Genomic DNA, 70,775 nt, shown 5'->3' on the forward strand with positions numbered 1-70,775 from the left:
CATCCCAGTGAGGTGCCCAAGCGGAGCCAGGAAGCCTTGGCCATGGCCATGTCCCTCTTGGCCTCTCGAGCTCAGAGGACTTTGCCAAAGGCCACCGGTGAGCGGGTTAAAAGCAGGAATGTGCCTTTACCTGGATGCACGCAGCGCATGGCATCGTTTGCACAGGAGGCGGAACACGCAGAGCTGCACTTACCCTCCCTGCACCGCGCTCGCTGCCCGCCCGTTGAACCGCAAAGCTGCCTGGGCCATAGGAGACGCAGCCCACCGTGACCAGTGTTAACAAAGAGCGCCTGAAAAGCCACTGGGAAAGCTCCTCTGGCTGCTCCCCACCTCCGGGAACGTCTCCAGAGCCTTGTGCCCAGCACGTGGTGCATCAGGGAGAGAGGCTGAGAGCTGGTGCATCAACCAGATCCGGGAGGGGAGCAGCCTCTTCCCTTTGGTGTTGTCCAGGGCATGGCACACGGGCTAAGCTCACTGCTGGGGACCCATAACCAGGCTGGGGATATAGAAGGGGACAAAAGCCCTGCCCCTCTGGATTGATTCTGGGCAAGCCTGAGCAGAAGGAAATCCTTGGCAGCGTGCGTTGCCCATCATTCAAGTGCTTAAGTACCTTCCTACATCATCCTGCTCAGGGAAGAGAGATGGCTTGCAGGGGGAATCTACGAAAGACAGCTATTAAATGATGACTGCCAGCCTCAAAGGGAGCCCTGGCTCAGAGTGGCTGCCCAGGAGGACAGGTCCACTGTTGCACCCCCAGCACATGGAACAGCACCAGGTCCCCCCTGCACCCGGATAACCACAGGGCATGAGGAACGGATGGCCCTTCACCCGGCCTCGTGATCCATCAAAGGGGCTGTAATTCCTAGCAGACCTGTACCAGCTTTGGCTGTGCTCCCCCAGACTGCATGGCAAGGAAGTGGCAGCAAACACTGGGCAATGGAAAGATGATGTCTGAGCACACGGTGCTCGGTCCTTCCCTGCAGAGTCAGCAAAGTCCTCGTAGCTGGCGCACAAACCTCCCCACCAGCATGTCCGAAACCAAAACCAAGTTAAATTGCCCAGGGCGAGACCTTATAACACACTGTACTTTGCTAAACTTCAGACAGTGTGCGAAGCCTCAAGGAGATGATTTGTAGTCTAACTGTGAGACAAGCGCGGATTGCACTAGCACAGGACAATGCTCCAGCAGCAGCGGAAAGGGGTGAAACGCTGTTGGTACCCTTCACTCTGAGCGCCGACTGTGAAGGGATGGTGTCAACACGCTTCCTTTAGCTTGTGAAATAATGCTGCCTTCGCAGTTCTTCCCTTGGGGCAGCAAACTGTAGAAACCCCGAAACCCTCGCGCTCCACAGCTCTCTAGCAATAACCTGGTGTCTTTGGCTCGAGCCTCTTGAGCCTTTTGCTCCTCAGGTGCGAGGTGCCCTCCTTCTTGCTCGATCCCCCTCACCCAGACTCACTGTTCCTGGTTTTGGGAGGTGCTTCTCTGCCCATCCACAGGGCACAGCCTCTTCCCATCCGCCCCACCATCCAAAACGCCCTTTATGAACAAAATCCTCAGCCACTGCTGGAAGCTGCTCTTAGCAATGAGAAAATCCCAGCCCTTGCGTGTAACAGTGCCCTTCCCATTGCACTGGCTGGTTACAGCTCAGTTATGGACCAAACAAGTACAGCCAAAACAAGGGCTCGTCACCCCTGCCCAGGAGGAGCCTACAGGAGCGGCAAGGCTCCCAGCATCCCAAATGTCCTGCTCAGCATCTTTACAAAGGACCTGGGATAGATGAAAGCCCTACCAGCAGGGCCTTGCTTTTCCTGTGCTGACTCTGTCCTTACCCCTAAACCTTGTGATTTTCACTGGAAAAAAGGAGAGATTCATAATTCTCCTCGCTTCCCCTCTGTAAATCTTAGAGGAATTTAATACTCAGCTCTACGAGGGATGGACAGGGAGCTTTTCATCCCGACGCAGCTCAGGACCTCTCCGGATTAATCCCAGAAGGCAACGTAAAGCACCACAAAAACAGTCTCCAGGATGCCATTCTTCTGCTTGAAGTAAGTAAACTGAAAGCTTCCAAATGCCTTATCTTTTTCCTATTTAAGTTCAGAGTCAGGATGTTTACTGCAGACTCTTAGCTGGATCTTCTACTTCCTGGTGACACATCTCCTATGAGATCGCTGGCTGTCTTGCAGGAGATGCACAGGGTTGCTCTATTGACATGTGCAAACACCTCCATCGCCTTTCACCACTAAAAGCCTTATTATGTTACGTGATATCACCCTGCACCCAAACCCTTGAGGTCACTGCAGACCCAAACCAGCACCTTCATGTTCACAGGAGACGGCGAGGATCTGGGCAGCCCGGAATACACGACTGTCCTGCTAGCATCACTAGGGAGGTCCTTCTCACCTTCCCTCCTCTCTGCTCCTTCCTCCAGCCCTCGCACCTACGTGAGACAAGCACAACCTAGAAATCCTGGCAGGGACGAAAGGAGGGTGAGCAGTGGCTTTGGGCCGCCGTTGCTCCCTTGCTGCTGTGCAGGATCCCCCCAGGTTTCCCTTTCTCCCCCTCCCCTCATCCCAGTTTCCTGGCCAGCCTTTCGCACTCGGCTCCGGAGGTTTTCAGAGCAGCTTTCCCATCTGCCTGCTGAAACAGCAAGAAGGGGGCCCCTTCCCCGGCGAAACAGATGTGGCTTGCCTTTGTGCAACATCTGTGCCTCATGCCCCCGTTCGTTTGGAACAGGCTTGCCTTTGTTCGGGAGAGGTTGTGCAGAGGATGCTTTGGAGGAGGGCAGCGGCCTGTGGCTGCACTCCTTCCCTTCAAGTCCCACACGCAAACCGGATTTCTTCTGCAAAAACCAAGCCGCTTTGTTCCCTGTAGCACTTGGGAATCGATAGCTCTGCTCCACAGGGCTTTGTTTCCAGCCACAACCAATGGCCCACGCTGATGCCTCCTGCGGGATTCCCAAACTGGGGAAATTCAGATCCAGAACCTGGGAGCCACTCTGGGTCCCCTTCCTCGCAAACCCCTTTACCCCAGTAGTGTCTCTTGCTGCACTTCTGCACCGCTCACCAGCTTTGGCCTGGCATCCCCCATGGGATTACACTGCCTGGGCTCCTCCACACGTAGCAGCAGCAAGGAGCAGAAGGGCTAGAAAGCCACATCTTTTTGCAGCGTGCTCTGGGCTGCATCTAATACAGGAGGAATGCATTCAAATAGAATCAAGCTTTAAATAAGATCACGTTTAGATTCCTCTCCCTCTTGATGAGTTTTCCAATGCTGCTGGTGAGTGCCTGGAAAGCCGCTAGAATACTCTTGTCCATGTTTGCACCCAGTCCCATTTGAGGTATTGTACTGGGGGTCACATTTTTTCCTAGATTTGGGAAGGGGAGAGGATTCTGATCCATTATCTTCATTACTGACCACTGGCTCAGCACCAGGGCACAGGGGTGCCTGTTTGGTGCCCAGCAGAGGCTTGCAAAACCCAATTCAGGGTGTTGGTGAGGGGCAGAGCTGGATTCCCTCGTTGGCATCTCAGCCCAAGTTGCCTGGTTGGGTTTCCCTGCGCTGGCTGTCAGGATTGTTCCCTTCCTGGAGAGCAGGAAAGCGCATATGTAGGATTCCAAAGCAAAGGAATGAAGAGGACAGCAGGGCTTTTCAGCCCTGCGGGCTTTCTTCAGAACAGAACTGCTCATGCAAGTTGAGGCCTCTGCTGCAGGAAGATAACCCTGTTATAACCCTGTTTTTCTCCATATAAGCCATTTCTTCTTAAAGAGGAAAAAAGGGGAGGAGAGCTGCTCACTGCTTGGCTGTGCTTGCCCCTGTGTCCTGCAGACCCCATCCCGGGTGAAGCATGCAACCCTCCAGCCTGCTTCTCCTTCACCCAGTGAACCCCCTGGAGCAAACACTGTATAAGCATCAAGCCTGGCTCCAAAACAGGGGTTTTTCCATCACAGCAAGGCAAATTGCTGCCGATGCACTGGAGCTATTCAGCATTTGAAACAGAAGGGGGAATATTAAGGCATGTGGCACCTATGCCAGAGGATTAATCAAGTGTAATCAGCCCCTCTTATTCTGGCTGCCTCATACCAGGCGAATGACAGAGGGGTTGGAAATGACTCGCTGGCAGGTTTTGAAACCAGAATAAAGATGTTTCTGCAATGCAGTCATCCCCCGGCGCTCGCTGCTCCTGCAGGTCAGGCATGTACAGCGCCCGGATCCGGACCCGGATCCGACAAACGACCGGCTGCAAGAGCCGTGCTCCTTCCTAACAGCGAAGCTCACAGCGGGGATCCCTCTGGCTCTCTGCAAGCGGTCACCTCCTGGTGATCTTGACAGGAGTCAGAGATTGCCTGGAGCATCCTGCTTAGGGCTTTGCTGTAAATGAAGCAATGAGACAATGAGCCTGGGGCAAGCCTGAGTTTATTCCTCATGACCATCGCTGCCCTGCCTACAGGTGCCCAGAGCGAACCCGGATGGTGCAGTTGAAGCAATCAGTACCGGAGCTCACAAAGGGGAAAGGACTGCAGAAGCAGACCTTCCCTTACCAAGGCAAAATGGAACCCCTGGCAAAAACTGAATACCAGGGAGACCACACCACAGGCTATAGACTCTTTGAAAGGCTTCATAGTGAAGGCTTGTGCAGGAAAGCGTTACTGCGAATGAAAGCTGGTGCAGGGAGAGCTGCCTTCTGTTTTCCTCTGATAGGGACTGGTTATCTCCAGCCCTAAAATGGGTGACAGGAGCCAAAGTCTTGTCTATTTATCCTGCTGCTAAAGTCCATTAAGTAAGAAACTCAAGACAGCCTATGCAAACTGTAGGACGGAAAGCACAAAGCGTGACATTAGTGCCCCACATACATACGCTCCCGCTCTGGTGAAGGCTGGCACTGCCCCAGTGCTCCCAGAGATGCTCTGAGTCATCACCACACTTCTGAGGACACAAAAGCATTCAGAACACAACACAACCGACACCAAAGCACCCGTTTCTGGCAGCGGCACCAGGCTCATTCATCAGACACGTCTGCAGTTCCTGCCCCACGCCAGCTTTGCAAGGGCTGAGGTGGTGAAGCAGAGACAGAGACCCTGGCCCCACTGCAGATCCCTGGGTGGCACAGCAGTAACGGGAGCAGTGGGGTCCCCATCCCAGCTCAGCTGGCTTGTGTCTGTTCAGATGGATCTGGAAACTGATTGCCAAGGGACAGCCCAAACTTGAGCACAAAACCCAGACGACATGAAAAACCACCCTAAGGTCTGGAACACGCTGCGGATGCAGGGAAATCTGCTGATGCCGGAGAAATGCAACATTTCTTAGGGGGAGGAGGGGAGTTTTCCCTCGCCAAAGTGGCTGGTTCTGTGAGGTTTTGATGAGAGTGCATTGCATTTTGCATTGCGAGGACCAAACGGAAAGTACTGATGGGATCTTTGTGCTCTCTATTTGCACCGCGCTGCCTTTGCCCCCTGCTCTTTGCCTACCTGAAGCGATGTCACCCGGGCTCTTAAAAAAGACAGGTTTTGGCTGAGGCAACTGATTGCCTCCCTGGCCAACAGCAGCGCCTTTAGCTACAGCAGCCCCAGGCACTGCCTTTACACCCGTCCTTACAATCTGCTTTGCCCACCCGTAGTGCAATGGAGGACAGACACATGCTGGAGCGGGTCTGTGCCTTGCTTGCCTCACCGTGCCCATTCCCTCGGAGGCATCCCACTAGACTTTCCCCCCCATAACAGAGACAGCCAGGCCACGGCCTCGCACCTCATCCCACGGGGTTGGTGTCCCTGAGCAGACCCAGCATCACCTCCCACTGCCAGGAAACCCCTCAATCCTACCATGTCTCGCAGCCCCAGCCGACGCATTGCTCCTCGTGTGCTTCACAAGCACCCGGTCACCTCCTGAGCAGGGTGCCAGCCTCCTGTGGGCACTGCCATGGGGCACCAGCCCCCCCTTCACAAAACACAGACGTTCAAAAAGCAGCGGTACTGAGGACAGTAAATCCCGCAGCAGCTCATCAGCCTCCTCTCCCCAAGCCATCAACCACGGCAAGGGGCTGCCACCCAAGGGTGCTCCCCACGGCCCTCCGCCATCCCTGCTGCCCCGCTCCGCGCTGCTGGCCCTGCCGCAACGCTGACATGCGGGCGGTGCGCGCACCCCGCACACTTCAGCGGCGAGTTTTCAAACTCTGCCTCATCCCTGACCCACCTCCCCGTGGGGAGGGGAGCGGGGAGGCTGGGAAGGGGGGAACGGGCGCTCGAAGAGTCTCTTTTTCACAATAAAAGCCCTTCTGGATGCTTTTTTCCTCCGTCTTTTTGTCGTGCCGAGGGCCGGTTTGAGCCCGGAGGCGCAGGTAAAGGCGGCTGGAGGCACACGAGCCAACCTGCTCACGCTGACCCGGTGCCAGGCAAGCAGAGGGACAGGCACCCCAGGGACCCCGTTGGCCCCGGAGCCCGGAAAGCGAATCGCAGCTCTGCTCGCGGGTGCCTGAGGAACCGAACGAACAGCCCTTGCGGGGTTTTGTTAACTTCGCTTTGCCTTTCGTAGCAGCCCAGCAAAGAGCTGCGCCACATCGGTGCCTGGGACATCTCTTACCTGCTTAAAAGGCATCCATGTGTTAAAGCCGTCCTTAGGGTGCTCAGGTGACCGCTTTTCCAGGGCAGCCAGGAGAGCCGTGACCTGCAGTGCTTGGCCAGTGCGGCTCCCCCCACACCAGCACCCAGTTACAGCGTGAGTCCTGAATGCCATTTCCTCAGACCTCTGGGAGAAGAAGGGCTGAAGGCATCGCTTTGGAAAGCAACGCATTCCACCAGCCCTCCATGGCCAAGCAGGGCACGCAGGCAGCTGCTGGGCTGCAAAGCATTTAGTTTTCATACAACCTTCCCCTTCCAGCCCGGGGCTGCAGCCAAGCAAAACCCATCAGTCCCTGGGGATGGTGATGCCATCAACAACAGTGACTTCGGCCCCCACCAGGCCAGGCTGGGGACAGGAGGAAACCCTCCATCTCAGGTGAGGTGGGTTTCCAGCTCTCCGACCTGAGCAACCACCTCAGCCAGTGCCTGGCTCCGCTGAGTGCATGTTACGTTTAATATGGTACATCTCCCAACCCCTTTCATTGCTACTCAAAGCTATAGCTAAGAAGTGGAATTAAGGTTACACACAAAAGCAATGAGTCTGATTTCAGCTTCAGCATGCCCCTCTTCAAACCACCCTCGGCCATGAGGAAAGGGTATAGAAAACAAGCTCTACATTGCTGCTGCCAAGCTCCCTGCTCCCCCTGAGCACACCAGCACTGGACATGTCCATAAATGCTCCATCCCTGGCAGTGTTCAAGGCCAGGTTGGACAGAGCCTTGGGTGGGATGGTTTAGTGTGAGGTGTCCCTGCCCAAGGCAACGGGGTTGGAACTGGATGATCTTGAGGTCCTTTCCAGCCCTAACTATTCCATGGTTCTATGACAAAACATTTTCCTTGAAGGCAGTCCTCCAGGGCAGCCAATAACCTAACATTTCTGACGGAATTAGTGATATCAGGTAGTCAGCAATAACCTGCTGTTATCCTCGGTGCAGAGACTGGACCAAGCCCATGGCTGTTGGGCCAATGGCAGCCGAGAAGGGACCTGCAGGGCTCCAGAGGCTGAACCCTGCACATCACAACTCATTGGTGGCACCTCGGAAGCGTTTGCTTTCATCGCCCTCTCTTAAGTTTGAAATGCTCCTATTTATATGCAATTGTCTGTCAAAATGATGGCTGCCGGGGCAGCAGCATCGCGAGCTTTGACTGACAGGCCAGGCGCTCCGGCTGCTCTCCCGGGATTGCCTCTCCATACAAATAACTGCTTGAAATGCACGCCTGGCATTTGAGGGATTTGCCATCAGACACAGGCAGGGATGGCTGCTGTGGGAGGCAGACTTAAGGGGATCAGTGGCCAAACCGCTATGATGAACCCACCGAGCCTCGAAACAAATGCTTCCATCTCAGCATTTTGAAATCTCAATTGTATTTTGCCCCTTCTTCCCCTGAAGAAGTTTCTTTAAAGGATATTCACAGTGCAAAAATCAGATTAAAAAGGCAGCCAGACCTAAGAACCAAGTGCATTATGAGCCTGTTTCCTGAGGAGGTCCAGAAAGCCCCCTCTAAATCTATAGAGTCATGCCTACATTGTACCTGAGCCCACCAGCACAGCTCCAGCGCCTATCCCTGCTACTTCATTATGGAAAAGCAGTGATTACCTGAAGAGTGGAAACAGCTTTTCCTCTTTTTAGTTTTCTACCCCATGACTGCTTCTGCTCATGTTGTCACAGCTATTCGTACAGCTCCAAACGAAGCAAGCTCACTGTCACATGAAGAAATCCCTGAGGTTTCCCTCATTTTCACTGGGGCTGGTCCTTGGATCCTATCGATGCCATCTCTGCAGGAGAAGGGATGATCCAAGCTCCAAGAAACTAGCATGCAATATAGGTAGCAAAGGGAGACAGAGGAGAGCAGGGAGGTGGGACTGCACCCAGCTTACAGGCAACATACAGCCTCCAAATACACACAGCCTCCAAATACACACAGCCTCCAAATACACACAGCCTCCAAATACACACAGCCTCCAAATACACACAGCCTCCAAATACACACAGCCTCCAAATACACACAGCCTCCAAATACACACAGCCTCCAAATACACACAGCCTCCAAATACACACAGCCTCCAAATACACACAGCCTCCAAATACACACAGCCTCCAAATACACACAGCCTCCAAATACACACAGCCTGCAAACCAGTCCCATCTCACACAAGGGTCTCAGGCCAGGGAAGCTACAATTTCCAATATTAAGGCTCTCTCAAGGCTGCTCCCTCTCGCCTTGCACATAGGCACGAGGAAAAGCTGGTTTACTCCTGTTGCAAGGCAGCAGCAGCAAGGGGGGCTCCCCTGGGGCTCATGCTGCACCAGGGCAGGTAGTTCCCCAGTTCACTGGTACCACCAGGCAAATCCAGCTTAGCCAAGAGCAAGACCTTTGAAGTAGGAGAGCTGAGATGCTTCCTTCAGGGAGAAGCAGTAGAGGGGCAGAGCTCAGGAAAACCGATGGAGATCAAAGGTGGCCATGGGCTCTGGGGTACCCACATCAACGCAGGGACCTCTGTGCTCCCCAGAATGCCACCACTACAGCCATTAGCAAAAGCTTCTGGTATAACCCCACCTCCATTTCATAGCCTGACTTGCCTTTCCCCTTGCTTGTCCTCATAAAGGCATACCTGTTGCAGAAGGATGGAAATAGGCTCATTAGGTTTTTGGGTTTTTTTTCCCCAAAAAACGATTTTCTGTCCCTTTCTGTCCCAGTGGATCTGCATTCCTTTCTCCCTTGGGAGCTGAAGACAAGCGGTGGAAAGTGGACAGATTTCAACAGAAGAGAAGGCTCTTCTGCCTCTAAGAAAGTAAAAGCTGAAAGGCTTTTTTCCCCCCTCCCTTTTAGAAAAGTGTGAGGTTCTAATGGGTTTGCGGGACTATGAATATGACTTCTCCTATATTCTAAGACAATCATAAGTTTGAATGGATTTCTGAAACCCAAACCCTATCCAGATAAATCACTGCCTATCAACCACTGATGACAAATGAACTGCTCAGAAAGCCTTTCTTCTCATCACTCCCCGTCTCCATCTCATATCTGCTGGTAATGGGCCTCAACACATTACTAAGCAATAGGCTGTAGAGGAGATGCTGATACTTCAGCCTCCCTTTGCAGCAGCTGTGAAAAAGATGGGAAACAAAGGCTACAGGGATCAAGCAGAATGGGGAAGAGAGCTGGGCTCCTGCTCAGCACTGCGGGTCTGAGGCTGGTACCCAGAAGATGCTGAGAAGCAGATGAACTGCAGAACTGAGTTTTGTATCTGGTTTTGGAGTGTTGACATAGAATCGCGGAATAGTTAGGGTTGGAAAGGACCTTAAGATCATCAAGTTCCAACCTATGTACCCATTCCACAGTTCCCCAGCTGCTGTCCCTGAAGGGAACAAGCCCCAAGTCCCTAATGTAGAGAAAATGCTGGACGTGGGTGATTCCTTTCAGTGCGCTGTGTGTGGGAACAGACTCTTGCATCTCAGTTTTCCCTCATTGCTCACATGGAAATGAGCCCACCCAGGTCACTTATGGAACGCTCTGAACGCTCATAAATGCACTGAAGAAGCTGCACACCCCCAATCCAGTAATTAGAATAAATTAATGCTGCCAGGATGCTTTTGTCACCGTTTGTCTGACTTGAGACAAAAGGCAGGGGCACATCTTGAAGGGAGAGAAATCCTTTCTAAGCAGCATTTAAGATGCCAGAGGAAACAGTAACATCTGCAGAGCAACCACACGCTCCCTGAGCACACCGGCTTCATGCCTCCCACAAATACCTATTGTATCCTCTTCACTATCATGACTCAAACGCAAGTAGAAGGTTCAAAGAGTGTCATTAAGGCCTTCAGAGGTGATTACCCATTCCTCCAGCTTACATTTTAGACACATGCAAGGAGCTCTGGATGGCTTGTCAGACCGCAGCATCTTTTTGCAGGACATGAACTGCGATGATTCAAATGAGTTAGGGTTTTCTTCTCATCCCATAATTTCTCAGGGCTATTTTTAAAGCCTTCCCATCATTAGCCAGAAGCAGCTCTTACCACCCATGACCCATGCCCAAGACGTTTGCTGTGTTATTAGAGAAGCAACCATTTCCCAACCTGCTCCCCCAGGAAAAGGCAGTGTTTGTGACCGCTCTGCATCACCAAAGGTCTGGTGTGGATTTGACAGATGGAAGATGGACCACTCCGTGGATAAGGAATTACCTGGAAGGTCACACTCGGAGAGATGTGGTCAATGGCTTGATGTCCTGTCAATGGCTTGAAGTGGCAGAGAAGCTGTGGCTGCCTCACCCCTGGCAGTGTTTCAAGGCCAGGTTGGATGGGGCTTGGAGCAACCTGGTCTAGAGGAAGGTGTCCCTGCCCATGTAACTGGATGAGATTTAATGTCCCTTCCAACCCAAACCAGGCTGTGATTCTATGAATCTCCTTTCTAGATACAAACCCCAGCATTGAGATGAGTCAGAAACACCATTTTCTTGGACTGTCACCATGTAAATCCTGGGATTCAGATCTCTATTATTTACTATCCCACTAATCCTGCACCATCTGCAAACTTTAGCAATTAAATGCATGCGTGTGTCTGTGTATCCTTAACTTGCTCACTGTTTAAAAATACCGCATGTTGCATGAAGAACAATTCCAGCCCTCAGCGTAAAAAAGCTTTAGCACTGATCTCAACTCCTGTTGAGATCTGTTGTTGACACGGTTTCTCATCTCGTATGTAAAGCCCTCTAAATGATACCATCTTCAAAATCCAACTGGCATATGGTGCTGTGCCCGTTGCCTTGGAGACACCCAAATGTGCCCTGCCAGCACAGATGCTGTGGTCTCAGGAAGGTAACAAGTTTGACCATGAAACCACATTAGCTGGCGATCGTCACACTCCTTCTTGACGAGGACTTTGTTTAGCTATCCATCCGTGCTACCACATTCACAGAAGGTGGCTAGGAAAAGCCACAGACAAGCCTGGGAATACTGGGAACTGTATAGCATCACAGAAAAAGGATATCCTGAACAGTTGCTCTAATTATTTGGGCTTAGAGGGGCTAAGAAACAGCACTGATTCAGAGAGCTGCTTGGCTCACTCCCTTGGTCTCCTGAACAAGAGCTGTCCGAGCTCGTCTTACTCAGAGGTGCTTTCAGAGAGGTAAGGAGCTGCAGTGGGGCTCTGCACCTCAAAGGCAGGGGCAGGGTGAACAAAGCTTTCCCTGCACAATCCACACTGAGCATGGCTTAAAACTGCAGGGAGATGACTTTAAGGAAGCCTGAATGGGAGCATGGATGGAGCCAGGCAGGAGCGCAGAGCAGAGCTGCTGGCGTTAGAATAGGACTGGAGCAAGCAGCTTGCATGGGTGCTGTGTGCCCTGGCTCCCTGCAGAGCACGGCTGTGGCTCTCTCCGAGATGTCCCCAGGGACAGAAACCTCACTTCCTACCTCTGCACATGAGCAGGCCAGATGCTGGGGGCAGAGCCTGCCCTCCTGGATTCACTGCACCGGTGTCCCAAGCCGGGGGGGGGCATCAGGCTGAACTATGAACTTGATTTCCCTCGGAGCATCTCAGCAGACCTCCAGCTCTAACCTACAGGATCAGGCAGAAAGAAACAAGACAAAATGAACACACAAAAAGAGAGAAAAGACAGAAGCAATCAGTTACTTTTCCTGGAAGGGGTCAGTGACATGTGCTTGAGTTGGGTCCACAAAAGACACTGTATTGGCTGTGTATATATACCTTTGTATTAGGAAAAGTCCTTTGTCACCATGAGAGCAGGATGGGAGAAAAGTGTATGCATTAACACATGGAGTCATCAGGCAGTATTTAATCCGAAAGCCTTGAATTGTGGCTGCTGCAAAAAGGGCCTGACCAACATACGGACTCATGAATCTTTCCTGACAGCCCCGAGGTTACGCAAGGAAGAAGTGGAGCCTCCTGGCTATAAATTGGTCACGGATAAATTTAGGTTGACAATTAGAAAGCTCCTAATTATCAGAGGAATTGAGTTCTGTGAACTTTCAGACAGGAGAGGGAGTGGGCTGGGAACCCCATGGAACAGTGTAGGAGGGGAGAGAGGGAAACTTGAAGGCTTGGAGCATTTGTCCTTTCCATTCCCCTCGGGACTGCTTCGTATCATCTCCTAAAGATGATAGGAAATAGCCCTGGAGCCAAGCCCCTTGCAGGCTTTGAGTAAAATGGTCAGAAAGGTCACATTGTCAGGGGCTACCTTGCTCCAAGCTGAAGGTCAACTTCCAAGGACCATAAGGACACTGAATTTCCTGCCTGAGCAATGCCCCAGGGCGATTGGCAGTGCTGTGGTCCTGGGCACTCTCATCCTGTGACCCAGCATTGGGACTTCCTTCTGCCCACAACCTCAAATTTGCTATAGGAGCAGGGGAAAGCATTGTGCACCATGCAGCATGCGGATGCTTTCAAGTGTCTTACTGGAATAATTGTTCTATGACACTATTGCCCACATTGACGCTTAATTGTGACTCTGGTCCTTCAAACACCAAGTCACAGTGCTCTGAATAAGGACTCACCATAACTCACCTCCTTTCCACGGACTCCTTTTCACCTCCAAGTTGAATGTCACAGTGTCATGGGGCTGAATAGTAGTTTCTGCCTCTAACATTGGTTAGTTCTTACAGAAAGAGGCTGATTTAAAACACTAAAGAGTTTTCTACACAGCAGCAGCCAATTTCTGGAACACGTTACTACAAGATTTTGGAGGGAGGTAGCATGATCAGGCTCAAAAGATAGAACAAATTCACAGACAGTAGATGTAAAAGATGTACTAAGAGGAATTGGCAGGGTTTATCTTTCAGCACCCATAATCCTGCTATTGTAGATGCTGGGGAACTGCAAGAGGAGGGACTAATGTCCTCTCCCTGCACAGTGCCAGAGACCCAGGCTGAGGGTAGAGGGATCACTGGTCTGACCCAGCAAAGCACTGCTTATGCTCCCAACAGGAATGCTGACACAGTCTAGTGCAGTCCAGTGCCAATGAGAAAAGTAAAGCCAGTGCACCCAAGCCAAGTGGTCATTCCTACCTGGCAACTGATCCATGCACAGTGCTGACTTCAGAAGAGCAACCCAAAACCACCTAGTGAGCAGGGGAGAATGAAAGGAGCCAGAGGACTGTGCCATGACAGGGCCCATGCGCCACTTGTGAAGCTGCGGGCTGGAGAAGCACATCAACCCCCACATCCCCTGGTTTCTATCCCTTGTGCCCTGACACTTGCCTCCCACTCCAGCACAACGGTGGCACTGCCAGCAGAGGCCATGTCCACTGCATGCACATCTTCCCTTCCAAGGTCACATTCAGGTGGCTGGGAGCTGAGGAAGCCTGCTTAAATCTGGGATGAGGACCTGTATGCATTGTCAACAGCTGCAGCCTGCCAGCCTCTCCCTGGACCTTGAAAAGGCTTTGAGCAACCAGAGCAAAAACGATGCCACTTTCAGCTAGTCAGACTTAATTTACTTCGCTATGCTGTAAACTCTCTGATTTTTTTCCCGTTATCCGCAGAGACTTCCAGGATGATCCAAGCCTCAATATGTGCAATGCAAATGAGACAAGCAGTAGAAATAAAAGATAAAAGAACCAAAACAAAAAAGAAAAATCCCTTTAAAAGTTATTCAGGGGCTCCAGGGAGGAAGAGAAGTAAGAAGCAAAAAGCCCACAAGTCTATTTCCCATCCTTTCTTTAGATCACCTTAATGTAGCATCTGATTGCAGTAACACAGCTAAGCAATGGTCCTTTCTTTTGTTTGATGGCTTTTGTAAATACGAGGTTCAAACAGTGGCTCTAAACCATCTTGACTGCTGAGAAAGATATTTGTATGTTGTGCCCTCCCAGTGTGTGTCCTTAGGTAAAGGACAGCTGATCTCAAAGACAATGTTCTTTCACGTTCTTTAAATATGAACACCGTTAACTTTTTCAAAGCACCCAGAGTTTTCATCACAGCAGAGCTTCCCGATGAGATCCTGCCATAGAAACCTTTATGAGCAGCACACTGCCCCAAAATACCAGCCATGCTCCATGAGCAGCCCAAAGCAGATGCGAGGGAAGGGCTCAGCTCTGCTGAGTACCACAATGGAAGGTCAGGGCCTCTCCCCACAGTATAGAAGGAATGATGCTCCCAAACAGTGACAGAACAAAATACCCTGGAAAAGAGCCTCAAACCGGAAGACCACTGGGGAAATGTTAAAAAATGCTTCTTCTATAAGAAGAACTAGGTCAATGCAGCTCACGAAGGAGGAAGTGGCTCTCTGCTGGTAGCAACGGTGTAATTTTTAGGCTGGTGATCAGCACAAATAGCTGACTGCAGGTGGAAGAGTTCTCTAGTTCAGATGCACATAGTGGTCTGGAAGCTTTTGGGAGAGGAAGGAGAGTTTGCTACAAAGACTTACCTGGAGACCACTCAGATTGGCTCATGAGCATTGAATGTGAGGTGAGGAAAACATCACCAACTCCTCATTTATTTAAAACAAGAATATGACACTGGGGTCAGCTGCACAAAGTGAAGGTTGAGCCAAACTCGCACTTGTGAACAGCATGAAGTGGAGGTTGTACAGCATCCAAGAATGAAGCCTGTTACGAGTTCAGAGAAAAAAAGAGAGGGTGTGGGTACATTGCCAGTATCCATAGGGCTGCTGCCTCCATGAAGGTTAGGACAGGGGTTGCAGTACTTCAGCACAACTAGGCATGCAGTGCTTAAACAGGCAGGTTTTCTGCTTCAGAGAAGGAAATCCCAGCATAAACTCAAAAGTACCAGATTACAACAATCATATATATGACTTCAAGCTCAAAACAGTAATAAAAACTATTTCCAAATTAAACAAGAAAAAAAATGATTATACAAAGGAGGAACCAAAAGCTAAAGACCTGAAATGAGCAGAGCCCAACCACACAGCCATCCCCATGATTTCTTCCAGTTGCCACTTCCTGCTTGTAAGCTGTACTTACTCACATACTAATAATGCTGTGAGTAGAAATTGGCACCTTCTCATCTCCATGAAAAGGAGGCACGTGGAGTTTTCAGAGACACCTTCTCAATGTGGGCAGGGGGAAAGAAGAGAAGCGTAAAGGGCTGGAAACCTTTAAAGAGCATTACAAGTGAAGTGAGACAAAATAAATTAGGGAATCCAGCTGTACTCCAGACCAGCCATAAGCCCATGCCAGCATCAGTGGCACAGTAGTTCAGAGTGGACAGCATTACCTACTATTAATATATAGGCAGCTACAAGATCAGATTACTTCAAACATCATGGTCACCAAGCAAACCTCAACTGAAGGGCAGTCTGAATACTGGTATGTGAAAACCAGGAAGATCAGTAAATCCAGAGATTCCTCTTCCAAGACTATTACATCTCCAAAACAAAGTTAAAACCTATTCAGATGGCAAATGGCAACAGACATGTTTAGACAAGAACAAAAGCACTTAAATAAAACCTTTTTTGACAAAGAAAACCAAATATGCATCACCTGCAAACCACCTGGCCCAGAACTGCGGCTGCTTCGCAGCAGCAGTAGATTTTACACTTTTTAACTACAGACTATGCTAAGGGTCCAATCCTACTCCCAGCATTGCTCACATCTCCCAGACATCACAGCACAGAGGTTAGGACTGTGTTTGCAAACTAGTGGTATCAGTTTTAGGTAGTACAGCAATTTTCTGCTGATCTCAGGATACCTGGGGTAGGGTACATCCCCCCCCTGCCCCCAGCAAACCTCATTATGTGAAACTGAGAAAAATTAACATTGGGGCTTACTTTTAAGCTTTTACTAAACAGCAGATCCTTTTTCTTTACACTCAGCTCCACAAAGTAAAGATGTATACCCTTAGTCAACTAAACCCTTACATCTTAGTCAACTAAAGGCAAAATAAAGACCTGGATTAGCACACCTATTGCCCTCAAGTATGAGTGCCATCCCCTTTGTTTGGCACTGTCGATTGCAGGCAGCTTGCCTGGTTTGGGTCTTAGGAACAACCTTGTGAAGAGCTAACGTTGCCATCGTGTGGCAACCTTCAGAAACAAAACTAAGGGTATCCCGATAGCTTTAAAAAGAGGACAAAGCAGCACAGATGGCACAATACTCATGGATTGAAAGGAAGGTGGGCTACCATCGACACAGAGCTGCAGAAGGTTTCATGAGTTGCCAAGAGGAGCACCAGACACTGCTCACATGGAATATGCTGTCAGAAAGACAGCACAAATACCAAAGACCGGTATATATTCTACTGTTTTCTTCTCCCCTTTTCCTCCAAACTGTAAAAAACCAGTGCTTTCACACCACTTGATGGCAGACAAGTTTTCTTCTAAGGCACAAAACACTTGCTCTCCCTAACAGGGCAATCATTTTTAACGCTGCCCTCCCACAGTACACCCACTTCCGCAGTGTAGTGCTAGGGCAGACACAACCTGTATATACCTTTTGTGCTATTGTAAGGTTCCTGTTGAGGAACTGCCAGGCAGCATGGCAGGTTACAGCACGCACTGTACCATGGAAATGTTTTGGGTAACTCAGTGGCTACCAAGCGGTACTAGTGGGAATGAAAACAGGATAAATTGCTGCAGTCACAGCCAGTTACCCTTTGGAAGCAAGCATCTTTAAAAAACGAGCAAATAATGTAGAAACAGCACTTGTGAGCTCATTATGACTAAAGGCACAGTTTCTCTACAGGCACTTTTACCAATATTCCCCGTCTTACGTAACTGAGCTTAACAGTAGTACATTAAAAAAACAAACCCCAAACAACCCTAAAGTACAAATCCTTCGCCTTAAAGGACCTCCAGGTTGATAGACCTTTCAAGTTCCTTTCCAGTTAAGAGTTTCAGAGTATTTGGATTTAATCACTCTAAAATCCAATTTAAAATTGGGATCCCCAAATGCCTGAACATGGGTTTTAATCTCAATTTGCGTAATTTGATTTTTTTTTTCCTTAGTTGTTCTATCCATTCATATCAACCATGTTCATATCAACTCAATTTCCAAGGGCATAAAAATAGCTCAAGACATTATACAGTTTGAAGTGTTTCAGCATGCAGATGACCAATTCTGGCTGAAATAAGCAGCACTAGCCATGTAACTACTTAAAAGCACATGATTATCTAGATTATTTGTTTGTTTTTAAAATGTATATTCTCCCTCCTCCCTTTTATATTTGCTTATAAAAATAATCTGCTTTTCAATTACCAGAGATCTCAAGACTTCCACTACTTCTTCACTCAAAATGAAGAACACATAACCCCTGGCAACAAACTGCACAGGAGAAAACACAGGAAAAGATGGATTATGACATTAAGATATAGAAACATTTTAGAGTGCAAAGCACTTCAGTGCTTCAAATGGATTGAGTAAATTTTAGGTCATGGCCCCTTTTACTTAATCTTGACCAAAAAGCAGGAATCATGTGCTGCCCAACTGTAATCAGACTCAGGTCTTGACATAAACTATCTTTCAACCATTCTAAAAAACAAGCATGCTTAAACAAGTCACCAATTCCCATCTTGTTAATAATTATTAACTACTAATTATTGTAGCTGTACTTACAGGACTACTGTGGTGTCAGACATCTGATGCAAGTATCCCAGGTCGGTACTTGAACAGTGGTGGAAGGCTTGGGTTTTTTTAAACATGGGAGTCATTTAAAGCATTTGAACAGCAACATATGTCAGTCTTTTAAACACTGACATACTTTGATTATAACCAGAACACATACTTTCAGTTTATGGTTTATACAGAAAAAATGAGCGTAATTATTTCTCACCTTTCATACTCAAGGCTGTGCAAGTAATCCCGTACATTCCCAACTGTTTCCATAACAGGCTGCTTTAAAATGTCAGGATCTGGACAACTAACTAGGCGTGCAAAGAGTTCAACTGGCACTAGGTATAGAGCACTCAGCACAGTCTGAATGGTGTCATAGAATGTGACAAACATTTTTGTGCACTCCTGGAAACCACTAGAACCCAACACTGGGACATTATTAATAAAGGAGACAGACAACAATTCTTGGTCAGATGCAAAAGTGAACTTATTAAAATTTAAAAACAGATGTTAAACCATTTGTTAGTTTTAAAGACTCAGAAGACACAAAGTCATACACAATTAGAAGTTCATTTTATTTCTGTGCCTTCTGCGCCTTCTCCTGCTTCTGTGCCTTCTGGGGCTTTGGCGCCTTTTCTGCCTTTGATGCCTTCTCTGGCTTTGGCGCCTTCTCTGGCTTCTTGCCCTTTTGAGAAGCCAGCTTCTGGAGCTTCTTCATTTCATGCTTGATGATCCTATTTCTCTGTAAAAAGAGAAAATGTTCACCACCCATCAGAATGAAACCAGCAATGACTCAAATATGCCTTAAATTAAATACTATGCTTTCAGATTCTGTCCTTTTTTATAATCACCCTTCGTTAACCAATTTTATTTATATTCCATAGTCACAAAGCTTACCATGTGTTACATTTAAAATGTTAAATTCTATCTAAAACTGTTCTGATAAACGGTTAACATCATTCTGCCTGGTAACTGGGGCATCCCAGTATTTTATGTGTATAGAATGAAACAGTATCAGCAACTCATCAAGAGTACCGGATTTCATCAGCAGGTAATTGCTTCTTCAGCTATAAGCTGGGGGACTGACACACAGATCACACGGGTTCCAGTGTGATCAAACACTGAAGAGAAGCCCACAGTAGCACGAAAAATTCAACGCATTCACATACTTTGTGCCACTCCATAACCCAACCCAGCTATAACAGTAAGGCTCCCAACATCTATATTTGACTCTATATAGTGAAAGCTACAAGAAATAAAGCAACTCTCCAACACCTACCATTTTCTTTGCTTTCATAACCTTGTAGCGATCGAAGTCGGTCATTTTGGCTTTCTGTTTGAAAAGAAACAGTCATGAAGCTCTGACATACTCATACACAAGTAGTAAAACTCAGTGCTGCAAAACATTCCACAAATAACCTTGACCATTTCCAATTAGGTTTAGCTGCACATCCGGAACTAGTTCACTGTTTAAGGCCTTTGCTGGGAAGCAATGGTGCAGGAAGAGAGGTGGTTATAGAAATGACTTAACAAAATCGTATCTACTGTTAAACTACAAAAGGTTGAAGCCAACAGGTAGCAACTTCTACACATCTATGCCTCGTCTACCTTTAATCTTAGCCTCCAACTGCAAATACATATAGTTTATTAGGTTTAACCTGATTTTAATAAGTAGAGGCAATACAATGTGTCTTATGCATCCAGTGAAAGACTGTACCTTTTCTCGGGCTTCGATCTTCTTTGCCCATCTTGTTGCTGCCCATTTTTCATTTATATTCTCCTTCTCCCAGGCACGTCGCACACACTTCTGACGAGCACTGCATTACAACAGCCACCAAATTATATTCAAAGGCTTTATAAAAAGGTTCTCTCTGATGCTGGCCCATCAAATTCCGCACAACATCACCCTTCTCTATTACTTCAGACACTTTAAGTCAATGCCACATACATCTCTGTGGCCTAATGAACGTTTCGGTGTGCAAATGCTTTGCTAGGGCTCACAGATGAGTGATTCCAAAAGGCACACTGAGGTACTATTCCTAGCACTACTTTGGAATCAGAAAGGCAGCAATCCTTGATTTTAAATTAAAGAAATTTATACAGAACTAAACTAAAAAGAACTCCTGCAATTCCAGTGCAGTTCTGTACACAGGGAGTACATTTAATGTCTAAAGGTGACCCAAATAGTAGCAAAAGCAAAGATGAACACAGTATTTACTGTAACTGCTTTCCCCCACACCATCCACCCCATAACTATCTGCAAGTTACCTAGGCCAGCGTGCTGTTTCCTTTGCTCCTGCACACCAGCTATCAGCCAATATTGGTAATGCAAATTTAAATGCATTCAACTACAATAACACAGCCTGTCAAGTGTTTACTGTGCACACGTTAATCCATTGACTTCATGTTGTATGAACCTTCTAGATTTAGCCAGCATCAGATCAAATAATTCAGTCATCAAATGACAGCAGTTTGTTACAGAGGTCGAAAAACACCAACAACTCACCTGTGTGGGAACTTGAGAACAAAGTCAGTCAGCTGCATACACTTGAAGGGCATAGCCTGCCTCCTGACACCACTGCAGGGGCCATCAACCAGCGCCTGAAAACAGGAAAACACACGTGGGGGCACATTGGACCAGTGCTTTCCCTTCATGCTTGATTTAGACAGCAGCTTCATAATACTTTATGAATAGCACCTTGACAACAATGGTCCAAAATTACAATAAACGTCAAGCAGACAAAACTCGAGTTTAGTCTTATGGACACAACCCAACCTTTACAGAAGTAATTTTAAAGGCCTAATCTTTGTTTTTTTGGGAAAAAAAAAAAAAAGCCCACAACAAACTGGACGTAAAAAGAAAAACCCACACAGAACTAAATTACGTATTTTGTCTTTCTTTTTTTCCCTTTTTCTTTGAACATTAAACAAGGAGAGTCCCCTAGCCCAAGCGTTTGCTTTAAACATACATCGATGCCATTCCATTCATAAGTTTTAGACTCCAACTGACATCACTTGTCCATGTCTACTCCTAGGAAACACAGGAGAGATGGGAATGTATCACTTGCCAGTGATAAAAGCTTGCTACTGGAAGTTTCAAACAGAAAATTACTATTAAATTCCGTATTTGGTCAATTGCTTATAACTTTGAAAAACCCATTTACAAGCTTAGCATACAAGCTCCTATTAAGCCAGAAAGAAGAAAATAAAGGTAGAGCACACACGGCTTACCCTGTTTTGGTCAATAACATCCACAATAGCCACCAGCTTGCCAGCATGCGGCCCAAAGGAAATGAAGGCAACTCTGCCAATCTCGACGAAGCGCTTGAACACCTGGGAACAACGGGAATTGCCAGGAGCTAGGCGAGAACACACCCGAGCCCCTCACAGCCTTTAGAGCAGCCTCCCAAGCCTTCGAACCGCACAACCCCCCCCCCCATCGCCGGAGGCCGCGGGCCCACGGTAACACTCCCGCAGGTGTTCGTAGCCGGCCCCGCTGGAGGCCGCGGGCAGGCGGAGGCGCGGCGCTGAAGCACGGAGCCGGACACGGCCCTGCCCGGCCCGCAGCCACACGCGGGACCCGGGCCCAGCCCAGCACGCGTGGAGCGGCCGAGGCCTCCCCCCTCACGGAGGGGTGAGTGCGGGAGCCCAGGCAGGCGCAGGGGGACACAGGCGGAGCAGGCAGGCACCGGAGGGAGAGGGGAAAGGACGGGGGGAGCCCGCCGGGGCCGCGGAGGCCCGCACCGGCCGCACGTACCATGATGGCGGCCCGCGAGCAGAAAGGAAGGAGCTGCCCCGGCAGCGACCGGAAATCCACCCGGAGCCGCCACTGCGCATGCGGCGGAGTAGCGCGGCGGTGGCGTGCGTGCGTCTGTGCGTGCGTCTGTGCGTGCATGCGCACTGGGGGTGGGAGGGGAGGTGCTGCTCCATGCTGCCGGGTGCATGCGTGCTGCGGGCAGGGGATGGTGCCGGTGCCGGTGCCGGTGCCGGTGCCGGTGCCGGTGCCGGTGCCGGTGCCGGTGCCGGTGCCGATGCGGCTCTTCCCGAGCTCTAGGGGAGTGAGGGCGGCCTCGGTGCGCCGCTCGGTTCGTCCTCACCGTCGGAGAGCGGCGCGGTGTCGTTGAGGGTGGCAGAGGCCTGTCTGTGAGCTCGTGTTTAAGCTCAGGTGGAGAAGCCCCGACGTGCTGCGGGGTGGTTGTCACGGCGGTGCCCGTGTGCGAGGCGGGACGGTCGGTTTGTTACAACAGTTCCGTCTTGGCCGTGGTCTGATTTAATTATTGCAAATCGATTAATATCGAGAGGCAATAAGCAAGCAGCGCGGGGTGCGTAGGGGAGTCTGCGCCACCAAGACGCACGCCGGGGTCTTTGGGGTCCAGTCTCTTCTTGGTCTTGGGTCTCAGCCAGTCCCTTCATCTGTACCCAGATGCCGATGCGGCCCCTTGTCATTGTTCTGTTCTTGTTACCGAGGTCTGCTTTTCGGTGAAGGAACTTCTTGGAAGAGGAACTGAACCCCTTGGTAATGTATTAATCGTTTATCACAAGCTTAATCGCAACCCCAGTTCTATCCTTGCACGGTTAGTCAAAGCATCAGTTTCACAAACCCCTGTAACAGGATGTATCTCTTGGTTGCACAATCACAGAATCACAGAATCACTGTGGTTGGAAAGGACCTCTGAAGATCATCTAGTCCAACCCCCCTGCCAAGGCAGGGCCACCTAGAGCCCAGGTTACACTGGAACGTGTCCAGGTGGGTTTTGAATGTCTCCAGAGAGCAAGACTCACAACCTCCCTGGGCAGCCTGTTCTAGTGCTCTGCCACCCTCAGTGTAAAGTTCTTCCTCATGGTGAGATGACACTTACTGTGTTTTAATTTATGGCCACTACTCCTTGTCCTGTCCTGAGCACCACCGAAAGAGTCTGGTACCATCCTCCTGACACCCACCTTTGGGATATTTATATGCATTAATGAGATCCACTCTCAGTCTCTTCTTTAGACTAAACATGCCCAGCTCCTCCAATATCTCCTTGTAAGAGAGATGCTCCAGACCCCTGATCATCCCTGCGGTCTCCACTGGACCCTCTTCAGTAGCTCCTTGTCTTTCTTGTACTGGAACATAAAATGTCTGGAGCAGCCACCTAGAAGACACAATCCCTCCCTTAAAGCATTCAAGCAGTAAAACAAAACCTTATTAACAGTCAAAAATTATTAAAAAGAAGAGTATTCTATCCCATTGTTTCTTCTTCTCTTCCTTCATTTATATTGACAGCAACATTTATTATAGTCAAAGTCATTTTTATACATCCCGCACATGGTACACTGGTTACAGGTGCATTGGTAGCAATGATTCCCAAGTTCTTGACACGAATCATTCTCATATTCTTTACAGTTTTAAGAAGGGGATGAGGAGAAATAACACCCAGGCTGTGGGTGTTTGTTCATTCCACTGCACAGAACCGGCCCCTCCTTTGGGAGTGTGGCCTGGCAGCACGCGGGGTACCACAGAGCAAGTGCGGAATGGGGTAAATCCAGCTTTACCGCTCAGTGGTGAGAAGCTGGTTTAGAAACAAGCAAAAGGCACATTCGTTCTGTTCTTGGGCACGTTATCTCTGAGCTCTGGAGACAAGTGCAGGACAGGCGAGCACTCCGGGTGATGAGCTGTCTTCGTGGCCATCCAAGTGAACACGCCTTGTGCCTCCCCATATATTACACCAGTCTACGTTGCATACTGTTCTGTCCTCTTCACCTATCCCAGCAGTGCTGAATTACACCACGTAGCAAGTTGCTGCTTTCTTCCACCAACACTGGGTGTTGCTTTATAAGAAATTGTCATTTTTGCCCCCCCTTCACCAATGGCCTTATGCAATTCATCTTTTATCTCCTGGTGGATTAATTTCCTGCTGTTTCTCCATAGATGTGGTTTTTCATGTTAGATAATCTCTATTCACCACAGGGGAATCCTTATAGTTCCTATTCCCAGTGTCCCACAGTTCTTTCTCTAATGCATCTGCAGCTCCATCAGTTGGCTCTGGTAACTGGGAATTGCTGCTCCTCTTTGGCACATAAGCTTTCAGCTCTGCATTCTGGCCCTGAACCTGAAAGAAGCCCTAGAAAGTGGTGGTGTCCCTAACTGAAAACAGTGTTTAAAAGTGGAAGTTTATGTGTTTGTGTGTGTTGTGTATGTACGTTTAAAAAAGAAATAAAAATCACAAGAGTGGCTTGGTTAATTCCTTGCTAAGAATATGGAATCTGGAGATAAAGAGCACTGTCTACGGTGCAGCATTTTGCAGCATCACTTCTGCAGCTTGCACATTTCCACCCTCCAGTAAAGCATTTCAGAGATTCCCCACCTCTCCAATAAGAGTAGCTTGTCTACCAGGATGAAAACATTGATAGCAGGGGGAAAATAATAAGGAAAAGTACACTTGGATTAATTTTTCACAACTTAGTTTTATTAGTCTTCATATACAGGTAATAGAGTATGAAAAGACAACCCACAGTTATGCACATCCTCAATCACTGCTAATATACTGGCTTTCCCAGACCCTTGTTCGGTTTCAGCTGAGAGGCTGAGGACACAATGGCAGATGGGGTTCTGCCTTGCATCTCAGGCAGTGTTTAGCTCTGGCTATGAAGCCATGACCATCACCACTGCCCCAGCTCCCCTCCAAGAAGCAACCACTGCAGGCAGCTGAGGGCAGCCAAGCTGGCTGCGTGTCCAAGCATGAACTGCAGGTAAACAGGAGGTGATTGGCAGGGGGAAGGCATTTCCTGAACAGAAACTGGCTCCATCCAAGCACATTTGGAAGCCCAAATGGTTGTTAAATTTGTTCTGTAGCTGCCAATTCCAAGGAAGCTCACTTCCAAGCATGTTCCGTTTGTGTAAACCCATGGCTGAATGGCCCTGCCATTCACAAAGCAAAGCAAAGGCTTTGTAAGGCAAGTACATGTTCCAGGATACCATCTCCCACAGAAATTTGGCAACTTAAGAGAACGTTTTAATGCTCTCATCCAGCTGTTGGGATTTCTTACCCTTAACTGCAGTCCCAGATCCATCACACCAAAGATAAAGCTTTTGTCTCATGCCATTATTCTGTAATGCCAATGCATTGTGAATTAAGCTTTTTGTTTTATCAGATGTAACTTAGGTGCTATAGAGCACTTCATCACCTTGTAATGCCTTCTGCCTTATTTTAAGTACTGCTACTCCAGTAAGGAGTATACAGGACATAGCAGTATACCAACACAGAAGGGACAAAACCCTCACTGCTGATCCTCAATCACTAACTTTCATTCTTTCTTCCATTTCAGAAGGTATTTAGTTCCTTCCAAATCATCCATCAGCCTGTGAAACACAAAAGAAAGCAGAACCCTGACCAAACCTGAAAGAAGGTGATACAGAAGCAAAAAACAGAACATGAAAATATTAATGGCTAAAAATACTGGCCACTGTTCTCTCACAACCTAATCAATATGGGGAATAGATGAAGTCAGGATAGAAAACACACCACATGCCACTGCAATTCATAATCCAGTGTTAACTTGACTTTTGAGTGCATGCACTCTCTTGCATGCAACACAGCTGCAAGGAAACCTCTACTCAAGTGGCCTCACAAACTTTCGCTCATTAGCAGTAGATGCTGAATATGGCAATTTCCCTTCTAGTTTTTACTTTCTCACACTGAAAAACTGCACTAAATGAGTAACCGTCCCTTTACAGAGGAAAGATTTAAGCAGGGGAAACAACGCACAAAGGGAAGCAATCCTGAGAAGATGGAAAGAGAGGAATGCGAATTGACTGGCAGTGGCTCTTTAGAGGACATTTGGGGATGGCGCTCCATAGAGGTATTGAGTCTGGGCAAAAAGAGATGGTAGAAGGGGAGGAGGGAAGTGAAGCAGAGATGCTCTTTTCTCCTCTTGCAGGTCCTCAAAAGTACAACGGTCCCTTCTTCCTGCTAGAACTCCTTCAGCTGTATTACCCCTGCAGTTTCACAGATCATGTTATGGCAATATGAAGAGGAATTAACAGTGTACAAAGGGGAAAGAGGGCAGATGACGTGGCAGCAGTCTGTTTCAAGGGTTATTTCAGAACTCAGCTGAAGAACACCAAAAGACAAGCAGGTAAAAGGGGCATCAACCATGAAGAACGCCTTGAGCAGTGGGTAAAATTGTAGTCTTACGACTTAAAGGAATGAGAGGTTTGGTGAAGAATGCTGGGGCTTTCGGAAAGTCAGCTCTTCGGAGCACAAAGACAGCAGCACTTCTCGAAAGCTCTGGAGTTGATGTGTTTGACAGAAGCACGTGTTAGGTAGATCCCAGTGCTGCTGAAGGCACACTGAGGCCAGGACAGTGGAGAGGCTTATGAAGGCACTACAACCGTGACTGCAGCTCCAGCAACACGTCCCCGAACCCACCTCAGAAAGGGTATTCTGCTGGTCTGCAGGGTGGCTCCTGTTCCTCTTGGCTCTGAAGGGAGGGCTCAACACATTAATGCTTCAGAAGGTCCCAGGCCTGAGAGTCTATCCAGACAGTTGAAATAACACATACATGACAAGTCAGCACTGACTGCAGCTGCCCAACAGCTCAGTGTTTCAGGATGAGAACCTACCAGAAGTATTTCTGTAAGAGTTAGAGAAAAGGACACTGGAAACCCCAGTGGCTTCCGGAGGTAACTATGAGACATTTAAGCTTAGGTTCAGTTACCAAAGCATGAAAGCATTTTGTTCAACCTTCAAAACAAATCTTACGTACCATAGCGGAGGCATGCCAAGATCTCCATGGTACAAAAAGATACAGCTTAGGTTTGAGACAAGCTTGACATTCCTGAGAGGTGTTGGCAGTTTATTACACCTTTATGCAGACCGGTTTGGAACAGCAATAGAAAACACTCTACCCTAGTTGTTCCTTTCAGTTGCTGTCATTACCCAGTGCTTGTTCCAGTTTCAGAAATGAGATTATCTGGGAGCTTTCAGTGGCAGCACAGCACACCAGGACAGCTGCCATGTTTCATGGCACACTTAAACAGCCACCACTGTGGTCGCATCTATCACCACTTGAGTTTATCAGTTAGCGTAGGTCAACGTGAACAACAACAATAATACATACCTGTCAGGAAAAGGCTATTAATCCCTTATTAACAAACCTGCCCATGGTTTCTCTGCTGCACGCTGGACAAGTGAGGTTTACAGAAACAAGTGTCAAGATAAAAGCACGCCAAGCCACCGTATCACAGATTCCTTCTCTCTCCTCTATGCTTCTGGTCCTCAAGTCTTTCTGCCTTTTGTCTTTATTTCACCCTCCATTTTCAAGAATAAAGTCCTACTTCATAGCACTATAAAAAACTTTTCAGTCAAATTCATTCATTCCGGAATAAATACATGTTCAACACGGCTGCCGTTCTTCCGATGATGTGATGCAGTCCACAAGTACACGAGGAAGAGAAGACACAGCAATGCTGTAGCTGTGAGGCAGACAAGGAGCCCAGCAAACAAAGCAGGTTTCAGAGGTAACTGGATCAGCTTGCCTTCTGCTGGGATCATGTTTGTGAGGCTTAACATGTAACCGAGTGACCACGCTATGCTGCTGTTGCCAACCTGAAATACAGACAGAATGCCCATTGGACGGTCAAAGAAAAGGGGTTCCAAACGCTCAACTACTGATGCTGACAACTGCCCTTTCAGTTGCCAAGGGGAAAACCTGAGTGGAATATACAAAGATATAAAACCATTTTAAATTGCTCTTGCTTTTGTAGTTCCAGGGGATGCGGATAAAGTTGGTCACTGGGCTAAAGAAGTGAGACACAGGTATTAGAGGGATGGGTACAAGGATGTGTGGTGTGTATGCAGGCAGGCAGTTACGGGATTTTCTGTCCAAGAAACACATTTAAAAAAAAAAATTTAAAAATAAAAATTAAAAATAAAATCGGCATTACTGTGCTGATTCCTAGAATTACATCAACAGCATGATGAAGTTGACAGAGAAACTTCTATAAATGATTTAATGTCTTTAATGAACACTTCTAAGCAGTCACCTACTGGTGGTAGGAGATCATAATGGCCTATAATATATGGTCCTTTTTATAGTTGTGTATATCTTAACACCTTCTGTTTCACTGATAAAAAGAAAGCTACACCAACAGGAACTGGAATACAACAGGTGAGCAAAGAGGTAACGGGAATCAAAGTGGTTTTTGCTGAAAGAGGGAAAAAAATCTCTTATTATAAGGTTGATAACGTTTGCAAATCACCTTGCCCCAGATCTTGCCCAGATCTTCGCACTGGGTTAAGGTTCTTTTCATTCAGGAATAACAGCCCTAGCATAGGCAATAAACATTCACCCTTCTCTCCTGGAGAAACTGTGTAAACCCATTGTTTTGCTACATGCAAGTGCTGAAGCATTTCCAAACTGTATGGAGATTAAGAGACAGGCTGGGACAAGGGTTTAAGGGACAGGCTGGGACAAGGGTTTAAAATAAGGCTCTGTACAGTCGCAGAGAAGACTGTGGGGCCCACACTTCCTTATGTGACAGCCAAGCTTCACTAGTACCCATGCCTTCCAATTTGAAAGCAAGGATTTCTTAGCAGTATCTTTAGAATGGCTATATATATATATATATATATATATATACACACACACAAGTTCATCACAAGTACTCTGGTTTTTAGGAGGAAAACTGAGGTCAGGGAAGACAGAAACACAGCTATGACAGAAATGGTACAAGCCTTCTCCCTCTGCCAACTGAAAGCCAGTACCCCATCAATACACATTCTTATTGCAGGGAACCAGATTAGGACACAGACGGATATGCCAGCTGAGGATGAAAACTGCCTGAGTTGCAGCATCACCACTCACTGATCGCAAACCAGCTCTGCTGGCTCTGCCATCAGACAAAAGCAGGAGTTCTCCTGTCCAACTCAGCAGCTGACCTGACTGGTGAGGTGTTTTGAGCTACTGCTTTCACCAACTGGGACAAGGTTTAACACACAATTATTTGATCCTTTCTCAAAGCTCTCACAAAGAATCTAGGCAGCATCTCAAAGTAATGCTGCAACCCCTAGAACCAGGCTGAAATTGCTACTGAGGCTTGAAAAGTAGTTTTGCCTTGTGCCAAAGATTCGACAATCATTTACAAAGGCTGTTTTTGACTGTTCTAATTCTGTAAGCTGCTGCATCTTCTCTCTCCTTCTGAACTTCTTTGCATTAAAGGAGCAATAAGAGGAGATTATTATTACTCACCTCCTTTTGAAAACGTATCCGTGGCCAAGTTTCTGCATCAAAGTTGTAACCATGTATAAGCAAGTAATAAATGAAATTGGCTGAAAAACAGTAGGATCTAGCATATATTTCTTCAAATTTAGGCAGCATAAACTGGAGCTGAAAGCAAAAGGTTCGTTACAAACACGTAATTTACACAAAACGCTTCAGGCTTTATGACTAGAGAATATTTTGGGTTCTAAGTAGAATTTATTTGCACTTTTCAAGAACTCCAAGTTGTGGACAACAAGATACAGAGATGCAAAGAAAGAAATACCCTGACAGTGACATGGTTTACGTGGTAAACAATGAAACTACATCGAAGACTATACATAAAAGACGGAGGATGCTGTGGTTTCTATGTTTTCCATGTCGTCTTTACAGCATGGCTAAAGCTCTGAAATAGATTTTGAAACCCAATCCTAGTTTTAAGCATGCTACAAATACGACATGGTTTGAAGCACACTGGGAAAACAAACGCTGAGGTTAAACCAGACCTTCTGAGAAGTTCTGAATGCTTGTTCAGTCCGTGTTCTTTTCATAGCTCCCTTTTACAGATACAAAAGGGAAACCAAAACCAACCCCAAAACACCAGCCAACCCACTTACCTGTGCCCAGCTCCGGGAACAGAAAAACCACATACTTGAATTGAAGTCAGCCAGGGAAAAGTGCCCAGATAAATTCAAAGCATTAATTGTATAGTAGAATCCTGAGAAAGCCTATAGAAAAGGAGTAGATGGCAGGCCTGTTATTTTCATAACATAGAATCATAGAATCATAGAATGGTTAGGGTTGGAAAGGACCTCAAGATCATCCAGTTCCAACCCCCCTGCCATGGACAGGGACACCTCAACGATAACTATAGAAATCAAAAGCCAGCAAGCTCAAAGAGAAATGCTGAGTTTGCAAACCTACCACAAAATTCCCTTTAACTTTTGGCTGATGTATTCCATGAAATGGACAGTCTTCTCTGTCTCTGCAGGCACTGAAGTTGAACAATGAAGAAACCATCTCCTGGCACAGACCTGGATCCCCTGTTCCATGGAAGTGCACCAGCTCACTTGGGTAGTAATTTGCTGGTCTCAGGGACTGTGTACAAAGGCTGCCGGAGAGGTGCTTCATGGTGAATGTCGTATTATAATTGTGAGGGTAACATGGATTATCCACACTGGAACTGGTGTTTGAGTTCTGGGAAAGAAAAAAACCAAACCCAGTAAAGGCTATTAAAATGCAAGACCTTATTTGACTGTAACTATGGGAATCTCTTTAAACCACACATGGATGTAGTTTTGTTCTCTCCGCTGTCACGACCGATACCAGTACAACATTGCTGATCATTGTCATTCCTAGAAACTCCTTCCTCAAGAAAGCATTGGCAAGACCAGCAAAGCACTTACAGGACCAGTTGGGCCTTTTTATGTCAAATGGCTGAAAACTCTTACCAATTTTTAACAGATACAAGGATCTTTGTATGAAACCCAAGTGCGTTGGTCCATAACTAAGCCCAACAGAGCTCTTACTGGGGTCTCCAAACTCCACCAAAGAGAAGTTTGGAGACTTCCAAACTCCAAAGCTCCACACAAGCTGAAGAACCTCAGGTAGTTACTGAACACCTGGAAGAGCAACATAGCAAAGGGGCTTAAACAGACCTGGAACAGCAATGCTAAAAGCCTTTTCTCAGCTTCATCTCTCCCGTAGCACTGGAAGCTGTGTGTGTAGACATTGTAGTTGTAACCATACAACTTCACTTGTAAGGTGCTATTGAAGTTCTCCTGAGAGTCCTCTGGGATAAATGAAATCTGAGTGGAAGCTCCTCCAAGGTCCAGTGCACCCATTGTCTCTTTTCGGTAAGGATGAACCCATGTCCTCCAAAGGTTTCTCTACATGTAAAAGTAAAAGGACTAATTAGAGATATCATCTGCTTGTTCTCCCTTTTGTTCAAGCTTTTCTACTCTTAGGAGTAGGCGGATTATTCTTAGGAGTAATCTTAGATTTCCCTGCCTCTTTGTCCTGCACCCTTTCAGAAAAACCAGCTCTTAGGCAAACATGCAGATGTTTTTCATGTATTTTCACAGAATGAAGTGATCCTGAGAGATGAACAAAGGAATGCAGTTTAGCATTCAACTCAGAGGGCAGCACGACAATCAAAGCATAGGACTAGCCAGGTCAGTATCCATACTGGAATGCAGGGAATTGTATTAAATACCCATGTGAACTGGAACAAATGTGGATGTAAATAGTATGAAGATTTGCTTGTTTCAAGGCAAGAATGATTACTAAAGGAATAGAATATTAAGAGGTCACACAGAAAAACAGTGAAAATAGAATGAAAACCACAGAAAAATGAAAGCTATATTGAAGTCAAAAGAACAAAACCCCCTGGTCTGCACATTTCCTTCCCTGAAACTGCAGTGGCAATAAATCTGATCCATTCAGCTGGCATCTTCCTATTACTCAAACACTGCCCAAATTCTGTATTTGATCTACACAGAATATAGATTCTGTAAGATCATCTACCTCAATACTTACTGTAGTATTACCTACTGAGCGTGATGGTGTGAATGTATATGGAGGAAGGGAAAAGAAGCTCCCAGGGTTAGCAAATACACTCACAAGATTTTAGACTGCAAGATTCCCATTAACAGCCCCTTCCAGAATGTGACTCAGGCCACTGTCACAAGAATGGTGACCATTTCTCTCCCCTACTAGTGATATTCCACATGCAGGTCTTCACACAACTCCCTATGCTAAACTGGCTTCACACCATCTTGCAGTCCTTCAGTATTCCTTATGAATCGGCCGTATTTGATATAATTTGTTATTTGCATTATTAAAATCCATGTGGTAGAAGACTGACACCACCCTGAAGTTTTATCGTATCATGTGTGTTGCATGAAATACGCACAGCAAGAAAAACTCTTGCACAACATGCCATTCCAATACCGCTTTTCTCTGCGAGAGTCAGCAACACGCTCACCATGAGCTATCCCTTAAGATTACTAATGGCTAATTCCTGCTCATTAATTGCCATGATCTAACAGGAACCGTTCAGCCAGGACAGCAAACAATACTCAGGGATATGGGTGAAATTACTTTCAACCTAACAATACTATCTAAGTGCAGTTCACTGCTGCCATGAATGCAGTTGCTCATCATCTTGGTAAAGCTTTTACTGGGAATAAACTATACTGAATATACATATAAAGGGATCTTCCAATATAGTTGACTACCTCTCTGCCATGAGGCTCCTGCATGACCCTATTCTGAGTTCAAACACAGCGTAAGTATCTTTACATTGGTATCGCTTTGTCTGCATAAGATGGTATCACAGCCCACTGCTCATAGCCTGCAGCTTTCCAGCAGTATTGGGATGAATGGTGTAGGAGTGATCTCTGGCTCAGCTGAGGCACATTCGGCCACATCAGCTTCAACACCTTCACTGCTTCAGTCTTGTCTGCCAAGACAAGTGAGCCAACACTGCCAGGAGCCCCTTAAGCTGTGCAGATCCTTCACCAGCAGAGCTGCAGGGACAGCAGTCAACCGAGGAATTCACAGAGAAGCAGAAGAAGACATCTCTAGTTGGCACCACTGTCAAGACAACCAAGACCTGTCACACTTAACACATCAATGCATTTAAAAGCAGTGCAATTTCTGTTTCTAGGAAAGAGCCCCGTTTTGTGGAGCAACAATTTTACCTTTGCCACATCACATTCCTGTAACATGATGTTCTTTATGTTTGTTTTTTTCCATTACTGCCACAAAAAAGACCCTGTTATATATTTCAGTGCGAAACGGAATCCATAGCTATGACATTTAACAGGCATGTCCTCTCAAACTTCTCATTTCTAAGAGAGAAACGGTGAAAGAAAAGCATGCAGGTTTTTTCCACACACCTCTAAGAAATTGCCCATTATATAGTTGGCTGTTATCCATCCATACAGCCCTTCCTCTGGCCCCGTTATGATTTGCGCACCCCTAAAGTCAAAAGGCTGTGCTCTGAAGTAGTTTTGAATGCTCGCAAGGACTTCATTGGCTGCCGTTTCATTTTGCAACCTAAGCAATTCACAAAATACAAGACACTGAGCATCTGGAAAGGCAATTTCATGCTTATTGTTCACTGGCTGGCAATTCAAGAGAATTCCTACAATCACCTAATGAAATATAGATGTTGTTTCCCTAAAGGGAAGTTTATGACAGGGAACAGCCACATTATCCAACAGCATTTCAGCAAGCAACTTCCCCACTATGTATAAGCTTCATTCTTTAGCCTACAAGCTCATGGGTATTTTGTTTCTTATATATATATATATATATAACACACACACACATATATATATACACACACAGACACAGTTTCTTTTTTAGTGAACGGAATGCTTGCATGACAACTGCTGGTCAGAACAGTCCTGGAGCCTTTCTTCCCACTCCGTTCAGCCACAGAACAACTATAAAAAGCCAGTTTAAGGCAGGGCTAAAGCCACAAGCAGACCCCAAAAGCCACATTAGCAGACAGAAAACTCTGCGGTGCCCAGCTTTAATCTGCCTTTGCTGCCCACACGAACATCACCTGTTTGTGTAACACTGAATTTCAAGACAGGTATGGAAGAGAAAATTAAGCTCCTGCCTTCTCCAGCATAAAGCAAGATTTGCTTTCAGTACAGCACCACAGAGGGTTTTCATACAGCCCCACTTTCCCTGTCAGAAAAGTGGATTAAATGAAATTGGCTGGGCTCCATTTCCTTCAGGGATGGCCAATTTCCAACGGATAAAAATGCATCCGGAACATTTTGCACACCCTGCTTCCACAGACTGCTCTGCTATAATGCACACAGAGGAGCTCAGGTTTCTGCCATACCTCAGTAGCCTCATGCCAGCTGTAGCCCCCAGATAAACAGAAGTGTTCTTATGCAGATGAACTGGTATTCTCTCCTTGACTTTATTCAGGCAGTCATCAAAAGGTTTGGCAAGAGCTCCAAGGTTACTCTCATAGCTGGATATACCAGGGCCTAAAAGAGAACAAGTAGATTGATTTCATTCTGCTTTGCCAACTACAAATTAGCCCAATTAGCAAGCAGGTGTTAAGAGATTTCCCCCATCCCTCTTATAGTTGCAAACAAGGAGGGGATGCTTGAAAACTGGGAGTGCTTAAACCAATGTAGTGACTGTCTCAGCTGTGGGAGACAGATACTTGCAAACTGCTCGCCTGTATTTCAGTGTGTATACATATACACCTATATACCATGCCTAGAGTAAGATAAACAGTATAACCATGCGACAACACAGTGACAGCAGTGCTATATTTATGAGGGAAATAGGCTTATTCACGGCAGATGCTGTAGACAACACTTCTCTGATCTGCTGAAGTATAGAGAATCCCTCCTTCCACAACCAGAACCAAAGATTTCCTCATCTGGTTTGCCACAGCTGTTTTGGACACTATGGCACCTCTGCAGCTCACTGCTCTCAGCTGAGAACAAACTAAAGCAGCTTCTGCAAAGAACTGCTGGTGAAATGTCAAGATGCGCCAACAGCTCCTGAAGTCCTAAGAGGTCCAAGTCTAAGCTGGTGCATGAACTGACCAGTAACTCACAGCCTTCCAGATTCCCAAAGCCTTTGAATAATGGGAATGAAAGTTACACCATGTGCGTAAGGTGTAACTGTTTGGATAATTAACATCAGAGCCTTTCCTCTTTTGCTCAATACTCCAAGGAGCACCAGGACTTCAACTTGTTCAGGCTCACCTTGAGCGTGAATAAAACCATTCCTCACTCAGCCTTCCTAGGTAAGTTGCACAGGGAGAAATCCAGGCATCGCCATGAAGCCACTGCCCCACAGACAGCAACTCTGCCAGAACTCCATCTAGTTCTCTTGTAACAGCCATGTCTCCCACAACTTGATCCCAAACTAAGGAAAAGGCGGCTCTTAAGAGTTAAAATGAGAAACCATTTATGTCCAGCCACACTGCACTGAAAAAACAGCAAGCCACAAAAATACATAAGACTTTGCAGACTCCACACTCTACCACTCTCTTTTTCACAGCATGAACTGTGTCATCATTAGATGGTTTGGCATAAGACCTTCTAAAAGTCTTCAGTCTAGCACAGGCATGCCTGGAGCTGAAGGGAAAGCTGTTACTGGAGATAAAGAGAGCACCAACTACTCTTTTACATCCTGCCGTTGCCTCACAGTCCCTTGGTGGCAGCAACCTCCATCTCCCAGTGTTCAGGCAGAGCAGGTTCCAGACAGTGACCATTCTGTTTTGGACAACTGCTTTGCCGATGCTTACACGCTACCCAGGACAGATGAACTGCGCTGTGTAGAAAGGGTTTGGGGGCTGGCTCCTACAACCAGGGCAGAGGTATCTAATAAAGGTAGACCTGTAATCATAAAACCACCATGGAGCTAACAGAGTAGTTGATCATTTGACTTTCAAGTTCAGTAGGTATGAGAAAATCTGCCTCTCAATATGCCCAGAACCACCCCCAATCTAAGTGCTTAAGGCTATGATTGGAAGGTCACTAAAGAAACAAGACAGATGTATTCAGTTTAGATGGGTGACATGGTCTAGTATGAGGCATCCCTGCCCTTGGCAGGAAATTGAAAGTGGATGATCTTAAGGTCCTTTCCAACCCAAACCATTCTATATTTCTATGGGGACCTCTCCTTTGAGCCCTCTGCCTCCTCCAGCAGTTACCCAAGACTTGAGCAGTGAACCCTGGATATTTTGTGTGCTGGAGGATGAGTGCTCTGTTTGATCATGGTTAAGGTTCCTCTGGACCTGAATGGTTCACAGCAGTTTGGACTCATCCATTTCACAATTCTTTTCATATTCAGCTGGAATTAAACCAAAATCTAATCCCATTAAAACAAGCGCTCAGCGTACTCCTCTGTCATCTCTCCAGAAGAATAATGCAGTTTCTCTGTGAGTTCTTCTCACACCATAATTCTTAAAGGCAATATTCTAATGAGTGAAGGCAGGAGCTAGCAGAGTGCTCCCCCACCAAAGCAGGCTGGCCACCGCTCCCGCAGCCTGTGAAGACACAGCATCAGGCACACGACAGTGCATTACTTCTGTGCACATTACACTTGCTTTCCTTTCCTTGTTCCAAAATTGCTAAGAATGCCCACACACGTTTAATGCTGAAGATAGAAATGCTGGTGCTGTTAGGAAACTATTGCCTTATCTCTTAGTTACTCATGGATCAATATGACTGCATCGCCAGCATCTATTTGCAGACACAGAGAGGGATGTAGGACTGAGAGGGAAGGAAAGGGAAAAATTCTTGTTGAACACCACAGTTATGTGCAGCAAAATCTGCACTGAGGCTTCCTGAGTTGCCCCACCTTCTCCTCTTAGCTAACTGGCAAACCCAAACCAGTGCACTAAACAAAGCAGTACTGCTTAAGTTAGTACCTTAGAGAATACACCAAAGTTCATTAGGCTCAGGGTAGCAGACTTTATGAAGTCTGGCTTCCTGCAGAAATCCCTTATGGATTAGCTACTGCTTAATAATATGGATTGCTCTTCCCTGCACGGCCACCTGTCTCCATAAAATGTGTGGAATTTTGGTATCTTTGAAAGCTTCCTCAGATATCACTGAGGTTGATGCCTGAAGGAAGTAGTTACAGAACAATTCCACATGACCTGCATAACCTCGTTTCTCTAGGAAACCCGACTCAAACATCAGAGACAGGGTTTTAAACACCACTCCCTCAGAACTAATGGCCAACATCTAAGGAGGGCAGATCCCTGCTCTTCTCAAAGAGCTCTTCTTCCAAGCTATTTTTTTAAATATATTTTATATGTTCCTTTTAAAAGAAATTATTTCGGTGCACAAGGACTAAACATTTACAGGGCCTGGTTCTCTGTAGATTGAGATCTGCCTGCACCACTCAGGCGCTGCAGTTACTAAATCAGTAAATCAAGTTTAGCTACAGTTTCCCGTCTCCACTGCAGATCAGAGCACGCTGCTGTTATCAGTAGGAGAATGACTGATGCTGATAGATATAGACATAGCCTGAACAGTTCTTGCTCCCCAGCAATGAAAAGGGAACACAGTGCAAAAAAGGGCAGTATAAGATTCCAGATAATGTCTTCTTAGAGGATAACTCCATTGGAGCTCACCTTTCACATTGCACTTGAAGGTTTGGCTTACTATTCCCGTGTCATTTTCTTTTTCTGCTGGCCATTCATAGACGTAGACTGTAGTCCGAGAGGATCCAGCATCAAGGACTATTCCATACTGGGGATTAAAAAAGACTACTTTAGAGCAAGAAACAGACAGTGGCAGCTTAACAGCCCATATGCAGCTGTTCTTCTTTGCACCATCAAACACTGTAGAAAATGGATGCACAGTATATTTATAATAGCGATTATTTCTAGTGTTGGGCACTCAGGCATGTATCCAACAGCCAAGCATAGAATGAATCTGGCTGCAAAACAAAGAACATTCCATGTATCTACAGCAATGAATTCAGTGGGGGATGGAGAATGCTCATCTCCTTTCAGCATGAGGTTCAAAATCCACACTAACACATACATAACACTGTGTCAGGATCTGATTTTATAGCAAGATCATTTCCTATTATCTCAGCTATACTCCCTGGACACTGAAGGGTTTGATACCTAAGCACAGGCTTTAGATTCAAGGATGCACAAGGGATCCATAAAGCCACAAGCAAAGAGGTAAAGTACATAGCAGTCCACAGTGAGAATGATGCAATGAGTCTGCTTCTTCTCCGATTGCCCCATAAGCCTCTGCCTTTGAGTGGTTGAGGCAGTCCACCTAAGGGTTTGCCACTGAAAACAGGGAATCAAGATCACTGAAAACAAAGAGGGAATCAAGATCACCCCAGCTTTATTTATGAACTAAATGACAAATACTTAAGTGACTTGCCCCACGTCACTTGGACTCCCTGTGGGATTAAAGCACAGGTTTCTCTGTCCCATTCCACTGCTACCCAGATGGGTCTTTCCCCCTTTCCTATCTTTTATGGCAATAGAAAACGGTAGCAACCGGGAAGGCAAACTGCATGACGGGAAGAAAACTGATTTTGCCTATCCTCTTTGTGATCCCTGAAAGTACATTTAGCTGCCTGCCTCTTCCAAAGCCATCTCATTGGTAGGAATCTCATTGGTAGGAATCTCACGCTGTAGAGCTCATTTCTCTGTTAACGTTTTTTCCTTTCCAAACCACAGCTGCCTCAGAGCCTGGCAATACTGGAAAATGAGAGCTTCCATCTGGCTGCAAAGCAGGACAAGCCTCTGCAGCAGCCAATACATTTCATCCCACTGCCTCCCTAGGGAGCCTCAAGTCTGATGGAGAAGGATAACTGCTTCAGGTGGTAAACCATTCAGCTTCCACACCCCATTAATTCCCCGCTTCCACTGTAATCCTACAAACTCCTGAACCCCAAACAAATACCAGCACTTCCAGTCTGGTCTGTTGCCCAGAGGACTGTTAGGTAATGAGAATTCCATTTATATTTATGCGCATGATGTTTACCCTGATCAACCAAAAGGTGGAAGGCTCCACAGCTACCAGCAAGTCAGTGCACCATCAGGTTCTGTTCATCAAGGAACTGCTTTAGCAAAGATACTGTGAGTGTATTCCCGCTCCTTGGAAGAGAGATAGGCACTGTGGAGACACATAATACAGTAATGGTCAATCTGCTCAAGGGCTATTAATTTAATCCAGCCTCAGGCAGCTCAAAGTGCCAACCATAAGCTTTTAGCTTAGCTACTTTTAGAGCTAACTATCATGTCCAAGTAGAGCTGGAAGATAATGGAAGTATTTTTAACCTCAACTAGCTGTGGGGCTTTCTGACCTACTTCCATCCTTCCCTGTATTTCCAAGCCTCCTTCCTGAAAGTTACAGATTTCAGTGCCAAACAGTAATGCTGCGCTTATCTGAACCAATGTGTTCATTATTTTCTTCCTTCTCCGCCTCTTTTGCCCGAGTCCTTTTAAAGAGATGCTCATTTTTGAAGAGGGCTCCTGAGCCCATTTCAGGGTGACTTGTGAAGCTCCTCTGAACTTGGACAAGTTCACTCTGTGTGAACTGGTCCATGCAGCACCATGAAGCAGTGATCACTGAGAAGTGTGCCAGATACTAGGACTAAGATTAATCTTTAATTAAACAGAAATGACAGAGGATGCAGCATTTGAAGAGGATGAGAGAATTCTTAAAGCTGGCACAGTTACGATGCCTTACTGGCCATCTGATCACTTTGGAAAACTATCATGAGAAGCTAACAAGCTAAACCAGGAGGATAGAGGCTACAAAAGTGCATCCATGCTGGAAGCACACTACAGTTCAGCTACATAGGCTTGAACTACTTTTAATCAATTATATGATCCACAAACAAGGCCAAAACACTTTTGAAGAGCCAAAAGAGACATGGAAAATTTAGGTGTAGAGAACTGTAGCACCTGGAGAGGCAAATTAAAGAAACACAATAATGAAGGGAGGGCTTTTTCTCTTTAGGGCTCATAAAACATCATTAGGCAACGCAAGATGTTTTGACCGGTACAAAGGCTCATTGCATTCAGAGTTGGCATCATTTACAGTTCTGGCCTTCCTCACAAGCTATGTCAGTAAGGATGTCTGTGCTCTCTTCATCAGTCTTCTGACTTCACAGTGTGTGCCACTAAGTCATGAGCTCTTTCAGTGGCTCAGCCTCGTGCACATGGCCAGGCCCTTCCTTCACAAATCCCTGACTCAATCTTCAGATAACCTAAGGAACCAAACCATTTACTTCTGCAACAACGCTTTAAAACATAGCACAACAGATAATTTCTCTCTTGAGCCACAAAGGAATGAACCCAGACCCTCTCAATGTGCATCCTGGGAAGGAACTATCACAACACAAACTCTAGTTATTCAGTACCTGTTTGGTTTCATGGAGAAGAGACAGAAGAACAAGGCCATTCGCAAAGAGTAAGTCTGTTTTCATCATGTTATTGTCATATATATTTAATTTTAATCAATCACTAACATCAGGACACTGCCCCTTCCAGGCTCCATCAGATCAACTATTGGAAGGTTTCACACTGGCATAATCAAAGTCCTCTTTTTATGAGTGTTAATCATTTACTGAGGACCACCGAGCATCTCAGCGCACACAGGATCCTCTGTGCCAGCTGGGATTTTCTGCATTGGCAAGCAGAGAATTGGTCTTCCTTCAGAACCAGCCGTGAAGCTATTGAGATTGAGAAAGCAGGCCTCCCCACCTAAACCAAATGGTCAAGGTGGCTCCAACGGTTGCTCAAAGGCAGACAACTTCATCCTCCTGAATGTGAAACTGAATTGATGACAAACACAAGCTGTCTTTTAGATAGTGGCTTCAGCCTACAGGTCAATCCAGTCTTGCCTGGCATGAAAAATGGCAGGATGTAAGGCTGAGATTTAGGGCATAACAGGGAGTAAACTTGAGGCACTGTGTCCCCATGCAAGATCCCAGCGCACACACCCTGCCACACCACAAACACATAAAACTGGAATTAGAACACAGTTTTATCCCATTGTATGATTCATACACACCATCAAACAATTCAGGTAAAGCCAAAGGTGTTTATAGCTTCATGAAGTGTAATAAGACATAAGCCTATTGGTATGTGAGCTATCCAGTTAAGTGCTTTCACAGAGGGAAAAGTAAAAAGGACTTCAAAGAAGGACCTGGCAAGGTTTATATCCTTGTAGCTATCTTTGGCAGAACTCAAACTGCCAGACTGCACAGCTTCCCTAGTAGGCTCATTTCTACACCTTTGTCCCCAGTTGCATACATCTCTCACTGAGGAATCAGCACACATACAGCACAAGACAAAGCCTGAATTCCAGAGGACATCACTTTATCTCTTCCAGTTTGCTCTGCCCCTCCTTTGCTTCTGTTAATATCTGGCAAGACTCAACATGTGCTAAGTCATAAAGTGCACACTTAGAGCCCAAATGCTTTTGATATACGGCAGCAGCGTGCAAAGATTTCTGCATAAACTTCCTGGCTGTGCTTGGGGGGCAGAAATTAAGCTTTAAAATTCAAAACTATTATAATATTACGTCAAATCTGGCAAAGATAGAAAAGCAGTGGCAGATTCACATTTGGCCTTTCAGTCTTAGAGAAGACGTTGTGCGATAGGCATCACAGGCAACCAGGGAATGCTTTTCCTGTTTTGCCACTGACTCTGATCTTGAGCAATTCTCTTTCTCTCTCAGCTTCAGTTTTCCCAATGGGATTAAACATTAATTTATGTCTCATTTGACTCACCCCATAAAAAAATTAGTTTAGAAAGGACACTATTAAATATCAGTTCAAAACACTGCTCTCCTTCCTCAGGTATTCCAAGACTTACCTTAAGCCCTGGGGAGAGGATCTGTTGCTGATTTAGCTGAATCACTGCAATAGCAATGACAAGAATAATGCTTAGGAGGAGGAATGCTTGGGCAACAACACTTGGCGTTCTGGTGAGCATCCTGCAACAATAAAAAGATAAATACTTAAGGAATGTGAAAGAACTCAGTGGTTCTGTCTTAAGGCCTGAACTCAACTGAATCAGTTGAGGCTCCTCCTAAAAATCTCATTGCATCAACTAGATCATACTGCATGAAAATTCCGTGTTCTCCTCGAGAACTGCCGGGTGTTTTGCTACCACTGACTTTCCACTGCTGAGCAGGGAGGTGTCTGTATTGTCATGCTGACGATGCCGGATTTCAGCCTCAGGTCCCAGTCTGCTCCTTTCCCACAGTGCCTACATGTAGCTGCAATGCTCACCAGCTCCCATTGCGTCAGGAAATGAGGGCAATGGGCATGTTGGGGCTAGTGCACCCTCAGCAATCCCACGTATCCCTACAACACAACAGCCATGCAGGCACAATGCTGGTGGCTGCTGAGCACAGCTGGATGCTTCTGCCAGAGTTGTAAGGCAGCTACAGCCTGCTTCGGCAAGAAGCAAAGGTTTTAAGAACATTAAGGCAGGCATCTTTCTTCTGTGCTGATGTGTTCATGAAGTGTGCCTGCGTACATGTGGGTGTGCATGTTAATACACAGCCTATTACGATCACTCTTCACTACACATAGACAGTTTAACTTGTGATGAGAAGGCGCTAAATCTAAACAAATCTAACGTGTAGTTATGTCAGACAAACCCAGAGGTAACATGGAACATGCACACTGATGGTAAAGCTGTTGATAAGTTCGTATCCTCCAGGAAGGTTTTCTAGGATTCAAATGTGGTTTAGGTTTCCTGTAATTTCTGTTCATTTCTCCATGCCCTGGCCAGACAGCTCTTCACACCAAAAGGTCTTCGGTACCCCAGAGTACTGACAATTCCCACATCAGAAATCCTTATCTCCACAGCGGTTGAGGAGGAAAGGGGTGGCTGATGGCAAACAGCAAGCTTAGGAGTGTCAGTGGAACACAAGAATGAGCACTTCCCTGCCTTTCTCACTTTCAGAAACCACTTATTTTGGCACAGAAATAACAAGTTATTCTGGTGTGATCTGTCCTGACCCCCATCTCCTAATTCTTCCATACCAACAGTGGAGTATACCAGCGGCTGTTAAGGGCTGCCCTGCTGTTCAGCAATTGCCAGTGCAAATCTGTGCTGAGGACAGGAGCTAAGAGGCGGTCTGCAGTCCACAGCCACAACTCACTGGGTCAGCCCTGTGGTCTCCTTAGCTCCAACCAGAGACAGAGAGCTGGGGGACAAGGCAGAATGTTTCCTCACGCAGGTTCCATGTTCTAAACCCCATGGGTTCTTCAGCCTGTGTACCCATGGTCCAACACCTACGTTCACATTCAAAAGAGAAGCAAGGAATTTGTTTGGGTTTGGGACTGGCTTCACTCTGAGCTTTGCCCACCGCTTCTGCTTTCCTTCTTTGTCTTCCGATGCCTGTTGTGGGGTCTAACCCAGACTGGCTTTTTGGAAACGGACACATTTCACTTCCAGAATGCCAGCTTTTCATACTCATTGGCCCCCTTTTCTAAATCCATACGGGCTCCTTGTTTACTGCCAATCTACTTTTCCAATACTCCCTTTTCTTGGCTTGGGAATAGCTTTATCAATCATCAGCCAGTTTAAAATTACCATCCACAATGGTGATTTATTTACTGCCACCCATGGCTTTACTACCCTGAGGCAATCAAGCATCATGTACACCATGAATAAATGACAGTGAAATCTTATTTTTACCATCAGAAAACACATTAACACTTAAGAAGAATTCTCACTGTAACCTGCGGATGATGTCGGGGGTACCAGTTAGAAGCACTGATACACATCAATTCATTTTTTAAAAGAGAAAGCAGATTTTAACTGTACATTTATCAATAACCACCTGCGTAAAATACTTGTCTTTAGGGAGAGAAAAGGTCTTTAGCTTTCAACTATGCATGGAGTTACCTGCAATTGCAAAGTGACTAAAAAAGAGCTATCTGCTCACAACCCAACATATGCCAGCCACTCCTGCATCAAAGCACTGCTGTTCAGTGCTGGAGACATGAAGTCATTATCCAAAAAACCCACTTAGAGCAAATGACTCTTTGCAAAACCAAAGCATTACTAAAGAGCAAAGCGGTAACCACTGTTATAACAGTAACACCCAAGCACACCCATGATGACTGCTGCAGTATTTTCTGCTGCACTGGTTTGTAAAGGGGAAATGGAAACCTCATTGTGTTGAATTCCTCACGTGCTTCCCTGGTGCTGGGATTTGTCGTCACTAGAGATGATTTCTCTTCGCAAACATCGGTTTTGACAGGGAGCATATGAGGTAAGGGAGCATCTCTTAAGACATTCATCATACAATGAGGACAGGTTCATCAGAGAATTATATCCTGATTTACACAACAGCGTCTGTGTCAGAAGGACACCTCATACAGCTGATGGCAAGACGCTGCAAGATTTCACATAACTGCATCAAAAGCACAGGCCTGTATTTACTTTTAACCACACTTATCTAAATCTCACACACATACCGGGCAATACAGTCACACTTGCCCATTCACTGCGATCTGTAGAGACACCAGCGAGTTCATTCGCTCCAGTTCAAGCACAGCTGCAACGTTAACTAACTCTTGCTAACACTGCACACTTGCAAATTAAAGGTAAGACTTTAATGAAGGATTAAAAAGCAGCTGCATTCCATTATTAAAACATTATCATCCTGAAGCAAGAAACAGCATTAATATGTATTTCCCACACCCAACGAAGCACACGGGTTCACACAGCAACATACTGGAAGGCTCACTTTCTACACCTTACTTCAAGCACAAGGCACTCCTACCTGCAAAGGAAAATGGACTAAACTTCTTCAAGCCACCAATGTTTTGAACTAGGTTAAATACACATCTCTATAAATGACAGTGCATATTACACACTGAAATTCCTTTTCCAAGTTACTTGGATTTGTTTTAGGTACCGACCTCTTTGTTCGTAGGGTGGGTAGGCAAGCGCCTTAAGGATCTTCCTCTTTCTTCACACTGTAACCAGAGAGATGCAAACACACCAGCGTTTATTTCAGACGTGCTTTACAGGTCACTGATTTTCAAGCGCTGAAAACAAAAAGAAACAAAACACCAACCCCCCCCCCCCAAACACCCATTTTTAAACCCGCAGTGAAAACCCATGAGGAGGCTTCACAGGCTGGAGAAATCAAGTCAAAACAAGCACAGGGACCCCAAATCAGCATCTGCGCCTCAGAGCCTTCCTAAGCTTCACACAAGGACCGTGATTTGCGAGAAAGCACAAAGTTCTCCCCCCACACAAAGAAAATCGCGGAGAGACACACACACATACACATGTACATGCACATACCCCACCAAAGGGCTCTCCCCTCACCTCGGCGGGGCTGCCGCTGGGTGGTAAAACGCCCCTCCGTCCGGTTCCCCCCCGCCCGGGATGCCCCACACCGCTTCCCAACCTACCTCCGTAAGCTGCGGCTTCCCCACTCCGTCCCGGGTGGAAGAGAGAAGGGAGAGGGCTGCACCCTTGGAGTGGGGATGTGCGAGCGCCTCTGGCCGCGGAGGCGGGTTGTGGGGAGGCACTCGGTGGTTGCGCACCCTCTGCTCACGTTAATTCCGAAAAGCTTTAAAGAACCCCCCCAAACTTGCCGGTAAAAGGAAGTAGTTCCAGTGGAGGAAGGAGATTGACAGCGAGTGGATGCATCTGCGGCGCTACCGCAGCCGGCAGAGATAAGAGGGGTGCGGATGAGGCTGTGCCCGGATGGAGGTCCCCGGCTGCGGTCTCTCCTTGCAGCCCGGCTCAGGCACTGTTGGACAGGCTGCAGCGGCGGGGCAGGTCGCGCTGGAGCCGAGCAGCATCCGCCTGCATGAACAGCCGCAGCGCGGCCGTGTTTCCTTCCTCTCCCTCTCCACCAGCCGCTCGCCTCTTTCTACAAGCGCCGATCTATTGTGCCCACACAGCCCGATGCTGCTGGCCGCCCCTACATCATATTTCTCAGTTCCCTCACACAAAGAGAAAGGCTTTAGTGTAGAGGTGACACTATGGGTGAAAGAATGGTACACCCCTGCCTCTTCTGAAAGGAACAAGTGCTTTCCCAGGAGGGCTTTTCTCAGCCCTCAGAAACAAGTAGTCCCAGGGCTACCTTTCCATTCAAGTTCAAGCGCACTGGCACCACTTGTTTCGTAGTTGTGCTGCAGTCCGGGCCAAACCTGGACTGCTCAGTGGAGCTAGCACATACCCAGAGGCACAGGAACAGCCAAGTCACTGAGATCCTTCTCCCATCACTGTCCGACCTGTGTGATCAGCTACAGCTGAGCATCATCCCGCAGGATGAGTTTGCCAGCGACATGAGCTCATCACAGTGAGACACCTCTACCACTGTGCCACCATCTGCTTATTGTTCCAGGATTCAGATTCACATCATGTAAAATACCAAATGCACCTCTTGATCCCTTCTTTCATAATGATCTTGATGGATTACAGTAACGTTGGTGTTTGAATAATGGAGAACAAGAAACTACCTGGAGCCTTGAGAGACATCTACGAGCATCCCTCCATAGTGTACTCATTTTGGGAGTGGAGATGATTTCCCTCTTTTTGCTGACACTGCACTATTAAAGCTGGTTTAATTATGATCTTGGTGGATGAGTTCAGCTATTTCTAGCACTTAGAGATGAAGCTTCCCATCCCTCCTTATTCCCTGTTGCAAGTAACTCCTCTCTCCCCCTCCCGCCCGCCCAATATAATTTCCATTCCTGTGGCATCTTTTCCTTCCCCCATCCAAGCGTATTTGTTTTAGTGCAGTTAGTCCAACTGACTGCACTGGTCTGCTCTGCTGTGGCATAATCTATCTCAGGTGCCCATTTCAAATGACAAGGTAGCTGGATTGCTTTGTCACAGAAAAGAGTATTCTTTTGCTATCATCAAACATAAACATTTTAAAGTAAAAAATAAAGCACTGGCATCCACTTCAACCAGTCCTACGACTCACCCCCACCCGTGACTAAAATGTACCCCTTGAAAAGAAAGCAAACCCTACCTTCTATATTATCTGCTTCTATAAAAGCAGCCATAAGAGATTCTTTCTGCACCATTTCCAAGCGCCGGGCTGTTGCACAAGCTGCTCTTCTTGTGACATTTATTGCCATGCTAAAGCCATGCTAGCAGCATAAGTGATAGGGGCTATAAAATACCCCAGCCGCTTCATAGTCCAGAACACTGGTCCTGAATGAAATGGTCCAGAAACGAGATTCCCCTCCAGGCCTGCCCACTGTCTACGGCACAGTAACTGGTTCTATTGGTTCTTCTGCTTCAACCCTGGAGACCCATCCTAGACTCACTACTTTATCTTCTTCTTTTGTTAAATCCGCCTCTTTGGCTTGTATTCAGGTTCCTCCGCAGCCCTAGCCTCCCTTTTATAATTCCCTTTATCTGATCCTCAATCTCTTCCTCACTCCCAGGGCATAGATTAAACTTGCTGCCATTTTCCCAGCCTTCTCCAAGCCTCTAGCATGCATAGTTCTCTCCATCATTTCCTTTGCTGCAGCACTTTTTTCTTCTCCCCCCTTCAGGTACCCTTGTTTGAATGCATTTAGTATAACTAACTGCATTGATTTGTTTTGCTTGGACAGAATCTGCCCCAGGTGTCCACTTAAAAATGACAAATGACTTGGATTCCTGACAGCCCCAAGGAAAAAAGCATTGCTTTTGCTACTGTTGGGCACGAAGACACGGAGTTAAAAGACAGTGACTGATATTGGCAGATTCATCTGCGAATGCCAGTTGCTATGGTCAATAGCAAATCTCTAGAAACTAAAATATTATGGATATGAACACAGTGTTTGTTACAGACACATTTCTGCTACGCATTTCTGGTGTCACATTTACACAGGTTACACAGCGGATACTGCACCATGAAGCCTCAGAGCATCCATAGGGTGAAATGAAGAGAAATCTAATGCAAAAATGGAGGTAAGAAGGTACTGGTGGCTGCAGTAAGATGAGTCTGGTTTCTAGCGTGGTTCTTTGCCAGCTCACAGGAAAGAGATCCATCCCCGCTTCTGTGCATTCTGCGCAACATTCAGTAAACAGAGGCTTTCTCCTGTTCCTTCTAAGCTTCCACTGCCTTTTCCACCATTTGTGTTGATGTTGGCAGATATTTGTGATGCCCTTTAGCTCAGCCGTCACTTCCATCAATCTCAGAATGAATCATAGAATCATGGTTTGGGCTGGAAAGGACCTTAAGATCATCCAGTTCCAACCCCTGCCATGGGCAGGGACACCTCACACTAAACCATCCCACCCAAGGCTCTGCCCAACCTGGCCTTGAACACCGCCAGGGATGGAGCATTCACAGCTTCCCTGGGCAGCCCATTCCAGTGCCTCAGCACCCTTACAGTAAAGAACTTCTTCCTTATATCTAACCCAAACTTTCCCTGTTTAAGTTTGGACCCATCACCCCTTGTCCTATCCTTACAGTCCCTGAAAATCCTACTGGATGCTTTCTTCCCAGGACTTTTCATCAGCGTTGACAAAGAGCCTTCGTTCCCTAAGTTACTGCTCCCAAAGACCTCCTGTCTTCATGTTCGCCTCCATACCTCAGCATCCATTGTGAGAACAGGCAATGCAGGCAGAGCTGTCTGAAGAATTTGGGAGCCTCTGAGCCAGCAGGACATTTAAATTAAATAATGTTTCTAGGCTATTTTTATGACCAATCTTTTATTCCAAATCAAAAAGCACATTCTCTAGTTGATGTTTCAGACAGTCATCCTACATACTGTGTTGCAAGAAGAGCAATGAAGATGGTGAAGGGTCTGAAAAGCAAGTCCTCCGAGGAGGGGCTGAGGGAACTGGGGCTGTTTAGCCTGCAGAGGAGGCTCAGGAGGGGACCTTGTTGGTCTCTACAACTACCTGACAGGAGGATGGAGAGAGGAGGTTTTTCTCCTAAGTAACAAGTGGTAGGACAAGAGGCAATGGCCCCAAGTAGTGCCAGGGGAGGGTTAGATTGGCTATTAGGAAAAATTCCTTCACCAAAAGGGTTGTCAAGCATTGGAAGAGCTACACCCAGGCAAGTGTTGAAATCAGCATCCCTGGAGATATTTAAGACCTGTAGATGTGGTGCTTAGGGACATGGTTCAGTGATGGACTTCGCAGTGCTGGGCTAACAGTTGGACTTTATAATCTTAAAGGTCTTTTCCAACCTAAATAATTCCATGATTATAGCAGCATAGCTTGTTAAGTGCCAGACTTAGGAAGAGAGCTCCCTAGGTTTTTGAGCAAGGAAATCACCAATCCGAAATCTATGTTTAGAAGAATGTCCGATCCGGTTCTCCTCAGAGATCGAGAATGCAGTCTTCTGTGTCTTTGACACAGTTGCAAGACTCATTTTCAGTAATCTTTAAAAGCATCTGCTGCCCTATATTGTTCTATCATCACTGACAGAAAAGAGAAGAACACCATAAAGCAAATTCACAGCTACAGCAATGAGAAATACAGTTCTGAATAACGGCTGGATCTAGACGTTGCCCTTTCTTTCCACCAGTTTCACTGATGGCTTCTTTATAATGCTTAGCTGCTTGTCAATTTCTGTTTCTATTTCTCTATTGCAGGCCTAAAACCAATGCTGTGTCTTAGATTCAGTTTCTGAATCTTCTGTCTCATGTATATGACTCTTTAGCAGTTTTATGAACAGGTAATAACGGTTTTCTGGACCGCATCTTCTTCTTATGAGGTCTTGAGATACATAAGAATTTAATCCTGAAGCTGAACCAAAATACGTTCTAACCTATTGATTTCCCTTCCTGAGACTTACAGTTCTATACCTTGCGTCTCTTGTCCAAAGGGACAGAGCTGCTATAATCAATCAAACCCCCCCAGGGACAGTCTTGATCGCATGGTGATGAGCCAGCACGAGTTGTAGGCACAGGCAGAATAAGCACGTAATTAGGGCAGCAGATCGCTGGGACAGCAGAAAAAGGCAGCCCTTTGTCTGTTCTGCTATGGCTGAGCTTTTGAAAGCCAAACTGCAGCAGGAGAGGGTGTGGGCCAGCCATGTTATGCTGCTGGAAGGAGAGGAGCATCCCAGGAATAACAGTGACAATCCCATCCCACTTGCTCCCTGCCCTTAAGCTGCAAGCCAAGCTCAAAGAGCTTTATGGCAAACTCATTCACTTCTTCTAGCCATGCCTGCAAACGTGTTACATCCTGACATATCCATTCCGTTGTCATAAAACTGACCACAGGAACCTGATAAAGAAACACCATTCTCTTACAAGAAGTTCACTGTTGTACTCAAGGAAATGCATCATCTCTAGTGAACGTGGATAAATGCCAGAAACTATTGATCCTTTAAAGATGCTCTGTGGAAAACTGTTCAATGTGGAGCAATGAGGCTGTGAATAATGTTTCACTTTGCGTGGCTCAGGAGGAATTGCTGGGAACTGGTAGTTCAGGAGAAGAGATTCATCCTCTGGTTTACCAAAAAAGTAAGAAGTTGTCCTCATAGCAACGTTTCTGTCACCTTTCTCTTCCAGGAATGGATGAAATTGGCTGAGTTACTCTAGAAGTCCAAGATAACATCCTAGTCCTAAGTAAAATAATAAAGGGTTAATAATTAAGCATTCACTTAATGATTAATTTTAATGTTTAATTGATTTAATAGATAAATTTAATTTCCTAGATAATTAAATAATTATATTAACTTATTTTTAATTAATTTAATTGATGCAATAATTGATTTTATTTTAATAAAATATTGAAATCATTTATCTAGTCCTAGTCGTAGATATAATAATTAAGATGGTTACAGGAAGCTGCTGTTCCGTGGCAAACGATCTTCCTGAGAAAACCCAGTAAGTGAAACATAATCACATAAGGAAATTGGTCTTGAAATACTACTATGTCCAGGGTTTGGAAATCAGCAGCCCCCTGTGACCTTGTGAATAACATCTTTATTCATGATCCAGGAAAAGAAAAGGTAAAAAGCATAAAGGATAAACCAGTAGACATGAAGGGGCTTCAACTGATGCAGAAACTGTTTAGTGCGTGGGGAACTCAAATGAAAAGAGATCTGATTAGAGAAGTCAAGTGGGATGGCACAGGCTACATCGAAAACCAGGCCCAGTGAGTCATAAAGGGCAGGACAGAATGGAGGGCTGCAGAAAGGCAGAGCAAGGCAGGCAGAAGCAGAGGCAAAGCTGAGCTTACTGATGTGATTTAGGGTCACACGAGCAGTAGACACGGTGCCCACACGGTGCTAAGAGCTCTGGAAGCCCTTTGGTTCTCAAACACCGCTGCACGCAAGCGTCAGCCCGGATCACCGGGACCAGCAAACCAGGAGTGGAAGCGCAGACGGTGCCTTCCCAGCCCCTCCTGCTTGAAACGCAAGCAGCTACAGAGCATCACAAGCCACCTCTAGAGCCGCGGGGAACAGCAGTGAGCCTCCAGGGCAACCCTCACGGTGGCAAGCAGGTAGGAAAGCCTCGGTTGGAACCGGATGATTTGAAGGTCCCTTCAACCCAAACCGTTCTGTGATTCTATTGTTTCATTCACGAGGAAATGCCAGGTCCCTGCTCCCTAGGACACAGGAAACTGCCCAGAAGATGAGCAAAACCAGGGAGGCTTCACTGTGGAAACCTCGGGCTTGAACTCCACAGCCAAACCAGAAGGGTAACTACTGCACTGAAAGCAGCTACAAACTGCTCCGTGCTCAGTAACACCATAAGGTCCCGGAGGGCACACGGGCTGGAGGCAGCACCGACTTGTCCCATGTACAGCAGAAAGAGGAGATGGTGAAAGAGGCCACAGCAACTTCCCACCCGCAGCTCCCTTCCTCAGCACAAACACTGCCGGCACAGCTGAAACTCAGACCCGGGCTCAGTGGTACCCACGGGTTTCCAGCGTCGGGAGCTTCCCAGTGCTCCCCTTGGGAATACCCAGGGATGGACAAAGCGTTTCCGCTTTTCCTGCGGTCTCTGCCCGTCCCTGCGGCCGCCCCGTATTCCCCGTGGAGCGAGAGTGGCACCTGGTGGTCACATCCCCCCGCACCGGCCGCAAACTGGTTTCAGTGCTGCTGGGGGCAGCGGCAGTGACGGGGGAGCCCTTTGGGTACCGCAGTCCTGGCGAACCAGGCCGGTGACAAGTGCTGGCTGCGGTTAGCCCTGTCCCTCACTGCCCTTCGTGCCCCCCGGCGGGCAGGCAGCACCGATTCACAGTCTGGGGTCACAGCACGAACGCTGCACTTGCCTTGATGTCAGAACCAGAGCGTGGATGCATACACCTAGGCATTGGAAACAGTTAAATGTGGTTTTCTTGTGGCATTTCAGCGCTCACTAAACAAGTGGTGGAAGCGAGAGCCCCGTCAGAGAAGAAGGAACGCGAAGTCTTGTACAAAGAACGAGTAAAATCTGATGTGCTCCTTAAAACAGCACGTGGAGCTGCTGAGGGGGGTGAGCTCTGCATTTCCCAGCTGACCCTGCTTGAGGACAGCTGCGGTGGAAGACAAGAGCATTAGGCAGGAGCCTACAGAGGTACCGCAGAGTGCACACCTCGAACGGATCTGTTCTCCTTGACGCAAAGACATATCATAGCTCTGGAATATCCCCATTGCTTCACCTGGGGAAGGCGCGACATAAGCCTGGCAGCTGAGCATGGACAGGCTTGGACTGGGGCAAGAGCTACGTGCAAGGCAAAGTGCTCCCAGCTGCAGCCACCACCTTGTGTAGGAGCTCAGCACCACAGCAGGGCAGCTCGTCTCGGGGCTGAGGTGTGGAACAGCAGAGGGCTGCTCTCTAAACTGCTTAAGTTCACTTGACCTGCTGCAGGAAGAAGTTCATCCAGCACATCTGAGAGGCCAGCAGGCTCCAGATCGCTGAACACGTGCTGGAACCGTCACTTCTTCCATAAAGAGTGGCTGTACCTGTAATCAGAGCGTAATTGTCACAGTGCCTTCCACCATATGCAAAGCTCTGCTGGACCATCCAGTCCCTCCATCCCCACAACCTTAAGAAGTTGTGGGGCTTGTGTTGCCAGGACTGTGCACCAACACAAGGAAGTCAGTCTTGGCAGGCACTCCACCAGCTGCAGGAATAGCTTTATAGACAATGCTGAGGGTTCTGGACATACCACAGGGCATGTAATTGGTGTGCTCCTACTCAGCACTCGTGCCCTCGGAAGTGCTAAAAATACAAGGCAAGCAGTAAGTTAAAGCACTTGCTCTTCCATGGGCTGGAAGATATTCTTCACATATCCACAGAGGCTCGTGACAAAAGGTAATGACTGACAGTGTTCCTTCAACTAAGTCAGGGTGAGAACATGTCAAAGCAGCAATTAAAAGCGCGGTGTTTAAAGAAAAGAGACAAATGAATAGAACAGAACCACCAATTTTCAGTTCAGCATCATTACATGCCTCTTAATTAGAAGAGATGTCTCCCTAATCTGTGCAAACACAGAATAGGACCTGGCAGGGCTGAAATACTGGCTCACCTACAAGGATTACCACCAGTTCCCATCTTCTGACAGCAAGGCCACCGCCTCAGACTGCACCAAACCAAATCACCCGGCAGTTCTGGGTCCTGTCCTGCAGAGCAGGGTTTACTCTGCAATACCCAAAGCTCAGATGAAATGGTTTTCTCCGCCTTGCACTTGCAAACACCATGCACCAAGTGTCCAGGAAATGCAACCTTCTCATTCCCTTTGCCACACGTAGTGTAGTTACTCTTTAATCTCCATTTGGTTGACCTTGCTCGCAAAGAAAAGACTCCATCAATCATCCGAGTTTGGTAAGCTCTTTAATGGCAAGCTCATGGTGTAACAACACCGCTGGGTTTGATGCCTCGGCGCTAGGAGAGGAAGGAAGATCAGAGGAAAGGTAGGGCTCCACTGAAGGCTTACACCTTTTAAAGCATTAAACAAAAGGACAACATCTTTTGGTGTTTTACAGCTTTGCAGTCCCAAAGACAGGTCGGTCTTTCAGCCAGGAGAAATGGTGGAAGCACACCAAAACCAGCCTTTGCACAGCGTGGCACAGCGTGGTTTCTGCTCAACATGCTGAGGTCTGACTGGTCCCTGCGTTAGTAATGGAAAACTTGACAACAAGGAAAATATGCATCGACTAAAAACCAGAGCTGATGTTTCCATCACTGCCCCCAAAGCATCCTTTACATGCACCGTTGCCTACACGGGCAACAGCGTGTTGGTGCAGAAAGGGAATTTCAATGTATTTTACATGAAACCAGTGAGCTTTTCTGTAGTCAGCAGTAACTACCTCAAAGAAGTTCTTTTCTTCTTCAGACACATGAATGCCCTTTTTGTTAGCCTGTGTATTTATGACCAAGTTCATACTGACTGAGCAGCGCTATGTAGCTCTGTAGAAACTGGGGTTTGCGATAACCCTATCAGAGGTAAGGACCCAACTTAAGGAATCTATTCTAGTATCGGCCTTGGAAGTGATGTCCCTGAGCCATCAGCTCCATGGTGACCCTGCAGGGACCACCTCAAGCCCAGCCTGTTACAGGGTCTCAGAGCTGCTGCCCTGAATCACTCCTGCCTGGCTGTCACACCGCGGCTTCAGAGACAGGCTGCTAGGGAGGAGGGCAGCTCCTGCCAGAATTAAACAGCTATAAACAGCATTTTTATGTTAGGAAGCCCCTTCCTGTGCCCTGACTGCTGCTCCTACCTACTCACACTGTATCATAAATAACAACGCTGCGGAAGGCCTTTTAGTTTGCCTTTTCTCCATCCCTTCCTCTCAACCACCTCAATTATAACAGCTATTAAACAGCATTTCCCACCGCTCAGTGATTTACAGGAAGGGGCATGCAGCTAGAGCCCCTGAAGGGATCCCTCCCAGTTCCCCACATCCCGCACCCAGACCAAAACCAGCCAGGGCTGAGAAAGCAAACTGCAGGCTGGGCCAGGCTCCCCAGCGACCTGCAGCCAGAAGGGTCTCGTTTTCTGGGTGCCCAGCATGGAAAGCCTCTATGGGTCATGATTTTCAGAGGCTGGAGTATTTAGCCAGGCATCACTCCTTGCGGAGACATCTTGGGTTTGGCACCTAAAATGACTGCTCTCTTCCGCATAACCCTGTCTGGCATGGACAGCTCGTGGGTCCTCAAAGGATAACACATCTCCCGTGTCCCCTCACACCCCTGAGCAGAAAGGACAGCGTGGCTCACTGTGCTAAACTGCAGCTCTCACTGATGTACCCGGCTGCAGCTTGTGCCAGATAAGAGGGTGTTCTCTTCCTGTTTCTTTGCTTTGACTCTTCTGGGAATGGGAATTTCTGAGAAGAACAGAGTGGTAAGCATGGACAAAGAGTAAAGATGGACATGAGGTAATGGTAGACGAAGTAGTGATCTCACCTCCTCCTACACCTAAAGCTGACCATGAGTAAAATAGCTATGGACTTCAGCCCTGGTCCCAGTGGAAGATAGTAAAGATGCTTGAATAGGCTGGGAATCTGTTCTATACAGCAGCTTTCCAAAGCAACATCTGTAATGCTACTGCCACCACTTTCACTGTCACAGTCTCACATCCCACTTACAGAGGGGGAAAGGGCAGTGACCTACTCAGCAGTGTTGCAGCAGCAGCTCCTCCCCACTGCCCCCAGCCAACACCTCACGCATGGGATACAGTGCCGAGATACAGGAGCTAGCGTGCAGGGCACTGCCGCAGGAAAACTCCCCCTATTCCTTTTGACAGCGGCCTTCTGACAAACGTGCGACGTTCAAAAGCACAGCACTATAGGAAGCACCTGGAAAACAGCCCCGAGCAGGGCAGCAGGCGGAGGGGTGCAGGTCACGGTGCTCAGGGGTGTGCTATCCACCGGGTTTCTGCGAGGAACCAGGCTGACAAGTTTTCTATCGTGAGCAAGGCCTTTACAAGATGCTGCCGTGCACCCAAGGAAGCAGCTTCCTGTGCCCTGACTGCTGCTCCTACCTGCTCACACTGCATCATAAATAACAACGCTGGGGAAGGCCTTTTAGTTTGCCTTTTCTCCATCCCTTCCTCTCAACCGTCTCAATAACACATTCATCAGACAGGACACTAACGGGAAAACACAACCAAGCTCAGGGCCCCAGTAAAGTCCAGAGCTCTTTTACACACTGCTGAAGTTCAATAAGCAGATACTTGTAAGTAGATGTAAGCAGAAGCTCAATAAGCAGATACACACGTATTGTAAGGTGGGATGGTTTGGGCTGTCTCAGAAATCCCAGCATCTATCCGGAAGGGGCCTTCCTCCCGCTTGCCCCAGCTACACAAACCGGTTGTTGCATTTCTTACATCTGCTCTTTCCTCTGGCATCCCTTGTATTTCTCATCGCCCAAGCAGCACTCTGCTCATTGCATTCATGCAATTCATATTCCGAAGCACCAGTTGTCCTGGTATATTTATATTTAGCTAGAGCAGGAAATGCCTATGAAAGAGAAGTGAGGGCAAATGGAGACTCTTCTGCATCCCTTCACTAATGGCTTGCTTTGAGGATGGGCAATGTTTATGCGCACCTCTTTTCACCCACAGATCTAAAAGCGCTTTATTCACTGGTGGGCAAATAACGCTAATGGCCCCTTTTACAAAAGGCTCAAAGTGGCACTTCCAAAGGAGTTACCCTGCTCCCACTGAATTCCATGAAGGTCTGGATGCACAACTGGAGGCCTGCCTTGAATTCCCAGCCACTGACATCCACCTGAAGCTCAGGATAAGCCAATGGCAGAGCTCTGAACCCCCATCTTCTCACCGAGCCCCCAGGCTTGCAAGTATTTATGCATGTGTTCTCAAATCCAGTCTCAGCCTGGCAGCCTCAACCGCTGGGTCATGCTATGCCTGGTTAACTACTGAATAGCTACTAACCCTAGTACGTGGTGGCAGTGAGGGAAAAATAACATCCAAATACTTTGTAATAGAACTAAGCCTGTTCTGCATCTCTTGCGTTGTTTGGCAAGTACGGAACAACTAACAGGCAATGCAGGAAGGTATTTAGTCAAAGTAAGCAATCCGTATCTTTTGATAAAATACATTCTGTATTAATGCTCATTCACCTTTAATACACATGAAAACCCAATTTCCTATGTAGAAAATTCTTTATTCTCAGTGCTGCCTGCTCACTGGTTCAGCAGCAGGGCTCAATGCATTCAGCTCCCAGCAAAGTGAGAGGGACAAGGCTCAGCTCTCTGCAGGACCAAGCCTCACGCATCCCCTGGTGCATCCAATCCCGCAGGTCCCATTTGAACGCAATCCCGCTGGCTGCAGTGGGAATTTTGCAGGGGTGAGCGCTGCAGAAGGGCCCCCGGCTGCCCAGCACTTGCGGTCTGGTGTGGAAGTCACCCACATGACATATGGCATTCCAACAAAAAAGGTGAATTAGTGAACGCAGAAAATAATATCTCCACGTAAATCACAGCATTGTGTTTTTGCAACCATATTAACGCTCAGCTCCCCATGAACAATCCAACTGATACGCACAAAAAGGTAGCAGAGCGCAGTAAGTACTTCAACATCCTTTATGCAATTACACGCATTGGATCTTTGTCTTTCCTCATTTCAGGACTTCCTGCCTATCATGCTGCCGCCCAGAGCCCAATTCTCCACTGGGCCATCTGAAGTCAACCCTCAGCACTTCGGCTGGTTCAGGTTGCATCTGCACCTCTGCCATGGGCCCCTCACACCATGCAAGGGATGCAGGGCACCTTCAGCTGCATGTCCTCCCTCAACTACCACTTTACCCCTGTACCCTCCCCTCTGTTGTGCCAGCACCCATCTGTGAAGCCACTCGTTGAACCAGGTGGGACTGATCCCACTGGAAAACCGCCTCTCCATAAGAATGCATGGGGTTATTTCCCAACCAGACCAACCCCACCGCCCAGCTCACGATGCAGCCGTGCCCGGGGCTGGTGCCGGTGTGTGTGCATGCAACGGGTGCAAGTGGTCAGCAAACCTGAATAGCAGAACTTTACCTCCAGCTTGCGCTACTGTAAACTATGTCTTGCATTACATTACAGCAGAGGAAAGTCAGCCCCTACTTGAATGAGCCACAACCAAAGGACTGGATGCTGTGAAGAGAAAGGTTCTCCCGAAGCAAGGCTCTGTTTAAGGTTATGGCATCTGGTTTAGCTGGGGAGGAAAGAAAAACTTAGGGACTTAAAGCATGGATGGAAACCACTGGTCTTTCTTACACTTTATTTTAGTAAGCAAAAAGCCTATTGCTGCTGTACAGTGTTATACAATGAACTGCCATAGTCCTCATGTCACTAGTCCATAGAAAATGTGCTGTGACTACCATGTTTATGCCTGCATGCCAAAAGAATGTACAAAGTTGCACTAAGCTCTGTTTCTCTTCCACTTCTTTTCGACAGTCTTAAACTCTGACTTTTACAGTGTTGCAGACACTCCTGTGCATACTTCCATACTATCCTGGTTATGGAAGGTCTTTGCCTCAGATTAAAAGACTCAAGCGCTGTGCGTCTCTCAAGCCATCATCAGCAATGTAAACCACCAAGAAAACTTGCTCTCTTCAGTAACCTTTAAAAGTCTTTAACAAACCTACTGAAAAGGAGACATTGCCAACAATAGGGTTTTCAGAATGGTCCAAGCTGTTTCTAGAAGTTGTCCAAGCATTTTCTCTTCGCTCCCGTGTTGCTTTAGAAAGCTAATACTGTATAAAAGGGCCTTTGGACGCATGTGACCTTCATTTCATTAGTTTTTAAAAATCAGAAAAAGGAGTAAATTTAGAAACATTTTGCTCAATTGTGGAAAACGTCTGTATTACAACAGGAACTCCTCCGCTTCTCATACGCGCAGTACAAAAGGCAAGTAAATAAAGAGACCCTGCATCTTCACAGTCTGGTACTCATCCGAGCCACTAAAATCTATGCAAAGTAGGTACAAAATACAAGGGGTCTTCTTCTCCTGTAGACCAAGACCCTACCAAGCCCCTCTGGGGAAAAAGCTCCCAGCTAAATAAAACCTCACTAGTTTTTATATCAGCCAAGGTAGCAGCAGTATTTTAGCTCCCCTCCAATGAGATGTAAATGCCTGGACCAGCCCAAAGGCCCAGGGAGAAGAACAGGTCCGGCATTTTAAGAGCCAGGTGCTGGTTTATACCCTTATGGCTTCAAAGTTAAGTTGCACTTCAGTTCACGATGCCACGAGGTTGGAGATATAATTTAGCAGTGTATTAAAAAAGCGCAAAGCTTGAAGTTGGTTGTCATGCAGAGGTGGGAGAGGCGATGGCTGGGTTTAGATTGATTTGCCTGAAAGCAGCATTTGGCTTTGGATCATATGGTGTCGGAGGACCGGGGTTGGTTACAACTGCTGATACTTATTACTCCCAGTCAGTAGTTCAGCGCTTGCAAACTCAGGTGTCAGTAACCCAACATCCGTATGTCTGACACCAATACTCCCCTGGGTTTCCTGCTTCCCACTGGTTTTGTTAAGCCTCCACGTGCATTTCTGCAGTGCTGACCACTATTAAACTAGCGTTTTTCAGGAGAAATCTCTCCAAGTTTGGTTACTTTGTCAAAAACCCTGTTTAACTAAAAAGAAAAGCGCAGGTGGCGTTTGCTCGCTGCGCTGGTGCCTCGGAAAGGTCACTGGTGAGGACTCGGCCCTCTCACCGCACGCTTCCCCCATCCTCGGTACTCTACATTCATGTCAGTGAACGCTACTCTCGGACACAAATCGAAGAGACAAGTCAGCGACAAAACTACTTCTAGGCTGATAACGGCAGGATGCTACCAAGACAACTCCATAGAAAACCCACTGAAGCAGGAGCAAAATTCAGGTCACTTCTTAGCAAAGCTCATCACAGATTATTATTATTAATATTATTATTATTATTATTAAATTCTTTTAAACCATTTCGTAAAACCTTTATCCTGGGAGCCAGATATCCCCATGTGATGTGCTAGTTCCAACACGCTAACGTGGGACCACCTGACCCCACCTGGTACCAAAGGCTTCCGAATGTTTTTTAGCTTCTTGGAAAATCACTGCTGACTGACACCCATCTGTTGGTGATCGGCTTCTGGTTCCTCTTCTTCCACATCTGCGTTATACTCTTCAAATGCATCATCATCAACATCTGGAAGCCCAAGTAACTACAAAGAAGAGAAAACACCGTGTAATAGTGAATTACACACTCATGCAGCTTCACTGGAAATCTTCATACAACACCGAGGTGCCACTTCTTGGAAGCCTCAAACCCCAGAATGTCCGTATTGCATGACAATTGTGACTCAAATCTTTCTTTCCCTCCTGTGGTATAGAAAAATTGGAAAATGCATCCTCACACCACATTAAGTGCTCAGAGACTGGAAGATAAATAAAACTAAAGCAAAGCGCTTGCGAAAAGCTTTGCCTTCTTCCCTGAGGTCATATCACGAATTGTCGAGTGTTTAGACTTGGCAGTGGTTTCACTTCAGAGAGAACCATGGTAATACTGCAGCAGTAATTACCTTGGTTTAGGTTTGTGCTTGGCAACCACGTAAAAGTCAAACAAGAAAGCATCCTCATGCAGAACTTGCTAGCATGGAGTAGGCAGAGTCTCTAAGATCCAAGATCATAGAATAGTTAGGGTTGGAAAGGACCTCAAGATCATCCAGTTCCAACCCCCTGCCATGGGCAGGGACACCTCACACTAAACCATCCCACCCAAGGCTTCATCCAACCTGGCCTTGAACACCGCCAGGGATGGAGCACTCACAACCTCCCTGGGCAACCCATTCCAGTGCCTCACCACCCTAACAGGAAAGAATTTCCTCCTTAGATCCAATCTGAACTTCCCCTGTTTCAGTTTGAACCCGTTACCCCTTGTCCTGTCACTACAGTCCCTGATGAAGAGTCCCTCCCCAGCATCCCTATAGGCCCCCTTCAGGTACTGGAAGGCTGCTATGAGGTCCCCACGCAGCTTCTCTTCTCCAGGCTGAACAGCCCCAGCTTCCTCAGCCTGTCTGCATACGGGAGGTGCTCCAGTCCCTGATCATCCTCGTGGCCTCCTCTGGACTTGTTCCAGCAGTTCCATGTCCTTTTTATGTTGAGGACACCAGAACTGCACACAATGCTCCAGGTGAGGGCTCACAAGAGCAGAGCAGAGGGGCAGGATCACCTCCTTCGCCCTGCTGGTCATGCTCCTTTTGACGCAGCCCAGGATGCGGTTGGTTTCTGGGCTGTGAGCGCACACTGCAGCCGGCTCATGTTCATTTTCTCATCGACCAGCACCCCCAAGTCCTTCTCCGCAGGGCCGCTCTGAATCTCTTCTTTGCCCAATCTATAGCTGTGATCCCACCATGTTAAGCACATCTCTCAAACCCTTCACTCCATCACACCAGACAAAGCCCAGCACGCTGGGTGAAGCCCTCGCAGTGAAAAATACTGTGATTTGAACTCAAAATTGTCCCAGTCCCTTCAGAGTTCTGCAAATTAGACTCGGGCTTGTGAAGAGCTGCCAGCCTGTCTTCCTCAGATAATGTTTGGATGCCTCCACCTGATGGATCTGATCACTGCAATGGCACTTGTTTGGTAATAGGAAAAAGGGCAAATAGTGATATGTGAACTTCTCACCTTCCTCTAAAGGGCTGCCAAGCCAAAAGAAGTCAGAAAGACAGACAAACCAAGTAACGGTCAAAATAACGCACCCGTTGTGTAAATCTCATATTCGAATCCTACACTAGCAGCTGCTAATAGCCACAAAGCAAAAGCACGTGCCAGGCATTATTGGGAATACCATGCATTTAGCTTGCCAGGGCTGGAAGAGCATCACAGATGCACGCAGCGCCCTGTCTGGAGAGTGACGCCGCTGTTAGCTCTCGGAAGAGGCAAAGCCCAGGAAAACCAGGAGGAGAGTGGCACTCGCAAGGTTGGTCGCATGAAAATGAGCAGGCTGTGGCGAGGCAGGTATTTAGGGACCTTAACTAATTCAGTCTGTGATCAACACCCAGTGGACACAAACCCAATGCACAGAATTAGCCTCTGGGTCCAGTGAAGCTTGTATTCTTCACTGTCACTGTGAGAAAAGCAGGTTGTCTCAGTTGCAGGGTTTCTTTGGCAGGGTCATAGAAGGAGAATTTGCTGACTAAACCCCCTCCTTCCCAGTTTGAAAATACTCATGGAGAGACCCCGAGCTGAAACCGTTCCTGTTTTCTGAGCAGAACAAAGAGTAAATACTCCTATGCACGCATATTCTTCAAATCAAATGCTTAACTGAATGTGAAACTACTTGGTTCACTTTCAGCATGGGGGTTTGCTTCACGTTGAAGCGAAAATGAAGCTACTCCATTTTCAAAAAGCAAAAGCAAGGCCTCTAGGCTTTCTTATCCCCCAGTATTAGTTTTGCTAAACTGACTCAGTGTATTCTATGTGAGTGTTGGATTGCTCTGGTTTTATCACCTGGCAGAAAAAGATTTGATCACATCTGGTTTTGCCCAGCCCTGGTTATAATTCCTCCTTGATGTCCAGGGAAACGAGGCAAAGGGTCTTCATTTTATGGGATACCATAAGCTGGAAGTCAAAACACAGCGCTGCACCAGCTAAGAAGGAGAAAAGCTGCTACTGGTGAAGCCAGGACACTTTCCCATGCAAAATTAGTACAGAAACCACAAAATACACAAGAACCATCAAGAAGATGCATGTGATCCCAAAGGCTGGAGAGCACATCCTACTTTTCACATATCCGATCTCCCTTTGCCCTCATGAAACAAAGCTCTCCTCTCCCTGGCACAGCATAAATCAGAGCGATGCCGCAGACATCAGTGGTTTTATGGAGCATAGAAAGCATGGGGATGGGATGGGATGGGATGGGATGGGATGGGATGGGATGGGATGCTCCTCGGAGAGAGGCGTAGTTTTGTTCTCTCACAGACACTTTAGGACCTTCCAAGCCACCAAGGACCTCAACCATGCAGGTCACATCTCATCACTTCCCACACCATTACAGACCTCGTACTGGTCTCTGGACTGCAGTGATAGATCAGCCCCCACCTTGACCCCAAGGAGGGAGGATCAGGGTCCACAGTGCAGAGAGCTCTACAGACACTGGGCCAAAGCAGAAAGGTATCTAAAAGATGAGGACAAATAAGATTATGAAGGTGGCTTGAGTTGATCCTAGACCAACTCCTACCTTGTCTTCCTTCAAACACATGCTTCTGCTTCTAGCCCATATCTACTTCATCTACAGAGCCCACATCTACTTCATCTATTAAAGTATTAGCTATGCGGCAGACTTGAAAGGACTTTAATGGAGAGTGAAAACACGGAAGAAAGAGGTAAAACAGGAAAGGGATGTAGAAAAAGAGAGCTGGTCCATCAGCCAAAGGGAACAAAACTGGCAGGTGGGGATGCGTGGGGAGGAGGAGGAGAAGAGGGTGGGAAGGGGGTAGAAAGGACAACGACCAGTGGCAGCACCACCTGAACTATGTGTATTTATTCCTGCTGGCCACATTACCCATCTGAAGGTAAAGGAGAGATCACTGGGATGTGTAAGAATTGTATGAGGGCCAAGAGGATGATCAGGGGACTGCAGCACCTCCTGTATGCAGACAGGCTGAGGAAGTTGGGGCTGTTCAGCCTGGAGAAGAGAAGGCTGCGTGGGGACCTCAGAGCAGCCTTCCAGTACCTGAAGGGGGCCTATAGGGATGCTGGGGAGGGACTCTTTGTCAGGGACTGTAGTGACAGGACAAGGGGTAACGGGTTCAAACTGAAACAGGGGAAGTTTAGATTGGATCTAAGGAGGAAATTCTTTCCTGTGAGGGTGGTGAGGCACTGGAATGGGTTGCCCAGGGAGGTTGTGAGTGCTCCATCCCTGGCGGTGTTCAAGGCCAGGTTGGATGAAGCCTTGGGTGGGATGGTTTAGTGTGAGGTGTTCTTGCCCATGGCAGGGTGGTTGGAACTGGATGATCTTAGGGTCCCTTCCAACCCTAACCATTCTATGATCCTATGAATTCAGTGAATATGACATAAACGGCTTTTACACTGCAGATTCCCCAGTTCAGACGTAGGCTTTCGAGACTGAAGGTGAGTTCAATGCCCTTGCAATTTGCTGCTGAATTGCGCAACTCCTGTTTTGGGTCTCTGCGAACCCTGCCAGTTGGTGTGATGTCCCTCAAGCATTTGTCATTTCTGATTTATCTTTCTTAAGTCTTTCAAAGTGCCCTGACTTCACCAAATAACCCAGGAGCTTTTAAGTCATGAAGGCAGTGACGCTGCCTCCCACCAAAAGCTGATGTACAAGCACACTGAAAATTAAGCCAAGTACAAGAGTGAACTTTAACGGTCTACATGATGCTACAGTAAATATAGCATGGTTCTGTTGAATCCTGATGTGAAGGGCTTAGTCTTCAGGCAGATGTGCTTACAAGCACCAGCATGGATACCTCTGGCGCTAGAGAGACAAGAGGTCAGAGAAGCTGGGATGCTCTGAGGCAAATAATGATATTTGAGCCCACTGCTTTTGATTACACATGCATGTACCTGTGTGGTGTCTGGTACTTTTGAATGCTCCCTGAGTAAGTAGATAAGAAGTCATATGCAGAGTTTTGTGGGAGTCAACCCAGGAAGGCAGTAATGGGTAGAGACAACATGCCCCCCCCCAACCATTTTCAGTAAAGAAACAGCTTGACCTTGTCTACAGCAGGATTTAGAAGTACTGTTTAGCTGTTGCAGCTTAACCAGCACTTTTTAAAGGCATTGTCCAAATAAATATCCTGCCCTGGCACTGTGTTTATGTCCATAAAACATAAGGGAGAGATGCCTGATAAGCAGCCCCCAGACCATCCTCTGCCTCCTGCAAGCAGGGAACAGCAGGGAGCAGAGGGAAATCTCTGTCTCTCACTGAGAGGGATGCCAATTGCTGGGCATCCCTGATCTCACCTTCTCCAAAACATTGGGGTCAGCAGCACGAGCAGCCAATCCTTTCCCACACTGTAGCCCCAGAAGAGATGGGTCTCGCCTTCAGCTGCAGTTTTACCTAAACTATCGTTTTTCAACTTGCAATTTGCCAGACTGGTCTCAGACAGCAGACTTAGTTGTGGCAGCGGAGAAGAAATGCCCTGCAATTGCTCTGTTACCTCCATGCTGACAATAGGGTGGTTTCATTAGCCCAGCAGAGAAAAGATGGGGGACAACACAAAGCAACGCTAAGGAAATAGTTTTCCAACATTGAAGAAAAGTGGGTTTGTTACGGCAATATAACTGGTTTTATACCTCTATTGTAACATCCTTCACTTTAAAGATGTCACTACATTCCTTATTAGATTTGTCTGCACACACCCATACCTCAAATGACCTGGCTCTGTTATGCAGATGTAAATCTCTCAATACTGGGTCAAAGGAGAACCCGAGAAACTTCATCTTTGTGCTGTATCCAAGAAAAAGCGAAGAGAAGTACTTGGCTACAGACCGAAAGAGGACTCGGACACTTGAGGATGCAGTTTTTGAACAGACAAAAGCATAATGAAATGCAACAGCCAGGAAGCAAAACCAGAAAGATGCAGCCTCTAAATGAAGGAGTTTTTCACAGAAGAATAACTAACAATGAGAAGAAAACGTGCCCGGCGGTGTTGTATCCTTTAAAGTCACCTGAAGACTTTACATCAAGACCCGGTGTCTTTGGAAAAGACACAATACAGCTCAACTAAAATCTATGCGCTTGGCTGTGGGAATCATGGGGTGAAACGCGATGGATTAACGAAGGGCCCAGACTATATTGAGCCATTGGTTCCCCTTCCTTTGAACCTTTTTATTCTGAGGAGTAGCTTAACTTGGTTTGACTGAAGCAAATTTCTCAGGAACTTGAGCGACGCCCAAATAAACGTGGTTTAAATGAAATAAGTGATCTGCACTGATTTAATTAAGTCTTTTTTGAAGTCCTCTTTAGTTAAACCAATGGAAGTTTCTCCTCAAAGACACAGAGCTTTTCTGAGCAGGAGAAAACAGCTCTGAAGATCCAAGAGCCGAATACTGTTCTGGGAAACACATTTATACTTTTGTATGCTTTCACAATTACAAGCAGCTGTCCTGACAGATCAGATTTCCAGTCCCTTCTAAGAAAAGTGTGCATCTGTTCCATTTATTTCCAGTCTCTCAAAGGATTCTTTAAAACGATGCTCTTTTATGTCAACCAGCTGCGGTGGTCCGTGGCAAGGCAATGCAAGGGATTAACACAGGGAGGGCCAGTGTTTTCATAGCGGAGCTCCAGGCCCTCCCTTTTGCTATGAGTACTTGGGAGCATAAATATGTCCCTCAGTCAGCCTTCCTATGGACATCATGGGAGCGTGGTTCCGGCAGCAAACCTCCACGCTGCTTTGCACCAGCCCCAGGCCCTCAAAAGGAGAGGCTGTGCAAACGTGAAGGACAACAGCCAGGCAAATTCACCTCCTGAGAAAACGCAGGCTTTGACCCAAATCTCCGTGTTAAACGAGGACACAGAAAGCTGAATAGCAGCGAAACGGACAAATACAAGCCCACTCCCCACAAAACCCAGCTTCTGCTCTAAACTGCTCTTGACCACATTGGTGTTCGTGAATACCAAGTGGTAACCATCCCAACAGCAAAATCTGGACCACCTGGGAGAAGCCCTCCAATGAAAGGAGGAGAGACCGTACTGCCAGCTTCCCAGGGGTTTACTCTTGCTCCTCAGATCCTTGCAGAACTGAGCAATTCCAGTGCCAGGAAACAACCGGTACAAAGTCCCAGGGCTCTGACTCGCATCCTGCTCCTCAGAGTCAGCACTGCGCCAGCAGGATGCGACTGCCACCGGCTGCCACACCGGTTGGCCTCCCACGCCATGAGGGAATCTCAGCCTCGGAAACACAAGAGATGGAAATAAAAAGGGCACCTGGCTTCCAAGAAACAGCTTCCAATTGCCTCGTAGTAGCTTGTGTGCTAATGCCCCTGCACCCTGACAGCTGACTGGAGAGGTAAGCCCCGCAGAGTGAAAACCTTGCTCTATCTAGTGCTACCCTACTAAACACCAGAGGTACCTGTCAATGTTTAGAAGCAACAAAGAGGCACTTACAGGTCTGAAGGATTTGAAGACTTTTTCCAGTATTTCATGGAGTGTCTTTTTCCCGCAGGAAGAGATGTAATCCTGTGCGAGCTGCAGAAAAGGTAAGCAGTCCTCACTTTCGCTCCACACGTGCTGAAAGCCAACAGCAACACAAGAAAGAAAAGGCATTAACAGGAATCCCACATGATTTTATATGGTGATATGTTGTAAACATCTGCCATAGCCCACTGGGCCTCCCGCAGTTCAGACCTCCGCTGGGGATGGGACCTGCAGGCTGCTTCAGAAGCTGCGCTTCTGAGAAGGAACCTTGATTTTATTAGCACGGATACATCAGAAGGCAGGGAAATCGATCCAGAAGAGAAAAGGTCTTATGACAGCACCAGTAACTGAGGGTACAGACACCTTGTGCACATGCATTTTATTAGTAAAGGTGTTTTTGTTTCACATCAGCCCTACTCAGACCTGGAAGTCGCTTGGGTTTTCCCTTTTTCTGCATCATCTTCTACAATAAAGCCCTCTGGAAGAGCTAAAGCATCTCTTTGTCTGCCTGGAATTAGCGGAACTGTGATGTGACCCTGGAGGTGGAACTCCATGTGTAATTCTCTTGATGATGCAGAAGAAAACATGCAAAATATACCCACAGGTTAGACACAGAGCTGAGGAAGAGACATTCGGGCACTCACAACATCCAACACCTCATGCCTCCCTCCCTGTTTTGAAGTTTACTTCTCCTAGGTTTGAATCTTCTCTTCCTGGGCCAGCACATTTAAACTCACTTAGGATATTCCTCTCATCTTGCTCTTGCTTTGGAGATACTGGTTCCCCAGCCTGGCTCTGCAGAGCCTCTACCAAAAGTGATGCTTATTCTCCTGCTATGAGGTTGTTTGAAACACAGCTGGTGAGCCATGGTGGGAGCCACAGGCAACAATGCTTCCTGCACACAAGGGCAGCACGCAGCTCAAGCTAATGCATACTTCTAAAGACCTTCCTTTTGAAGGCTTCATGCATGGGACTGTCTTAGCCTGCTACACAGAGAAAGCACAATACTGCAAAATCCATTCGAGACTCGTACCTCTATTTCTGCACAGCAGCTCTTTTCCCAAAAGTGATGTGCTGCTTTTTATGGTCCTATAAGCGGTAGATTATGCTTAAACAAGGAATGAGCAGGGTCTCTCTGAAGTTTAACCAACATGCAGGGGAAGAGACAGAATGACAGATGTTTCAATCCCTAACATAAGGCTTTCGTGTCACCTTCCTGTTCAGCAGTGAATACCTGCCTGGGATGCAGCTTTACACTTCTCGAAGGAAAACACTACTTAACATCACCTAAGCTGCATCCCTAAGGCAAAAGCTGTAACTGCTTTGCTATGAGCCTCACCTGACCTACATTTTCTTTGCTGCTTGCTGCATTTTACAAGCATAAACATAGTGAAATGTTTTGTTACGAATAGAGCCCTGCCTTACTGAGTAGGTTCTGCTCTTTCCATATAAGCAGAGTCATCTCTTAACCAGTCTGGAAATAAGAAGTTCTTTACAGTCTTGCCAACTCTCAAAGGCGCATACCACAAGTCTCATGATACTTCATGCCATCTTAGAGTCATGGGCCTTGCACTCCTATAAATATACAACCAAATCTCAGCTTCTGTTAAAACAAACAAACAAACAAAGTCTGCGCTTTGAGACTTCCATGGCCTAAAAAGGCAGACAGTCCACGACGTGAACTCAAAGGAACCCTCTTTAAAATATCAAACGAACACTTTTAAAGAACAACATTTTAAGAACAGCCTCAAGATTCTGGCGGCCTGGCCCATGATTTCTTAATGCTTGTGTTAGCAATAACCGTTTAGCTACTTCTGATCTTCGCATGCAACTTCAGAGCTGGATGCTGCAGCTCGGCTATGCCTGTCGCAATTGTTTGTATGTATAAAACGATGATGACTGCGAAGATCCTGATTCTTCTTTAAATTATGGCTTCTTTTGAGCAAACCACAGCATCTTCATCAAATGAAAAGCAAGCCATGCCCTTTTATAAATAACAGCTAATTCCTTCCCCAAGAAAAGTTAACCCCATGTTGTCCTATCATGTTTTTAGTCTCTCAAGCTGCACCATGCTTTAGACTCCGGTGTGAATTCCTCAGCAGTAGTGCAGAATAAGGTGGTCTAGCACAAGCGGAAAACCAAAGTGAGTAACTTGTTCATTGAGCCTTTGAAGAGAGATTTTGCATAGCAAGTCAGTAGCAAGTAAGGCTTCCAACAATTTCCACATCTGCAGAAGACTTAGGACTTTGTCTGTAGCAACGAATGCGCTATGAAAGGTCTCACATGCCGTAAGCGCATACACCTCATTCTGAAATCCGGAATTCCATCTTCTTCCCAAGGAAACCTGTTAATAGCATGAATCATAGGATCAATCATTCAATCACAGAATGGTGTGCGTTGGAAAGGACCTTAAGATCAACCAGTTCCAACCCCCTGCCATGGGCAGGGATGCCTCACACCAGACCATGTCACCCAAGGCTCTGTCCACCCTGGCTTTGAACACTGCCAGGGATGGAGCATTCACCACTCCTCTGGGCACCCTGTGCCAGCGCCTCAGCACCCTCACCATAAAAAACTCCTTCTTTATATCTAACCTGAACTTCCCATTTCAGTTTTAGCCCACCATCCCTTGTCCTGTCGCTACAAATCGTGGTTGATCAGCACCTACGCACGGCACATAGCTGAGGCCATTCATGGGGTTACATCTGGAGAGGTTTGCTTTCCCTCATGCCTTTAGGTGATTCAGTCCTGCTGAATGACAAAGTCGCTTGCTAGGCCACCTCTTTCTAACCAGCCCACCTATTGAGCGTAGCAGGATTTCTTTGTGGGGATAATTTGACTTGCCAGAAATAGTCAGACTCGCTGACTCTGTTCTAAAATGCAAGGAAATCTTGCATCAAGGTGGCACCATCTATTTATTTGCTTTATCGGTTACTTTGAACACCAGCAACAACACGGTGACAAAACAAATTGCAGCCTACATCACTGCAACCCTCACCCCTATTGATTACAGCTATACGAGTCCAATTAATTGCTTAACAACACCATGAGCCTCGGCAGCGAAACTATACATAGTTCAGCTATCTAAAATGCTGATTCAGAGCATTTTAGAGTCCAGGTGGTACTGAAAATGCCAGCAGGCATCTAGAAGGGTCTTCGGCATCCTTGGCGTGTTAAAAACCTCGCCCATTTAATTCAGGAAATTAAAATTCTAGGATTGCTGTGATCTGGAATCTCTGATTATACAAAATTCAGAGTTATTCTCCATGGCAACTTTCCCATGTTTTTCTCCTTCTCCCTTTTCAGTTCACCATGCTTATCATTTCCTACTTACAACTGGGTTATCATAGACTTCTCAGGCACCTCCTACATAGCTTTTGAAGTCGCATTGTTATGAAATGAAGACATAAAGAAAGAGAACAAGAATATTGGGCACTAGATGCTTATTCAATGTAAGGCTCCTTTATGAGAGTCACAGGGTGCAAAAAAGGCTCTGAAGTGTGTCACTGAATTCTGTTTATAGTTACTCACTTTCCCATTCCATTGCGTTACTGGAGCCATGCAACAAGGCCCAAGTGCAAATGCGAATCAGTCCCCTGGCTTGTATTAAGTCTTCTTGAAACAAACTTTAGCCTATAATAGCTCATAGAAAGGCATCTTACCTTCTGGAACGTTAAAGTAACCCAATCAAAACAAATGGCTGCAGAAAAGCCCCAAGATAGCCAAGCTGGGAGCAGAAATGACTTCCCACAGCAAACAGGATGCTGGTGAATCAGCTCATTCGTGGTCCTTCATCGCACTGAAGAGATACCATCAATGGGAAAAGGATTGAGGATTACATCTATCTGCCTGTCTTTAAAGTATTATTGACACAAAAAGTGATTCACGTAATATTG

At 46.8% G+C, this 70,775-nt stretch overlaps 3 protein-coding genes across 6 annotated transcripts in view; all 3 read right to left on the bottom strand.

Moving 5' to 3' along the window:
* Positions 1–18,690: 18,690 nt before the first annotated feature.
* RPL14 (ribosomal protein L14) lies at positions 18,691–22,220 on the bottom strand. Its single transcript, XM_065665466.1, has 6 exons — positions 21,894–22,220; positions 21,368–21,469; positions 20,643–20,737; positions 19,854–19,953; positions 19,416–19,469; positions 18,691–18,878 (listed from the first exon to the last, which is right to left on the bottom strand). The coding sequence occupies exons 1-6, from the start codon at positions 22,029–22,031 to the stop codon at positions 18,711–18,713; spliced, it is 657 nt and encodes a 218-aa protein (XP_065521538.1). The 5' UTR covers positions 22,032–22,220; the 3' UTR covers positions 18,691–18,710.
* Positions 22,221–24,563: 2,343 nt separating this feature from the next.
* ENTPD3 (ectonucleoside triphosphate diphosphohydrolase 3) lies at positions 24,564–45,731 on the bottom strand. Of its 3 annotated transcripts, XR_010609751.1 has the most exons (12): positions 45,308–45,487; positions 44,807–44,863; positions 41,736–41,856; positions 37,512–37,629; positions 34,242–34,392; positions 33,280–33,439; positions 31,036–31,266; positions 30,302–30,574; positions 29,995–30,105; positions 29,369–29,506; positions 26,548–27,726; positions 24,564–25,478 (listed from the first exon to the last, which is right to left on the bottom strand). XR_010609751.1 is itself a non-coding variant. In XM_065665468.1 (11 exons), exons 3-11 carry the CDS (start codon positions 41,853–41,855, stop codon positions 27,493–27,495), a joined length of 1,536 nt encoding a protein of 511 aa, XP_065521540.1. In that variant the 5' UTR covers position 41,856; positions 44,807–44,863; positions 45,494–45,731; the 3' UTR covers positions 24,564–27,492. The 3 variants fall into 3 exon arrangements, 2 of the variants coding, with proteins under 2 accessions (XP_065521540.1, XP_065521539.1); XM_065665468.1 differs by lacking the exon at positions 45,308–45,487 and adding an exon at positions 45,494–45,731 and having other exon boundaries at positions 24,564–27,726; XM_065665467.1 differs by having other exon boundaries at positions 24,564–27,726.
* A 4,415-nt stretch (positions 45,732–50,146) lies between these two features.
* The window catches only part of MTURN (maturin, neural progenitor differentiation regulator homolog), a 22,723-nt gene continuing 2,094 nt past the window's right edge, over positions 50,147–70,775 (bottom strand). Inside the window, exons 2-4 of one of the 2 annotated variants that reach the window (XM_065669171.1) lie at positions 66,850–66,972; positions 59,785–59,938; positions 50,147–50,430 (exon numbers count right to left, since the gene is read on the bottom strand). In XM_065669171.1, coding sequence (XP_065525243.1) covers positions 59,828–59,938; positions 66,850–66,972 — 234 coding nt within the window. In that variant the 3' untranslated portion in view covers positions 50,147–50,430; positions 59,785–59,827. Of the gene's footprint in view, positions 50,431–57,992; positions 59,939–66,849; positions 66,973–70,775 lie in introns of those variants that run through there. The other variant, XM_065669170.1, reaches the window with a different exon arrangement.

Source organism: Lathamus discolor, chromosome 2 (genome assembly GCF_037157495.1).
Source record: "Lathamus discolor isolate bLatDis1 chromosome 2, bLatDis1.hap1, whole genome shotgun sequence".
Taxonomy (NCBI): Eukaryota; Metazoa; Chordata; class Aves; order Psittaciformes; family Psittacidae; genus Lathamus; species Lathamus discolor.

Coding starts and splice junctions, on each gene's coding strand:
- RPL14 (XM_065665466.1), bottom strand. CDS start 22,031: ATGCACGCACAGACGCACGCACAGACGCACGCACGCCACCGCCGCGCT. Junction 21,470..21,893: donor GCTCGCGGGCCGCCATCATG/GTACGTGCGGCC, acceptor CGTTGTTCCCAG/GTGTTCAAGCGCTTCGTCGA. Junction 20,738..21,367: donor ATGTTATTGACCAAAACAGG/GTAAGCCGTGTG, acceptor TCCTGTTTTCAG/GCGCTGGTTGATGGCCCCTG.
- ENTPD3 (XM_065665468.1), bottom strand. CDS start 41,855: ATGCTCACCAGAACGCCAAGTGTTGTTGCCCAAGCATTCCTCCTCCTA. Junction 33,440..34,241: donor GCTGGCATGAGGCTACTGAG/GTATGGCAGAAA, acceptor TGAATTGCTTAG/GTTGCAAAATGAAACGGCAG. Junction 30,575..31,035: donor TTTTAGCATTGCTGTTCCAG/GTCTGTTTAAGC, acceptor TTTCTTTCCCAG/AACTCAAACACCAGTTCCAG.